The sequence below is a fragment of the Pteropus alecto genome, unplaced genomic scaffold, assembly GCF_000325575.1.
Source record: "Pteropus alecto unplaced genomic scaffold, ASM32557v1 scaffold10, whole genome shotgun sequence".
NCBI classification, from domain to species: Eukaryota; Metazoa; Chordata; class Mammalia; order Chiroptera; family Pteropodidae; genus Pteropus; species Pteropus alecto.
Window position 1 is genome coordinate 5,136,933 of NW_006431210.1, and position 72,089 is coordinate 5,209,021.

Consider the following 72,089-nt stretch of genomic DNA (forward strand, 5'->3'; position numbering starts at 1 on the left):
TTCCCGAAGCCCCTTTCAGATAGAGGTACAGAAGGTGGAGGAGGGGCAGTTGTATACCAACATTCAAAATTTGGACTCTTCTATGCCTTCTTAAATATATTTTAATTGCAGGCAAGAAAATAAAGCTCCATAAAATAAGTCTTCAAGAGATGTGATGATGAGAGGAAGAGGGGGTCTGTTTGGCATTAAAAAATAAATCCGGATATCTACCTTATGTGTGTGAACAGAAATTAGAGATAAATGTGCTTTGGGCTTGGCTGGCAGAGGGATGCGATGTTTCTCTTCATTTATAATGAGTGACATGTTTGTAATGAATTTTCTTAGCCCAAACGTTGGTCTTTGTTTCTCTTTTCCTAAAATAAATAACTCTTCCATTTGCTCAACTCCACTCTGAAGCCCTCTGGCCTTTAAAGTAGCTCCCACTGGTAGCTCAGGAGGTGTTTTAAAACCAAATTATACTCCTTACTTTCAGTAAATCCTTTCTCTTTTTCCCCTGCAATTTTTCCAACTTACTATCAATCTTCATGTTAAAGTTACCAGCAAAATGTGTGAATAAAAAATATCCCTTTTATAAGTGGCTTTTTTTTTTTATTAACCTGGATCATCCCACCTTGTCAAAACACAGCCGTGAGATAGTAATTCCCTCAAAGTCCTGGCTCGGATTTCAATTTACCTGTGACCTTGGGTGGATGAATCACTTTGCCATTGTGACAAAGAAGTCTCCTCAGGGAATACAGGATTATGCATTCTCTGCTCAGCTACAGAGTAAGAATTTGAGAATTTCTTAATATTTCAAAAGTTCCCTGTAATTGAAAAGAATGATACAAACATCTTATTTGGTAACTTTGATCAGTTAGAGATACAGGGGAAGCTGGTGTCCAGCACACACTCAAAGTTCAGGTTTCACCCTAAAAGACATGATGGTTTCTCAGCTGCACTTTGTTCCTCATCCCCCCACCCCTGCTGACTACTTCCCTCTCCCCACCTCCCCTCCCACCTACTCCACAATAAAAATATAAGAGTCTTCTCTTATTGAATGCTTACCACGTGCTGACTATTGTGCTACACATTGTGGTAGGTTGTATAAACAGTCAAATTGTTTACACCTCCAGCTCTTTGCCATGTGACTTTGCAGTTCTTCTCATAGAAGCAGAATATACTTCCTGCTCCACTGAAGTTGGGTTTGGTTATGTGATTTGCTTTGGCCAATAGAATACAGTGTAAGTAATGATGTGCCACTTCCAAGCCTCGGCTTCAAGAACCCTTGAATATATTTGCTTTATCTCTTGGAACTCTGTCTCTGCTATGAGAATAAGCCTGAGCTAGATACCTGGAAAATGAGAGATATAGAGCCCAGTTACCAGAATCTCCTTAATAACCAGCCAACATCTGGTCAATCTCTAGGCCTTCAAGGGAGACTCTCTTAGATCAGCCAGCTCCCAGCTGATCACAGATATATGAGTGAACCAAGTGGCATCAACCAAGTCTGGCCCAGGGAGCAGAAATTTCAAACGACCCACAAACTTAGGAGAAATAAAGCTATTTTTTACTTTAAGCCATGAGTATTGGAGTGTTTATCATACAACTATAACTAGTAGGTAAATATTTTATAAAGATTAGTTTATTTAGTCCTCATAACAATCTTACAGAGTAGATTCTATTACTATGCCTATTTTACAGAAGAGAAAACTGAGATTTAGAAAAATTTAAGGTCACACAGTTATGAAGTACCAAAACTAGGATTCCAAACCTAATGTCTAACAACTTAAAATCTGACATTGTTTTACCATGTATCACTGTAGGCACCCTTCTCCTTGCTCTTCTGTTCTTATTCATTTAGAAAGGGAAGGTTTCAATTATAAGGAATTGAAATTTGCTAAAACCCAGGCTGTTCTTTTTAAGATGACTCAAAATGAGACAGGTAACTGACTTTTCTAGGGATTTCTGCTGTCTTGTGAAGACTCTCTGAAGAAAGTGTGAATGAAAAAATAGACACAGGGCATTTCTGAACCTTTATGGAAACGTTTTTTATGGTCATAACTTGTTTGTGCAAATAACACTGTTGCCTGCTCTAAAATTTTCCAGTGTTCCTTCCTAATGAGTTCAATGTAATTGATGGATCCTGTCACTCAACAAGAAATAAGTTCATTCTTAAGATGAATAACTAATTGGACAGGTCAATATATACATGATCCTCAGAGATGGTTTTGTAAGAATGGAAGACTGAAGCGTAGCTGGGAAGTTGCTGTAATTTCTTAGGGATAATGGCATAAAGCTTGGTATCTCACTTGGTGCTAACCACATGTGTTCTCCATGAAGTTGTCCCCAATCATATACCTTTCCTGGAATAGAATAATGGAACGATTATTTTTTATTCTTATATGATACAGGTAAGAAATGCTTTCACTCTCAAGAAACATGAATTGGTTTTATTCTTTAGTAGATTCCAACGAATAAACTATACTCTCTTTAAGTAGTCATCTGTTGTTAACTTGTTTTTATTTCCGAAGTTCAATACTAAAGCTTTTTTTTATTTTAAGCAGCTTTTGTTTTAAACTTGCAATCATTGCTCTTCCATCTTGTTTGAACATTCCGTAAAAGTGCAGACAAGAAGTTCAACATTTCTAGTATGTCATGGAGCTGTTCTATGGTTAAAGAGAATAAGAAAAGCTGCTATTATTGTTTTGCTCACAGCCAGTAAATCTGTTACATTACACATTGCTATGATTACTTTCCAAACACGCAGCTGAAAATGTGAAAAAAATTCAATGCTTGTGATCCTGAAACATTCAGAGACTTCATGTTTGTTCCATTGTCAATGACAATTGCATTTTTTTTTTTTCTGATTTTCCATTCTATAAAAAGTTGGGAAAACTGACATTCTTCTTTTGAGTCATTCTCACAAAATGGGAAGAATTTCTCAATAGGACTGTTTTTAACAGACTCATGGCCTAAGTATAGATAAATAAGTGAAAATTAAATATGGTTCTTAAAAACTATCTCATTTAATATTGTGAAAATTAGTACACCAAATAATATTATAGGAATTAGAAGCATGATATAATTTAAACTTTATTTTTCTGCCTTGTATTATCGTTTAACTTTTATAAATACATTTTGATCCAAAAAAAAATAAGATTCTTCCAAAGTTATCTAGCCACCACTCTCTCTTGTAGTTTTAGCATTTTCTGTCAATTACTACCCCATTTATTTAACTATTTAAAAGTTCTTAACAACTAGACAATATCTGGTATACAATATTAACAATTTCCAAAATCAATGTTAATAATTGTAGTATTTTATGCTTGGAACAATAAATGTACATTTATACTCAAATGACTGGTAGTGTTTTATAATATATAAAGCACCTAAGAAAATTTTCCACTTCAAGATACACCTAGGATGTATACTTACATATGAATGTAATCAGATCAGAATGAAATACCTCACTCATCTTATTGACTCGGTTATGCCATTTAGATGTCATGGTAACCTATGTAATCACGTGATTCTGACTACCTCATGTTTAAAGATATCAGAAAATGTACGAAATTGCACATGAATCTTCAGCCCGAAACTTTCAAGGCTAGTGCTGAGGCTGAAGCTACAGAGGACTTTTTGGCCAAATATCTAGGCTAGAGCTAAATACTGATATAGCCCTAAATAGATTCTGTTGGGAGATAGATAAGTTTTAAGACATGAAAAGATATGTTTTCTCAGAACATTTGGATTTCAATATTGCATTTGTATATAGTTCAAATAGAGACATCAGAATCACTTCCCACTTTCTCCAACCAATTTAAAAGCAGTAGTTAGCATACACCTATCACGGTTTAGCCTAGTAAGTCAAGCACTTTTGCCTCTGGGCAAAATAACTGAGATTCAGAGAAAGAATGAAAACGATAATGTAAAAAGAGCATGAAAAACCACCAGAAATGAGATAATTAAGGACAGGATAAAATAGTTAAACAGAGGCCAAGACAGTTCCTGTCTTTTGGGATCTAGGATCTAGAGGAGTTTAGACAATCAGGTATTTACAAATGTAGATACTGTCAGGGCCAACACTGGCTCATAAAATGACTTTAACCCCAACTCTGCCTCCTTGGACTTGAGTTCTTATACAGTGGTAGGTCTAGATAAGGGGCAATTTATGGTACCAAATAGTTTAGAAATACAAATCAGCATGTAATACTGATGTGAGGAGTTAGAGGGATTCTTTATGGTACCAAATAGTTTAGAAATACAAAGAAGCAGCATGTAATACTGATGTGAGGAGTTAGAGGGATTCTAAGGAAAGCATCTTTATTGTAGTCTGATTTTATTGTCTGTAGTCAGGACTAATAGTTAAGCTGATGTAGACATGGATAAAAAGAAAACCACATAGTAGTCAATATTCTCCTTTAAACTATAAAATTAACATTCGTGCATATCTAGGATTCCCAGTGACAAATTCATACAGTGATGCCACTCAAAGCTCATGTTGGTGTTACTGAAATTGTCACTGAAATAATATACATCCTATATTATAAAGCTAGATGATCGAAATAGACAGCTTTGGGAAAATTCAAATAGAATTTCACATGTATGACTTATTAGTTTGGGGATGTTGCCCAAATTATCTAGATTGTTTTAGTCTCAGTACTGTTTGCTTTAAAATGAGAATAATAATAGAATTTATGGAATGATTAAATGAGATAATACATAAAGAGTAGGGTCAAAATTTAAAGCAATACAACTTGGTTTATACATGGTTTAGCTTCTCTATTTCTATAACATATACAAACTTTTTTGCCACTTCTATTTCCTCTGAAGGCGGAAATAATTTCAAGCTTTCCAAGTACAAGTGAAAAAGTCTCTCCTGTTGTAAACAGTCTCATTTGAGGGTAAAATGAAGTTCGTATTTCTTTCTGAAAGACCTTTCCCACCCCAACTTTCTCCCCAAGATGGCATCTGGACACAAGGGGGAGGTCATATGACCTCAGAGAGTTCTCTGTCTCCATGCTAACTTTCTTCATGGCTTCTGTTGACCCATAGGTGAAATGTAGCTCATTTTGCCTGTTCTCCAATCATCAGGCTCTGCCCTCCTTACATCTACTTCTAAAGTGTTCACAGATCCTGTAACTCATGGGCTGGCCTCTTGGCACAGTAAAGCCTTGGTTTGCCCACATTACTGCCTTGGCACCAGTTCAATTCTTCCTTATAATATAAACTGTCAGGGACTTAGCAGTCACCTCATTCCTCACCACAGACACTCTCAGCCACTGCCCATCTTGTCCTTGGCTGCCCTCTCATTACATCTGGAGCCCACTCGAGGGAATACTGGCTTACTGAGAGTCTCCAGCTACCTCTTTACTTCAGTATTGATACTTCCGAATCTTTTGTCTCCTCCCATATGAAAGTTTTCTACTTGCCTTTCCTTTCCAGTGGGAACTCTCCCTACATCACACCTTCCTTGAAGTTCTTTATCCTAGGGTTAACCCTCTTTCCTTTTTTATCTTTTTTCTTTTCCCCCTGCTAGATTATACTCATGACTTAGGTAAGAATTTGGAAAGAGCTGCAGGAGAAAGAAATAAAAGGATTACCAAAATCCATTAGGAGTCATTGCATAAATATTACCTCATGATATGTAAAAGGTATTTAGCACATTAAAATATAACAAAAAATAAATAAAAGCAGTTATTGATTCAAGATTAAAATAGCAGAATGAAACTAAACTTCAAAATCCTCCTTTTCTTATAACCTAATAGGAAAAATCAAACAAACGCAGAAAAATCAGCTAACATATACTAGCAGCAAACCTAAGACTATAGAAAAGGTTGGTTGCAAGTAAGAAAGATTGAAAATATTAAAAATTAATAAGGCTAAGTGTGGTAGGAAGATTTCTAAAAGACTCCTCTTCCCAAATCTCATTCCCTTGTATACATACATGCTTTCTTTAATCCCCCCACCCAAACCTGTAAATGTGATGGAATATCACTTCTGTGATTAGATTACTAACCGTTGACTTGGAGTTCATCACAAGAGATATCCTGAATGGACCTGACTTAATCAAGTGGAGGAAAGCAAAGCTCAGAGAAGATTTCCTGCCACTCTGGAGAAACTCTGGAGAAAGCAAACAGCCATGCTGTAAACCACCACGATGTGGGGCTCAGTGGGCAAGGGTTTGCAGGGGGTCTCTAGTTGCTAAGAATGGTCCTTGCCTGGGAACTGATAATAAATGGGGAGCTCAGCCGCACAACCACAAACGAACTAAATCTGGCAACTTATTAATAAAGTGAACAACTTTTTACAAGCTCACCAGCGGTGAACAGAGGATCCAGCAAAGCTATGTCCTGACCCATGGCCCCTGTAAGTTAGTAAATCCATGTGTTGTTTGAGCACTAAGTTTGTAGTAATTTGTTACTTGATAATAGAATACTAATATACTGGACTTGGCGAACATCCAAACAGTTCCAAACCCTGCCTTCTGCAGAGGCAATGTTAAGAGGCCAGGTGAGAAAAAAGAAAGTAACCACCGCCTGCCCTTCCACCCCCACCCCCCACACACATCCATAGTCACACAAACAAACAGAACTCTTACGACACGAGACACGTGTCCGGGGTAGAAGGAAGGGTACTGCAGTCAGTTCCAGAAAGAACAGTAACAGTTTCCACAGCAAACTCCACCTTGACCACCTCTGAGTCCAAACAGAGACAAGCAAAAGCTTTTGAATTCTTAAATTTAGAGGAAAGGGAGGAAAAGAGAGAGGAAAGGCAAAAGGGTTATTAACTTCCCAATCTAATCGTCTCTAGCAATAAGTAGGGACTTAGACAAAGAGATGACCAAAAATAAATAAATAAAGAGAGAGAGAGAGAGAGAGAGAGAGAGAGAGAAAAAGAAAGAAAGAAAGAAAGAAAGAAAGAAAGAAAGAAAGAAAGAAAGAAAGAAAGAAAGAAAGAAAGAAAGAAAGAAAGAAAGAAAGAAAAAGAAAAAGATTTTTAGAAAAGCAGGCAGCAAATAAAGGAAAAGACACTCTGGAAGTTCTTCTAATATCCTGGGGAGAGTGGTCAAAGGGAGAAAGTGGTAAATGATTACTGAGGACAAAGGATTGAAAAGGACATAAAAGAATAACCTGGCTAAATGGGAAGCTCCAGTTCCTCAAGGTAAATTGGAAAAGTCACTTCAGTCTTTCACGGGAGTAGGATACATGGCTAATATCCAGTGGTTCAGTTTTGATTAGTGGGTGTGGGTCTTTTAGGTTGTTAAATATTTTGAATAGCACCCTAGGGTATAAAAAAAGTGTATATATATAGTGTGTGTGTGTGTGTGTATAATATGTAAATATATATATAATTTTAGGTATAAATTTTAAATTTTGGGCATAACGCATAAATTATATATATATATAATTTTGATGTGAAGGATGTAAAGCATACACGTAAAAATAATAAACTTACAAATATTATTTACAAGTACTAAACTATGCAATGCATTTCATAGAGTTGATTAACTTTCCTAGTATATTGTTGTTGATTTTTCCTGAACTCTCATACTCATGGCCAAACTATGACTGTAATTGATAAACGAGTGTAGTTCCAACATAAACGTTCATGATATTCTTCTTTATTTTATTAATAAGAACAAAGTGGAACCATGAAGATGTTTGTTCTTTGTAAATAAATTGAACAACTTCCTTCTGAATTGGGTAGTAGTTTCCAATTACTAAAAACCGATTTTTTCAATTAGCTGTGTTAATCACAATGTAATAGCAAAAGGCACAACATGTTTAAGTTTAATCTGCATTATTAGCATTCTCTCCATCGCTTCATTAAGTCTAGATTATCAAGATAACAACAAATCAAGGCATGATTTACAGCACTTGCCAATTTTCATGATGTCAAAACTCTTACCATGGCCAATTTGAAGCCATGAATGTGATGTCACTACATGCACAAAAACTGGCCTAAATGACTTCAAGAGCATGGATAATAGCAAAATACAATAAAGTCATCAGGAAAGATAAGTTTTTAATATAATATATTTATTCATAAATTAATATAATTTAATTTTTAGTAATGGCTATATATTTTTTAACTGACTCACAAAAATACTGAAAATTTAATAACCTGCTATCATGAGCTGCTATGAGCAGGCTCCAGCACCCTGCTGCTTCTCACTCTATTCCACCCCTCGGGCTACATAAATGATACCTTTAAGTTTTAAATTATAAAAGAAGACACAGTTCTCAACTAGATTAAAGAGGGAGTCATGAGAATTCATCCACTCTGCATTAAACCCAGACACCACTGCCCTGTTAAGTGCACCCAGTATAAAAGAGGGAGCGAAAAAGAGAGGGAGAGGTATAATTCATCTCTCCAAGCATGTGCAGTAAAATAATGAGGTAAAGTCCTAGAGTATGGCAAAAATAGATGACAAATATTCTGGAAGAAAATATAAGACTTCACAAAAAAGAAAAAGTTCCTAGCAGTGTGTTGGGGTATCAATAAACTAAACTTAAATCCATTAATTTAAGAAATAAGGACTCAAAGATAAGATAAAAAATATAGAGTAAGAAGAATCAATGAAATGAGATGAAAATGGAGATTTTAGTGTTACAGAAATAAATTGAGGATAAATATCTACAATTACAACTAAATTTTAAGAATATTTTTAGACAAACACATGTATAAATAAAGAAGCATGAATGACAACCATATTTCTGAGGAGAAAAAGCTAAAAATAGAATGTAGGATGCATTTTAGAATGCAGAGAGAAAAAAAAGATAAATATATTAACATAATTATAGAAAAGAAATAGATTTCATGATAGACAAAGATGTTCACCAAAAAGATAATGGGTTCCCTTAAAGAAGAAAAACCAACAAATGCAAGGAACAACATTATCAATGTCATGACAGAATATATTCCTGAAATGAATTGAAAACTAAATAAGCAAATCAAAAGGGAAATTGATATAAACAATTAACATGAAGACATGTTCCAGACACACACTGACAGCACCAAATGCTGGTGAGTTTGTGGAGCAACTAGAAATCTCATTCATTGCTGGTGAAAATGCAAAATGGCACAGTCACTTTAGAAGACAGTTTGCCAGTTTGTAAAAAATTAAAGAAACTCATATGGCAATCCAACAGTTTTGCTTCCTGGTATTTACCCAAATGAACTGAGAACTTATGTCTACACAAAAACCTACACCTGGACACTTATGAAAGCTTTATTCATAATTGCCAAAATTTGGAAGCAACCAAGGTATCACTTAGTAGGTTGGTTGATAAATAAACTGTAGTATATCCAGACAATAAAATACTATTCAGCACTAAAAAGAAATGAGCTATTAAGCCATGAAAAGACATGGAGGAAACCTAAAGGCATATTACTAAGTGAAAGGAGCCAATCTAAAAAGGCTACTTACCATATGATTCCAACTATACGATGTTCCATAAAAGAAAAACAATGGTGACAGTAAGAAAGATCAGTGGTTGCCAAGGGTTAGCTTGTGGGGAAGGATGAATAGGTAGAGCACAAAGGATTTTTAGAGCAATGAAATTATTCTGTATGACACCACAATAGTGGATATATGTCATTATACGTTTGTCAAAACCCATGGAATATATAGCACTAAGAGTGAACTCTAATGTAAACTTTGAGTGATAATAACATGTAAATGTAGGTTCATAGATTATAACAAATGTACCACTGTGGAGCAGGATGTTGTAATGGATGGGGGCTGGGTGTCTGTGGGTACAAGAGTTATGTGGGAAATCTCCATACTTTAGGCTCAATGTTGCTGTGAACCTAAAACTGCTCTAAAAAGTAAAGCCTCTTCAAAAATAATATATTACTTGGTTCACCAAAAATCCAATTGAGTCTAATGAGTAATAATGGATGTAAGACCGATTTCTCCTTTAAATAAAGGCTTTCAAGAGGGCAAAGGGCACAGAGTTGGCCATGTTTTTGGAAATGGATGTTATCAGCATTGTCTTCATTGCTGGACCTTTAATTTCCCTCTATGGTTTAGCCATACAAGGGTTTCCTCTCCTAGAGACTTGAATATCTATTACTTAGTCCAGATAATGTTAAGAATTCTATGTCCTTACCTAAATAATAGATTCTTAATAAAACAACCCCTAAATTAAGAAAGAACTTTAAATCCCACGAGTCAGTGGGGAAAACATTGGGCAAAGATTTGAATACTGTGGCTCAGGTTCTAGTACCATCCCTAACAAATTTTTCTTAGATTTAGAGAAATCATGGCATTTCTATATAATTAATGTAACATAAAAATATTAATGTCACCTCTCCATTTATGTGAATAATTTGGTGGCAGTTAAGGTCTAATCTAAATAATAAAACCCCTTTTCATTGTTCTTTTCTAAGTGTGCGGTATCATGATAAAAACTTTATAAATATTTATACTATTTAATTATCATGAAAACCTATGCATCAGTAATTAATATTAATCCTATATTTAAAATGAGGATACCATAGATCAGAGATGTTATGTAACCTGTCTGAGGTTGCACAGCCAATGTGCAAAAGATCCATGATTTGAAACTATTTGTGTCTAATTTCAAAATATGTGTCCTTAACTTCATCACTCTACTACTCTCCTTGATATACTTTCCTTAGGATATCTTAAACTAAAGGTAGCGAGAGCTGAAACCAACTTTTCTAGAGTATTCATTCAACGCTTTAGATCATTTTCTTGTTTTAAAATTTAACTCCCAAAATAATCTTGTAAGAACATGGTATCATTTCTAACTTATAGGTAAAAAATGTGATTTATCCAAAAGAATTTTCTGTGTGATTTGAACTAGGTCCTATTTGAATCTAAATTTCTTTATTCTCATTATTAAATATTGTTTCACATCATCTTATAGTGGGGTCTCTTAAGTTTGAAGTGAGGATATACAATTTCCAAGGCCGACATGAAATTTATGAAATCGTTTTTCTTGTTATACTAGAAAAACCACACTTTTCCGCTCCTGCCTCTAAAATTTGGGAACAAGGTTAATGTTAAATGTCTCCATAAATCAGCACAAAAACTGCTATTGAGGAATTATCAGAGACTTCGAAGTTGGTGGCAGGCAGGAAAATGTAGTTCTTTTAAAATCTTATCTCACAGTCTAAGAAATTCTCCACAATTTCGAAAACTTCAGGAGAAGGTGCTTTGAAGAATAACAATTATCTTCAATTGTGGCAAGATTGTTACTTCCCTTTCACCAGACCCCCTTCCAAAATGAAGGGTTTGAGGGATATAATAAAGTTTCTCTCAGTCTTGCTATTTCAGACTCTAGCACAGTCTCGAAAATAATTAGCATTGATACTTTCCTTTCCACCAGCAAAGTTCTTCGAAGGCAATAATTTGCCTCTCCCCAGAAACATCAAACTCTTCAATTGAATAATGATGGCCTTGAAATATATGGGTCTGAAACAGATCAGAGAGAATCAGATTCTGGAAACCTGTAATCCTATTTTACCACCTAGAAAGCAAAAGGATGATAAAAGCAATGAAACCACTGTCTGCAGCCCTGAGACCCCTCTTCATAATAAAAAGCTCTGGAGCTGAAATTCAGGCTTCCACTCAACACAAGGATCCTTCTGTCCATGAACCTCTTTTTGTTCTTTTTACCCCGGTGGCAAGTATCTCCTACTGTCCTATGTGCCTCCTTGCTATTGGCCTCTACTTTAGAATTTCTGAAAATTACTTTCCTCATTAATAGGATACGCCCGGACTGTTGGATAAAGCCACCTTTTTATCTACTTTGCTTGACTTTGTAATTATAGAAACAATCTATGTTCACTGCAGAAAATTTGAAAATATGAACAAAAATATATATATAGGTAAAAAATCGGCCCTATGGTAAGAGTCAGGGGAGTAGCTATTTTGGCAGAGGTGTGGAGAGGTGCGGCGGGGAGGGGTGATATTGGTTGAGAAGAGACACATCAAAGCCTTCTGGGTTGCTCAACATGTTTTATCACGTTCCTTAATGACCTAAAACTTTTCCAAATGTTTCTGTAAATTCAAGTGTTCATCCTCTCCCAGTTCTATCCTTCGTCTCAAAATAAACAACTATACGGTATGAATACCTAAATAAATTCTCTGCTTTCTTGTTCTATGACCAAAGATCATTTTTTTGAAAATAGATACATTTCCTCCTAAAGGACCAGAAGCAATTCAGAGTGGGTGATTCCAAAGTCTTAAGATTTTGTTAAGGTAGAAGACACTACACAAAAACTTTAAAGCAATTCAATAGAGACAGATTTAACTAAGAAGCATCGTTGCCACAGGCAATATCTCATTATGATTCAAGGAAGAAGTCTTACCTAGCTTTAAATATATTAAGCTTTAGTACGCCATTTTGCTATTATGAATTTAAGTAGGTCAGAAGATATACACTTATATCTGTATGCCCTAGGCAAGAAATAATTTATGGAATGCCAGGAAAATGTTTATTGTAAATTTTTATTTACTTTATTGTCTACCTTCCATTTTGAGTTCTTGAGGGCTAGTATCATGTCTCTCATATCTAGTTTAAAGAACACAACATTTATTTAGTATCTACTAAGGCTCTATACATATATTAACTATTTCACTTGTACAACACAGAAAAGATAGGCAAAAAAGGCAATTAGGCTTATATGGAGGCTCCACTGTAGCTAGCTAGGCATCTGGAAGCATTCTATGTTTCTGTTTTACCACCTTAGTATGTAACTCCATTCTCAAGATCACCTCATGGTTCAGTATGGCTGCTAGAGTTCCAGATATCATGTTCACATCCCAGGTGGAAAGAGAAACGAAAAAGGGAAAGGGGATAACACTCTCAACTGCATCAGAAACTTTAAAGAACCCTTCTAGAAATTAAAAAGAAAACACACTGACCTCTCATCGGCAAGAACTTAGTCATAAGAAGACCGAGAAACACATTTATTTCTGGAGACAATGTTCTCACCTGAAGAATGACAGTCTGTCGCCAAGAAAGGGGAGAATGATATATAATAGGCAACTGATATCCATGTCATCTCCATGTTATAGATGCAGACATTAAGGTCATTGTAGTTTAATAATTGTGCACAATCACAAGATATTATAGCTAGTGATCTACCTCATCCCAAAGCCAGTGCTCTTTTCCACAATGTAACACTGCCATCCCTGTTATTGCGCAGAGAGTTACCTCATACTAGACATTCAATGCATGTTTGTGCAATGAGGGAACAAATGAGCACTCTAGATTAGCTGCAATAAAATGGTGAAGAGCACGGGCTCTTGAGCAGTGATTCTCCAACTTTACTGTGCACGTGATTCCTCTGCGTATGTAATTAAAATGAAGATTCTGATTTGATAGAAATGGAGAGGGTCTGAGAGCCTGCCTGAAGTTCAAAAGAGCCTGCAGGTAATAGCTGTGCTGCTGGTCCATGGACCACTCTTTGAGAAGCAAGGGTTTAGACTTGTATTACCCAATACAATAGTAACTTACCATATGTGGCTACTGAGCACTTGAAATGTGGTTAGCCTGAATTGAGATATACTATGCAGTAAGTATAAAGTACACAGTAGATTTCAAAGATTTTGTATGAAAAAGAATAAAAAATAACTCATTATTTTATATAGATTTCATATTGAGATTATAGTGTTTGGGTTACATTAAATTAAATAAGATATGCTATTAAAATTAAATTAATTTCACTTATTTTTTATTTTTAAACATGACTAACTTTACAAAAATGTAAAATTACATCTGTGGCTCACATTACACATTTATTGGACAGTTCTGGTCTAGATTGAGTGATACTACTTAGTTCAAATTCTGAATCCCCACTTACTAGCCAAAAGACTATGAGAAAATCAACTTTACTAAGTTCAGTTTTCCCTTGTAAACGGGGAGTAATAGTAATGTTTGCTTTCTAGTGTCGTTCATATCATTAAATAAGAGAACCAAATAAAGCATTTAACACATTACTGTAATTCTTTGAAGTTGAGCTATAACATTGAGATTTCAACAAGGACTACTAAACAAACAAAAACCATTTGATGCTTCATATTTTAAAAATATGCCAAACATAGTAATTAGGTACTTTAATGATTTTTGGTGCCAATTACTTTAAAAGTGATTTTGGTCATCCACATTACATAAACTTTGTCAGGCTCATTCTCCTTGTTTTCTAAATTCAGTAAAATTGATGAGGTACCCAGTGAACACAGATACGAAGTCATGTTCAATGATCGATTCTGGACATAACAATAGTACCTACATTTCCAGGCTAATAATCAGCTGAGTCAGGTCACTGTTGCTTTCACAGAACTACATTTTACTGTGGGTCCCCACGACAATTTATGTACAAAATACTAATCTTTTCCGAGCTCCAGGGTTTTACCAGTCTGCCTCTGCCCAGAACACAGAGGGTCTGGGTGAATTCACCAGAAGTCAATTTGCTGAGTGGGCAATTTGCCTAAAGCCAATTAGTGGAAAGGCCACTTTGCCAAATGACTGATTCATCAAATTTACTTATACCTTTCAACTATTTAGCTGTGGTTCATGAGTTTTGATTTTGTCCTCATTAGTGCATTTCAAGGAATGTTTAATATATTTCTTTTACAGTCCCCACTGTTCCAGATGGAACTAAGTGGCAAAGAGAGAAAGAGGCTGAAGAAAGAGAGACAGCAGAGAAATGAAAATTGAGAAGAGAAATTGTGAGGCGGAAGGGAGAGATACTGCGGAGGATAAGATGGATATAATTATGACTATATTCCCAAATAAGGAACGTTCTTATTAATATATTTTTTCAAGAATATATTATTAATCATGCAAGATAATTATAATAATTTCTGATATTCTGGAAAATATTCCAGAATGCATATTGATTGAATATGTGAAGAATTCTTGTCAATATAATCTTCTCATGCATAATACATATTCATAGACATTTTCATATTCGATAATTACCCATGTGATATATCTTCTTTATGTCTCAGTCTCTGCCTCTTGTTCTCTTATTTTCCAGCTGGAAGAAACAGAAGGAGGGGCAGAAATGTATTAAAGATTCTTTAGCATGCTGTTATGAAGGCAAAAATGAAAAGTTCATTAAAAATAATTTTGAAAACAGAAGTTTGGTGACTAGTCATTGAAGACATTTGCCTTTGGCAAAATGGGCATTCAGTGAATTGGCTTCTAAGAGTTGGCTTGCTTCTGGATGTGCAAAGAAAACTAATAATGGATGAGTTAAGATGGAAGCCCAAAAAACTAAAGATAATGTTGCATATTTTGCCTTCTACTTTAATAAGAAAAATGTTTAGGCAAAGAATTATCATATATGTACTATTTTTTTAAATGCCCAGGCTACAGTGTAGGATCTAAAGCGGCGTCAACAAATATTTGGTCCTCAGCCACAACCCTGAGTCCTGCCCACCTCCTCACCCAGCCATCACCTATCAACCATGAAGCAACTTCCTGTTTAGTGGATGTGATTTGAGAATCTTCTTACACACACCTCAGTCATTGCACTTTTTGGTATGTGAGTAATAGGAAATCTAATTGTCATCCTGAGTCTCCCAAATATATTAGGCCATAAATGTAAACAAGTGTTCTTCCCCAAAAATAGATTAGAAAATAAGTACACCACCGCCTCAATGAGAGAGCATAACTCAGAAACCAGCAAGACATGTCCAGACTGAAGGTCTTAATATAGCTAAAAAATGTGTCAGTGAGAGGAGTGTTGAGAGGTATGAAAAGAAACACTAGCAACATTGGCAATGTTTATCTCAGATCAAGGATGCTCCTTATCACTGTCTCTACCTGTGTGGTTCTGGCGGCAGGTATATTCAGCTGGCAAGATGGGAACATTAGGTTATCATAATATGACATTTAAAATTTACATGCTAGATTTGATTGCTTCTGCTCCTCTTCTATGTTTGCACAATGAAGTTTCTATGTACATTTGGCATATATGAGTTACAAGTATTTGAATATCTTAGCAAACATGTCTCTGTCTATAAATTCTGCTCAAGATAATCATAGCTACCATTCTTCCTCCATCTTACTCACCATACTTGTGTGTGTGTAGACATTAGACTATTTTGTCTTTACAACTAAGTTATGAAAGAGATATTTGGATCTTCATTTATAAAGGAAATAACCAAATCTTAAATATGCAGTTGGATGAAAACCTTAGATCAATTTGACCCCAAAGTCTGTGGGACTCAACCCGTGCATGCTACAGTCTTCTGAATCTAATAGTCACTAACTAGGCACTTTGGGGAGGTGACAAGACCAGGGATCTGAGCCAGGTAGATTCACTTTGTCAGGCAATCTCTCCTGGGCATAGTGGAGCAATGATATTATAATTGCATTAATTGCTTGTAACTTCCTGGTTTTCTTATCATTTTACAGGGCAAATTATTGTGTAATAACAAGAACCCTATATATGTATCTAATGTTTTTCATACATATAATTTTTGTAGGAGAACAAAAGGGCATTGTTTTTTGTTCCTAAAATATCTATTAACTTCTTACAAAGTAAGAGCACTCAGCTAAACATAGGAGATATGCTAATAAAGTGACCTAGCCTTTGGAGATAAAATTTTTCTGTCAGAATCAGCTTTTTTATTTTTTTGGAATTAAACCAGCATGGTTTTTATTTTCTTTCTCAAAATTAGTTTTTATTCCTAAGTACAATAGGAGTGGGTTTTTTTTTTAATTTAATTTTATTAGTTTCAAATATACAGTACATTGGTTAGACATTTATATAGTTTATAAAATGATCTCCCTAATTGCTCTTTCTCTTCTCTGGCTCTACACCTAGCCATTACATTAGTGCTAACTGCATTCTCTATGCCATGCTCCCCAACCCAATGACCATCCATCAGCTACTAATTTGTACTTCTTTAACCCTTCACCCCTTTTTCCCAGCTCCCCAACTCTGCTCCCTTCTGTCCATCACCAAATTGTCCTCTATATTTGTGAGTCTGTTTTTGATTAGTTTGTTCTTTTTGTTCTTTAGATTCCATATATAAGTAAAATCATATGATATTTATCTTTCTCCATCTGACTTACTTCATTCAGCATAAAAACCTCTAGGTCCATCCATGTCATTGCAAATGGTCAGGATCAGCTTTTGGCTGAATCAAGAAATTACGCCCTGCACCCCAACAAAAAATAATAGTAGTAAGGCCAACCAAAAACTGACCAGCACAGGAGTTCAGCCAGTGATGAAAACCAGAAATTCTAGAGCTGACAGGGTAAAACTAGGGTCAAAACAGAAATAGCTCTAGGAATAACACATTGGAACAATATTAAAAATCTTGTCATAAAAGTTTCCAACTTTTCCCTTATAATATAAATCTCTGTTTCTCACAATGTGTGAATCGTTGAGCCAATACTTAGATCCTTTGGGTGAGGATAGTTTTGAAGGCAGTGAAGACAAACTAAAGATTTATCTCTTTCTCTGTGGAGAGAGAATCGAAGGCTTCCAATGGGAACCTTGATAGGTACATATGATAATTCTCAGAATATTGAGTTTATCAGAACATCCTGTTCTTTGGTAAAATAAGGCTTTCCTGACACAAATATTCCTGACCTTGGCCAAGTACTTATGATTGTTATGTACAAAAGGATGTGTTTTTGTGTTTGCATCTGTGAAATGAGAGCAATGAGTGATGCTAGGAAATTGTGGGAACACAATTCTTTTGTGGGAGTGCTTCCAATATTTTAAAAGGCTCGAGCTGACATTCGAGGAAAACATGAGAATTTACCTTAACACTACTTAAGTCTTAACAAAAGAAGAATGACAATTAATATAGGGAAAAAGAGTTTCTTTGCAAACACAGGAAACTGAGTCAGAGGAAAATCCAGGCCTCTGATTCCAAGTTCCAATTTTGGTATGAATGAGATCATTGGGAAATGAGGGTATATGAATAGCAAACTTTCATTTAAAAGAAAGGTAGTGATTAGATGGGTGAATGCAGCCCCATATAATTCAACCAACAATTCCAGTTGTTCAAAATCAATCAATCAATCAATAAGTAAATAAACAAACAAAGTAAAAATAAGCAAGTAAAATATCCCAAAACAAAACCATGAAATGGCATAATTGTAACATATCGCAGATCGAAATAACTCTCAAGATACTATTCAGTCTGGAAATAGAGAAATAAGTGCATGGTAGCAGGTAAGAGGCATGACACCTACAGGATCAGATCTATAGGAGCATCAGCAAGGTGTGAGCCTCTCTGGGTACATACTGATTGTGACTCAACTGGATTCCTTAGAATTGGAAATGGAAAATTAAGTTTTAATGTGCATTTGTTAGTATTAACCATAAACACTTGCTAAAGAAAAACTCTCACATGGAGACATTGGAAAATGATTAGGTAAAAGGGAAAATGTCATTTGCTTTATAATCATTCCGTTTTATAATTACAATTCCTGAAATATACCTTTTTTTATTAAGCTAATTGTGTCATTCACCATTATCATACCTTTGTGAATAAATATTAGTTACTTCCAGTTGTTGATGGTACTGAAGGCTGTTGTCTTATTCCCTATTATAATGACCAGATTGAAATAAAAACAAGACTAAGATCAAATCCTTTCACACATACAAACATTTTTTTTTTTTAACTAGACAGGCATAACAACAGTTTATAACCCGGAGAGTAAACTCAAGTGCCAGCACTCTGTTCTTTAAGTGCTCTCACAGTACATTGCAGGAAAGGTCCATCAAGACAGTTACACAATATTTTACTGGCGAGAGTCGGGCAACAAAGAATCCTAGGAATCTGTGACTGCAGACAGGCCATTTTTTAATCTATCATCTATCTGTCCATCTTTTAGAATATAAAGTTCCATTTGAAAGCAGATAACTAGAGGCATTAAATTCTTGTGACCTATTTATATAAGACTGAGAATGCCAATAAAGTGCCATATATGCTAAGGTGTAGAATAAAGACCATTAATGCAAAAGTACCATCACTATTGAAGGACTTCAAATTAAAGTACAAACACTGGGAATGACCCAAATGTTCATCAATAAGAGAACAGATCAAATGTGGTATATTCATATAGTCTGAAGGACTTCAAATTAAAGTACAAACAACACTAGGAATGACCCAAATGTTCATCACTAAGAGAACAGATCAAATGTGGTATATTCATATAGTGGAATAACCTGAGAATGAAAAGAAACACACAACCACTACTTTCAATAACATGGATGAATCTCACAAACACTATATAGAACTAAAAAAGCCAGTTTTTTGTTTTTTTTTAAAGAGTGCTTACTATATGGTTTCATTTATATGGAAGTTCAAGACTAGGCAAAATAGTCCCTGGGGATAAAAATCAGAAGAGTCATCAACTCTGGAGGGGAGAGTCATAGACTAGAAAGAAATACAAGTGACTTTCTATAGTGATGGCAATGGTCTGTATTTGATTGGGGTGTTGGTTACATAAATACATATGTATGTATGTATGTAAGTATGTCCATATGTACGTATGTGTCTACCTATCTATCTACCTACCTACTTACCTATCTAACTTACCTATATATCTATCTACATACATATGGATATTCACTCAGGCTGCTATAACAAAATGCCACAGACTGGTTAGCTTATAAACAAAAGAAATGTTTGCCTCATTGTTCTGGAGGCTAGAAGTCTGAGATCAGAGTGAAGTTGGTTAGGTGAGGGCCTTCTTCTCAGTTTCAAACTTCTTGCTGTATTCTCAATGATGGGTGGAGCTCTGTGAGGTCTCTTTAGCCCTCATCTCATTCATGAGAGCTCTACCTATATGACCTAATCACCTCCCAAAGGCCTCACTTACTAATATCGTCTCTGTGGGGTAGGATTTCAACACATGAATTTGGGGGATATACAAACATTCAGACCATAGCAATGTGTATATGCACACATATGCACACACATGTATGTATACGTATACATATAATATATATACTAATCATACTGAACATAAGTGTATTTAACAAAATGTAATTATATCTCAATAAAAACAATTGCAAACTATATAACACACATCTATTCCCTCAAGTAAAGCTACTTGATAACTAAGAGGTTACATTTTATGACAGAAAAAGGTACTCATTTGGTCTCCTGAAAATAATAACAATAATTCCTGTCTCTTAATAAGCAGTTCCAATGTGCCAGGCACTGTACTACCTAATCACCTCATATGTAAAGATCACTGAGTTTTCTCAACAGCTTTATGAAGTTGGATTTATCATTATTCCTATTTTATCAGTGATGAAATTGATGCCCGAAGGGTTTTGTGTTTTGCCCATTGTCACAGCCTAGCAGATGGCAGGGTGGGTCTTTGTTTAACTCCAGAGTTTTCCAGCTTAAACCGCAGGTTTCCTGATACCATCATCAGAGCTCTGCATGACTCCTGTGCTGCCAAAAGCAAGAAGAAGAAACTATCAGATAGTGGAAGGTTATTAAAAAGTAGACCAAGAGATGAAGTGAAGGGCAAAAGTAGGAGAGAATGATATTGATTTCCTGTGACTGATCCTTATCAAATGCATTCGTTTCCATGGGTGCCCAGAATTTAATCACTGTCAAACCCAAAACTAAAATTGTGAAATTGTTTCTCTTTTTTTCTACATTCTAATGAATAACCTCTCTTGCCGATTTGGAATTTCTAGAGAATTTGATGATGATGATGATGATGATGATGATGGAATTCACCTCTGATAGGAGACAGGTTTCCATTCTTAGAATTATAGATCGCATCTAATGTGTTCAGCTAATTGAGCCACCATTATTTTACCCTGATCCTTTGTAATTCCAGTTTTGTTCTTTCCCAAGATATTTTTCCAAAAAATACTCTTAAAACCTTCAGTTTGTATTGCAATTCAGTTAATAAAAATAAAATCAAGGGAGACTCACTTTTTTTTGGGGGGGTGAGGTAAAATATTTTTAAAAGAAGAAACGATCTCACCATTTTCTTTATCCTCACTTCATATTTACAAAAATAGTTTTATTTTGAATGGCTTCCTAAGAAACTAAACAGGCAAGCACACTGCTTAGACCACTCCTGTCATGTTCAATCCTGTGTGAGCCAATGGCCATCTTTCGGTGTATAACTTGGTTCCAGACTTCTCTAAGGAAGAAATTATAACTAGGACAACTAGGATATTACAGTGAGAGCATATATGTGTCACAGTTTAAAGACACATTTTCAAAGGGTTTGTATTTTATGGCTAGGTTAAAATGAGGGTGGTCGCCTTTCTCTGCCTTTCTTTGCCTTGTCTTACACGTTCTCCCTCTTGAACACACAAATCAAGTGCTCACACACACCCACACATATTCAAGTTCTGCATCAACCTGTTCATCTATAGGGACAATTGAACAGTATTAGAAGTTTTGCTGTCCCCCTCCATGTACAGTGTTGAACTGACAATTTATGCCTGCAGGTGGCTGCTTGCAAATCCAATTAGGCCTTGCTCCCACTGGGGGGGCTCAAGTGCACCTCGTTATCTGGTCCAGAACTAAATACTAGTAATTTTCCACCTGCAAGAAAAATTGATAGCTTATGCCAAAGGAAGTGAAATATATGGCCAGGTGCCTAGGCTGTGTAGCCAACGCTATTTTGTAAAGAGAAATATTCAAGCCTTGGTCCATTATGTTTAGATGGAGTTGAATCATCCTGGGCTCATTAACAAAGATTTTTCTCAACAGAAAGAGAAACCCTATCCTGCTTGGAACTTTTGAAGAATACAGTGAATAGTCTTTCCAAAGTAAATTTTCTTCATTTTGTTGAAAGAAGCATAGGCTTTGAAATAAGACTGACCTACATTCTGATGACATCTTGACAATGTTAGCCCACAGATGCATAGCAGAGTCAAGATTTGACATGAATTGTCCAATGCTAGTCTCATGCTTTTTCTTAATATATTCAAGATCCAGGACACGAAATAAAAGAAATGAATATCATGCCCTAGGAAATTAATAATCGAGGCTTTGGAGAGTTGGTTACAACTTTTAGAAAACAAGTTTATAGAGGCAGTTTATGTTATTTTGAAATAATATCTTAGAAGATCTTTCTGAAAGACATGACTGTCGAGCACAACATAAACCATGTTTATTATGATTTGTGAATTTTTTAAGGTGTATGTTTCTGTTAGTTGAAAAATAAAACTTGAAATAAAAATCACTGTAATACTAACCTCAGGTGATTCCTAATATAAATCAGAAGGAAAAAAAGCTGGAAGTTTTGATGGGAAGAGCTGGTCACGAATTAAGTTCTTATGGCACAATAGCAAGAGCGGGTAATGAAGAGGATGGAGGGGAGGAGAGAGGAAAAAGTGACTCATCTAGCCCACAGTCACACCTAGGAAATGAGTGTTCTAGAAGACAAGTGAGCAGGCAAAGATTGGGCCAAAGCAAATCTCAGATCTACCTACGTGAGAATAATTGACCATCAGGTGCTCTGTTGAGGTAGTATAGTGACATATTTAAGAATTTAGTCTCCAAATTTAGACTGCCAGGATTTAAATCTTTGTTACATCACCTACTGACCATGTCTTTTTCAAGTTACTTGATTTCCTGAAGCCTTCCATGGACGAATCCCAGTATCTCCCTTGAGGTTTGATTGCAAAGGTTAATTGGGAAAATCCATCCAAAGTGCTTGGCACAGAGTAAGTTCTCAATATTTTTTTGCTCTAAGTAGTAGATCTTGGACATCACTATTATCCTTGTTCCGGTTTATAGTTTGACTTTCAAAAATACCCTTACACAGTGTTCCAACATGTTCCAAAAGAAGAAAAAAATGATGAAGAAATATCTATGAAATAAGAGTTCTTGGTCCAGCCAATGCTAATATGTGTTCCTTTCAACCAATTTATTCATCTCTTATCTGTTTATCCTTCAAGGCTCAACTCAACTCAACCTGACCTTGCTAAGCTTCCTCCAATCAGAAAATTAATTTCTCCTTTCCCTAAATTCCCAAAACACGTTGTGTTCACCACTCTTGCAGCAGACAGTTAGTTCTTTCTGCCTGGTACTTTGGTTGATTGCATGATTCCCTCACCAGCTAATTTAGTAAATTCTTGAGGACTTATCTCTAATTCCAAATAGAGCTTAATGCTGTCAACATAGCAAAGGATTCTGCAAATTCCTATTTAATTAATATTGAGATATAAGACACTAAACATATACACACACACACACAAATACTTTACGATTCAGTTTTTGGAGGAAAACCATACATTTTTCTAAACAGTGAAAGACCCAGAGCCTGCTTCACCGTCTCAGTTTGGTAGCCTTAATTAAACTCACAGAAAAAATCAAGGAAGGAAAAGAGAGCAATCATCCTCCTGCACATATAATTGTATTACTGAGAGGATATTCCTGCGTTGCCCTCTCTTACGAATGAAAGGGAAGATGGGAATCCACCTGAAAAAGGCAGTTGGAACACAGAATTAATGATAAATTTCCTCGCAATTGCAATTATATATTTTTAAAACCTTTTTTCTCACAAATGTCATTGTCACAAACCAGAGCCAGAGCCTGAGAGCCCTTCATACAAATAATCCCTGTGCAGAGATAATTTTTAATTAAATTGCACTTAAGTAGCCCTTGAAGTTTATCATCAAAAGCCTGAGAACCTTAACCGATACTTACAAATTCCTAGGCCATTTAAAACAAGAAATTTATGTCAAGTGCTTGAAAATATTTCAAATTCTCATTCTCTCTCTCTCTCCCTCCCTCCCCATCTCCCTCTTACACACACACGCACACACACACACTATATTTTGAGTGCACAGAGTGATTCAAAATGTACCACCTATCACCACTAAAATAGTCCTTTCGCCTACTATTGTAAAAGGAATTTAGATTTTTTTTTTAAATCAGTGTTTGGACCCAGAGAGATTTTTCTTTTTATTCTCAAGAAGCACAATATCAATTCCTTTAAGAGAGAAAAATGTGTTTTTCCCGAATATGTTGCACAGAAAAGATAAGGCACCTTTTCCCTAGGGAGATGGGAAGAACAAACCGTGTTGTCAACACAGGAAGACTGCTGCAGAGGTGGACACATCCCCCTGCCACCCTAATAAGAGAAAGCCAGGAAGTAAGGGCTGTTTACTTGGGAACGACCATGAGAACCACGCTATGGCCCCAATCTGAAGTGTTGGGTGGAGGGAGGAAACAGCCAAATCTGGGAAAGGCTGTAGTTCTAACATGACATTCTTGCCCCATCTCCCACAGCTTGATCTGTTTCTGAACCTTAGACAGCTATGCCGAAGAATAAAGCATCATGTCCCAGGACAGAACTGGGAAGTGGGCCGGAGGAAACTGACAAGGATTTAAGACAGGAAGAAACACTAAAAAACTCTTAATCAGATGGTCTCTAGGAAAAATGAGTTTGAGTAGATAATCCGTGTGGCAGATTGTTGTTGTGTCAATTTAGCTAAGCAGGAACTATATTTACCAGGATCTTCCACTGCATAATTCCGGGTTAGCATGAGCCACAGAAACATATATGGTGGGATTTGGAAATTAGGCATAAACCACATTTTTAAAATTATTATTGAAGTAACATTGGTTAATAACATTATATAAATTTTAAGTGTACAACATTATAATTCGATATCTTTATACACTATTGTGTGCTTACCACTGAAAGTCTATTTTCCATCCATCCCCATATATTTGATCCTCTTTTCCCATTTCACGCTCCCCCAACCCCGTTCCCCTCTGGCAACTGCCTGTCTGCTGTCTGTATCTATGTTTGTTTTGTTTTGCCTGTTCTTTTAAAGAACACATTACTTGAAACTCTGAAGATCAGTGTCTGCACATGTACAGAGCACAAGCACTGCTGCAGTTCACCTTGCAGACGTGGGCAGAAGCCAGGCATGCACCTCCCTCAGCTTTCCTCAGATTACTTCCTGCTGGTGCTCAGCTCCCAAGCCAGATTCAGGCTTAGCAATGTCATAAGGGACACCAATTCCTCCTGCAGGTCACTCTCACCTTCAAAGTTGGAGGTTAAGACAGAAACCTTCCAGCTTGTCCTTATGAGTTCCAGCCCATCCTCCTGGATTTGTTTCTCTTTTTTAACTCCCAATTCATGTCTGTCTCCTTGACTGTCTGCCCTGCTGACTTCAGACTCCAGAGCTAGAGTTAGAAAAAACAGCCATACATAAACTGCTTAACCAGCTCCCATAAAAAAAAAAAAAAAAAAAAAAAGCTTCTTCTATAAAACAATTTTTTAAAAATAGTTTTTTCTATATCACTCCTAGTGGTTGTTTCCCTGGTCAAATCCTGCCTGATACCATCTAAATTCTAGAAGAGAAACTGTCAATGTTCCTGGTGCTGGTTTTGACCAGATGCTCTGATATAGGCAAGATGGAGCACTTGAGATTTCTGATAAAATTAAGGCATGAAAATATAACTGCAGACTTGAAGAATGGGACTGGAGCAGATGGCAATAAACGTCCATTCTAAAGCAATGAAATGAGAATTGGAAACCTTGAGAATTTTGGATTACATAATATTTCAAGGAAAGCATGCTCATTTTATATATATAAACCTATATGTGTTTATATATACATATATGAGTATATATATATTATATATATAGTTCAGCAAACAACATGTCACCTAGCAGATGTCTCCATGGGACTCATTTCTGTAAACAAATACAAACTGATAGGCTGCCAAAGGAATACTGAAATGTGAATCTTTAACCTATTCTGGTTTGGGGAAAATAACATTGCTCTCTGTAACTTCAAGAAATAAAAGTGATTGGTTATAGTGTTTCACATATTACTTCTTTATACCTCATCTAATTTCCAAAAGTATTTGAGGCAGCTTGTAAAATATATAGACTAAAATAATATAAAATAAGTAGATGATGTAAGTGGAGTAAAGTAAAAATATGGCTAGAAATATAAAACAGAGCAGGTATGAAGTGAATTCAGAAAAATATACAAATTCAAAAGAATGCAGTGGAGGATAATAGGTATCAGCAGTGTACTTGCAGATCTGAAAAACTAATGCAGTATTATACTAAATCAATGTTTAGTATTCTGTATATGGAAATCGATCATTTAATTTTACTCTATACTAATCAGGTCTTTCCCACAACGTTTATTCAATTTATGGTTCCAGGTTTTAAAAGATTTAGACAATTAGAAACATGTTTAGTCAAGATTAACCAAATAGTGGGAAGAAAACATCTTGAAATAATGCCTTAGGACGAATGGTTGAAGGAGCTGACGTTTTAACCTAAAAGAAGGAATGTTTTATGAGGGAAAAATAACTTTTCAATATTAAGAACTCCTAAGTAGAATAGAGCAAATCTGAAATGTATTACCTGGAGATCAATATAAAGTCAGAGATTTAAAGGTAGAGGAAATAAATGTATGCTGAACGTAATATACATATCCATATAAATATAAACATGCAATAAAATGCTTTGAGTGGTTTTGAGCAGAAGTTTCAAGGCTCTTCCCTGTTGGGTACGTCTCAGGGAAGAGGCAAATACTGGTTTCGAGACTGGAAAAAGATGATGTCAATGGCGTTTCCTGTCTTGATCCATATCATAAACACCATCCAAGGGCTGGTGATACATGCTTTTTCCAAAAATAAAAGGCCAAATCTTTGTAGTTTTGGATACAGGACAGAGCCCTAAAATGTGAACAGTTGAGCACTTTGCTCATTTTCTTGGGAAACTGACAAGAGAAAAATAGCCATACCTGAGATACACCTATTACTCGGTGACATCCTCCCAAGATCTCCTTGATTTCTTCTATATTTTATAATCTTTCTTATATCTGCCCCTTCCCCTAGATTATGAGCCAGAGGTTACATAAATCAGTTCTAGCCCACAGGTAGAAATGTCTAACCTATATAGAGTTTAAAGTTTTAAAATTAGTTTCTAGCATGTAAAAATAAGAAAAATTCACACAAAATTCCAGATTGACAACTATTCTTGAAAAATAGAAAGATTAGGGACTACTGAGCCCTCTCTCCTGCATGGCATTAACATTGACGAAGGTGAATTTTGTCTCCTCTCTTTATATGAAACCTGGGACTCCAGTTTGCCATCACTCCTCATGCATTTACATTAGCCATCTGGCCCTGGCTGAATCTGGAATCGCTGCCATGTATTTTGAGTATTCTAACTAGTAGACATGGTTTTTTTTTGGACTTGGAAAATTTTAGTGAATGTCTGTATGTGTCCTTAAGACTGTCTTAGCTGGATTCCCTAAAGAATAGAGCCTGAAGCAAGAATTAAATGTCGATGCTTTATTTGGGAGATGCAGATCTAGGGCAACCAGAGTAAGAGAGAGGAAAGTAAGACAGGAAATTATGGCAAGCAATTGCCAGCAGATATATAATGTTGCTGGGCAGAGCACTCTACTTAGCAGGTGCAAATACTCAACTAAGTGGGAAATCTCAGAAAAGTTTGTACAAGAAACGTTTTTACCATGGACTGGAGAAAGAGAGGGGGATTAGCTCCCTCCCATCTACCATTTCCCACTGGTCCAGGTTTACATCGCTGGAGGTTAATCTCTCTGTGCTTCTGGGTTGTATAATTTGGTCCCTTTGATGGTGTCTATGATGCCAGATTCATGCCCTACAATGCAGGGTTTGTTTGGTTTTTTTCTATATTCTAAAAATAGGAGGAGACAAATTCTGAGTGTATGACTGCTGGGGCTACCTGTGCAACCAAGGGCAGTGCAAGTTGTTGCAGGCTCCAGATGATGAAACTTGCCATGGACACTTCTAATTGGACTCAGTCAGCTACTGAGGAAAATCGAGTGGGTGAAAGTCCTCGGTGGTGATGTGGAGGGCATCAAAGGCAGGGGTCAGCCAACTGCTACCTGCAAGCCCAATCTGGCTTGCCACCTGTTTTTGTATAGTTTGTGAACTAAAAATGGTTTTACACTTTTAAATGGTAAAAAAAAAAAGAAGAATATTTCATGACACATACAAATTATATGAAATCCTAATATCAATGTCTATAAATAAAGTTTTATTGGAACACAGCCATGCTCATTCATTATGTACTGTTGGTCTCATGCAACAGAGTCGAGTAGTTGTGGTAGAAACTGCATAGACTGCAAAGCTTAAAATACTTACCACCAGGACCTTTACAGAAAAGGTTCTTGCTGTACATAAAGCACATAAGGGAGCCCATTTAGTGTATCTGAATCAAGAAGCAAAATAAAACATTCCCAGCAAAATGCAATGGGCTATAACCACTCAAAAATTATGTTACAAACTACTACAATTTACACACTTATGTCCTCAAAATTGTGAATATAATTGCACTCTCATGTACAATCTGAAGAACCTTCCATGGTTAATGTCCCGTGATCTATTAAAGCAGTCACCTACAGAAAGAGAAAATAACTTTTATGGCTTTAACCCCGACAGAAATATAGTAACTCTATTCCCAGGTGAATAGAATCTCAGAACACTATCCTTATATACAACAGAGTGAATAAGAGAGCTAACATTATTTGTTTATTAAATTTCTAATTCAAGTCACATGTTTTTAATTTAAAAATCCTGCTTAGGAAAAAAACTGTGCACATACAGAGAAACCACAGCCCTGAGCATGTCCTCCATGTGCACTAGCAGGCACACTAGTTCCTGTGGTTATTGTTCCAGATGAGTTAAAGGCCCAGAGTGTGCCAGCTCTGTGCCAGGTGAAACAATACACAGCCACTCCAATAATAGGCTGCATTTTGCTGACAGCTAGAACAGAGAAGCAGTCTCAGTGACTGACTATATTAAGAAATGAGCAAAGAAAGATTTTGAGCAGTTAAAGGGTATCTTTTATTTGGGGATGAACTAAGTTCTGTTTATTCATTCACTCATAAAGCATCTACTGAGACCCTATTATGCCCCAGGTGCTGGGTGAGATGCTAAGGAGACTTACATAAGTAGGACACAGTTCCTGCCTTGGCACTTGGGATATTATCAACCAGCACTCCAGCCCCCATTGCCTGGATGCTGTAAACTACACATTACCTCCCAGAATAGCCCTCTCTGGGGACCTGGGCTCCCGGCGGAACAGTATCTAACTATTCTTGGCTCTACTTCCCAAGGCGAGCCTGACCTTTCATGGCAGCTGGATAACATGAGCTGCTGGAGTCATGCAAGCCTCTCCCAGGATGTGTGCCCCCGAGCCAAGCATGTGCAAGGTCCGCTTTTTTCAAGAGAGGACTCAGCCCTGGCTCCCAGAGCTCTAGGATGCCCTCTCTGCACTGCTATGGAGGCACTAGTCTGCCTCTCAGCAGCTGACCTACTTTGTGAGATCAAGCCTTCTGATCTGTCCAAAAGTGGATTTTCCTTGGGAGTCTTAGAGGATCTTGGGATAAAAAGCTGGAGCTTGATTTATTTATGTGCTTTATCCACAGCAAGGGTCTACCTTTCTGATAGGACTGACTAGGCATGTGGAGGGTTCTCTTTAAAACAGCCACTTGATGATACTCTGCCATCAATAGTGTTCACAAGACTGACTCCTAAGGAACAGTGTTTTTCAAAGTAGTTCTATATGAGCATTAATGGTGGGAGCATTTATGTGTGTTCTACTACACCATACTTCAGTATGGTGTAGTAGAACACACATAAATGCTCCCACCATTTTTGACTATTAAACATGAATCCTTATTTATGTGCTTCTGCTCTAAAGGTGCAGGAACACTGTATTTCTGGATGAACTGGAGTAAGAATTCTGTCACTTGAATATGCTTCAAAACACTGAAAGCATTATATCTTAACAAAAAAGACATACAGCCACCTTGGGCTTTGGTGATATATATATATAATTTTTTTTGCACCAATTCACCCAGACAGAACATAGCAGAGTTTTGCCATCTTCCATTGATTCCAAGATGCACATAAATCAGGACTTACCTCCCAATCAATGGCATTATACCATTATTGTCAGTCAGGAGATGACCACACTGCTTATGCCAGCCATCAGGGACCACCCAGCCTCAGACCATTTGACATTAGATTCTCTTCTTGAGGTTCTTTTGGGTCACGCTGATTGTGCAAATTGAGAAAGCAAACCTGCATGAGGACCAACTACCTGGGGCTCCTATTCTCAGGGGAGGATTTTTCATCCCTTCACCTAGCATCAAAATACAACACACACGTTTCCTTGTTTTCCCTTTTTGCTTATTTCTTATTTGAGGGTGTCCCTTTTTGTGTGGGGGTCTCCTATTGGTGTCTATATTTCTAAAATGACAAGATTGGACAAGGCTATTTGTCTATGAATTTCTGAAAGCTAGAAGAGTGCCTAATATACAACTGGCACTCGTTATTAAATTTAAATTATTGTTTTAATCTGAACTTAATCCAGCTCTAATTTTCTGATTGGTCATTTATTTATGTCCAGAACAATTTAGGTAAAGCTAGCTTGATGTTTTAGTTGACTACTGTGCATGGCCTATAGTACTTTATTCTCGTCTGCTTCTCCGACCTGCCTTTCTGTGATTTACTATAGTCTCAGCTCAACAGGCCTCTGACCCATTCCAGGCATGGAATTTCAGATGAGGCCATAGTCTTAAGCCCAAAGAAAGTACCTTGAAGAAAACATCTCCTTACGTTTTACAGGGAATCCAGACATATGCCACATGCTGCCGAGTGGAGCTACTATCACACAAACTACTAGCAACAAAGAGGATCCTGAGAGATGAATGAGGGGCATATGCCATTTTCTTTAAAGGAAACTTTAGGAAGAATGGGTAAGTAAAAACCTAAAAACATTTAAACATAGATTTATATTTTATGCTAAGTGGTAATAGCCTCTAAACCATAAGACAAAAAATCACGTGGAGTCAAAATAACATTAGAAAATACCCCAAACTTCTCATAGCTCTGGTATGGTGTAAGTCCTAGAGAAACCCAACTCTTTCTTTCCCAGCACTGGAAGAAATCATGCCTTCTTTAGTTGAGTGCCAGAGGATATAATCAGCTTGCACGTAAGGGTCATGTTAGATATAAATATGTATATTATTTTTGAAACGAGAATCATAATTGGCACAATAAGATATTCACACTCTAGGAAGCATGTTCATCCTAGGTCTTACACTTAGTCCGTGAAATAGCAAATGAAAAATAAGCTATTCTCCTCATTTTCTTTTTTTTTTTTCTTTGCTGACCTCCAATAGTTGGACTTTGTGTTAAATATTCACATTGTGGCACTCCTCTGTACAGGAAACCCAGATGCCAGCTTAACCACGATCAGTACACAGCATCAACTGGAAGGAAATACATCCAGGAGGAGCCTGAGAGTGAGCAGAGACCTCACAGTGCGATTGGTTCCAAAAGGGAAAAGAGGAGTCTTCAGGCAGGAGATAATCAGGGATGGGTGCTGGGCTCATACCTCAAGAGAGTACAAATTACTACCACAGAGAATCCTGGCACTGGGTACTAGAAGCTGTGACACTGACACTGTGACACAGTCCTCTGGGGTTAGAGTCTCTCCTGCTGGTATGAGAGATGGGCAAGCCCCTATGGGTCCATAGAGGATCTTTAAATGAATTAGAACAAAGCGCTCCTTTGGCAGAAAGCCCTGCACCAAGGGGCATGGCTTGGCACCAGCCTGTAGACTGGATTCCTGCCCCACTTGCTCTCTCAGCCCAGCACCTCTGCATAGTGTTCAAACTATGCAAAGCTACACAGTGGCCCTGATGATGAGATCTGCACAGACCCGGGAGTGATGGTCAAGGTCTGTGTTAATCCTCCCACTTTGTGAAGCTGAGCTGTTCTCAGAGTTAGGGTTGTCTCCGCAGTGGGGGGCTGCAGAACTCTAAGGCAGGCAGCCAGGTCTCATTATGTGTGCTGGGCTCAAGAACAATCCTTTAATCCCACCAACAATCCCTGCAACAAGAAACACTGATTTTCCTTTTATTTAATTAGAGAGCTGTTTTCTCATGAGCATTTTGCTTGACTTATGAATATCTATTGTTCAAAATATAATTGCATACTCAGCACTGCTCAATGGAAGTGGGACCATTTGGGTTTATACTGCTTGCTTTATATTTTTAAATTTTTTGCTTAAGTGTATATGATTTATTTCATCACAATGCATAAAATCAAGGCATTCCAGGAGGACTCTATGGTTGTATGTTGTTTTAGTTGCTTAGACTCATGGAGAAGACTGTGCCAAACCCACAAGACTATGGCCAGGCTGACTCAAAAGCTTTGAAATTTAGAGTGGTGACCAGGCTGAGTCTCCAAGGTGCCCACAATCTTCAGACATTCAACCAATAAAAAGTAAATCCATTTCGACTGCATGAAAGACTGAATCATACTTTCAAGCATTGGGTAGCATATAACAGCAATCAGATACTTTTTATTTTTCAGCTATTTTGATGTTCTCTAGATACTGAAATACATTTCAGAGAAAACCTTTCCAGTTTGAGAAAAATTGTGCAGACACTTTCGTTGAGCCAGGTCATTTCATTGGCCTCTACTGGCCTTCACCGTGGTATTGGGAAGTGGAACTTTGAAGGCAAGGATGGGTGAGTTCAAACAAAACCATAAAGTCATATTTTGATGTTCAATATCACCTATTTGTCTTCTCCAAATTCCATGATTTCCACCATCATCCATTATAATCTCCCTGCTGCCTCCATCCTTTAGCCAAAAAGGAACTCCTTGTCCACTCTTCCCCACATACATCTAGCTGTCCTATAGCCTTGCCTTTGCTTGTGTTGTTTTTTCTGCCTCATCTCAGTTTTCAAGGCATCTAGAGTGACAAATATCCAGTAAGACTTATTTACAATTGCAGTACTCCATTTAATAGACAGTAAGTTAAAGTGTTGGCCACACCCTACTAAGATCATCATCTTCTCTTCAAATATGCATTTACTTCAGTTGAATACACTTTTACTTTTTCTCTCAGCCAGTCATCCACAGATATTTACAAAACATCTGTCATGTGCTAGGCATTGTTCTAAGCTTGGAGAACAGACGAAAATAAAAACTAAAACATTTTCTCTCATAAAGGGTCTTAAATCTCTTACTGTTTTACTATGAGAAATGTATCTGGTTTCCCATTAAAGCACTTAAAAGTACATTAAATTACACAATTAATCTGAAATTACTCAATTAATGGCCAGAAATTATCTGTAGTTGACATTCTGTTTATAATTTATTTTAAGAAACAGTTCTAGTTAACAGTTCTGGTTAAATAGTTAACATTTGCTTCCCATTGTCTGTAGGATAATTGTATAAATTATTTCTAATTTTTAAAAAATGTTCTGATTTTTAAAAAATGAGTTTTAAATATTTTTGGCCAATACCTAACATAAAGTTTTTTTGTTAGTTTTTTAATGACACAGATACAGAAAAGTACACAAATCATAATGATGCAGTTCAGTAAATCACACAATGAATTTCTCAAAGCAAACACCCATGTTATCACCACCCAGATCTCAAGAGAAAATAGCACCCATATCCCCAGAAATATTCCTTTTATCTTTTATCAGTCAAAACACCCACATTTCTCCCCAAAGTTAACCACGATCCTAATTTCTAATACGCTTGCTAAGCTTTACTTAGTTCGAGACTTCATATAAATGGAATTTGAAAATTGGTGTTCTTTCACGTCTGGCTTCTTTCTTTCACTCAACATGGTGCTTGTGAGATCTGTCCATACTGTAGTGGGTGACTGTATGGTATGACATCATATGAATATACCACCATTGGTTTATCTATTATGGATAAGAAGGGAGTTTCTGTAATTAAACTGACAAGTCCAGTGGCTGCAAGTAACTCACAGGGTAACCTGAACATAAATTCCTAACTGAGCAGGTCATGGTGGGTAGTCATGCCCCATACCTATAACTCTTCTAGGAAAAGATTTAAGCAAGCCCTGTCGATTGTTTTTGTGCATCTCAGTTAATTCACCTGTGAAATGCTAGAAGTAATCCTCTTTTCCAGATCTGTGGAAGATGTAACCACACTTAAGGGAGCACATCATCTTGCTAACCAGCTTGTTACATAATCTTCCTCACATTCCACTTTCAATTCCAAAGGAATAAAATAAACTTCAAATTTGTCATTCTCCAGAGCATTTGAGATCTTGTTTCCCAGCATTATCCTGTTTTGCTCATACTCTTATAAAAGTTCTCTACAGGTTTGAATGTTCTTATGTTGACACTATTCTACTCTCAATGAAATGTTCCGCTTCACCCTAATACTGATCATATAGAATTCCTCCTTTGAACTCAATATCTACATGAAGGAAGACCAGTTTTCATTATTTTAATATATTCTGGTTTTCTGATTATGTCAATCAAAGAGATGAGCCCCTTGACTCTGATGTGTCAATTATGCCTCTGTGCTTAGGCTGAATTAATGAAAGTATTGTGCGTGTATCTTTATTTTAACTACTGTCTCGTCATCACCTCATACTGCCCTTCTCAAAAGTATCTTCCCATGTCACAGTAAACAGTTCAGATTGATATATGTTTCCACATGCAAAAGGGTCCAATTTGTGGTTTCCAAACATCATGTATTCTCATATTCCCTTTTAGAGACCTCCTGCCCTCATTGAGTGGCTGATCATTAATCTTACATATGTGCTGTCTTTTCATAATGTTATCGTCCACAGATCAGTTTTTGTTAGATGGCTATTTGCCTGGTCAGCACTCAGCAGAAGACGAAACAGTGTCAACCTCAATCGGCTAATGATCAAACACAGGATGGGCATTAAAAGCCATGCCTACCAAAGTCACAGGAGTGGATCTGTGATATCCGTTGACAAATAAGTTAGTTATGATTTCATAGTGTCTTCTTTATAAGGCATCCTGAGGAAAAATCCCTGTCAGAACCTTATTCCAAAATCAGCTGTACTTCTCTTGAGCAATTTTTCTGTTTGTATCCTAAGGAGATAAAAAAATATGTTCAAATATGGTTTTCAGAATATTCAAAGCCAGATTTGTGACCCACGCAGATGACTTTTAAGGATGTATTTTTCATCTTACCCTGCCTATACCCTAATCCCAATTTTATTTTTTGTCTCTTCTTTTGCCCTATTTTTAGTCTCCAATATTGTGTGACATTGTTACCTGAAACAATGTCTGGAACAAGGAATAAGACAGAGTATACAGACACTAAGAAATGAATTGCTTCTATTATTGATTTGGTTACTGAATGCTCTTATGATTAAGAAGCACCACCATTTTTATCAGGATCCAAAAGTGAGAAATGGAGAAGCCATGGTCTTTTTGTCAAATATACCATGGTCTTTTGAGTTTAAAGGTGCCATAATTATTTTCTAAATTTATTACAATATTCAAGTTTTAAAATTCCATTTTTTTTTACAAATGACTTGAATAACTTAGGAGAAAAACTGCTATAAAGCATTTTTCCTAGAAATGTTTTTTCTGCCTGTCTTTCCATATTATTGTTTAATACAGAAAGATCTCAGAGATATTCTTTTTTAAGAAGTAGGAAAAATAAGACTTTATATTTTTATTGCCTTAAATAAACATAAAGTACCTCTAGAGAGATATGTAAGTAATGGCGATTACCTATTTGAGGATTGTAACTGCCTGAATGGAGAACAGATAAGGGAGAAAGATTTTATTAAATTTCTTTTTAAAGTTATTGGGTTTGACACAGGTTAACATGTTACAAATTCAAAAACTTAAACAAACCAAAAAACTATCATACTTAAAATGTCCTCAAAATGAAAACACCTCTACTCCAATAAAACCAAACAATTATCATAAAACTATCTATTTTTATGTTGCATATTTTTATATAGTAACAATAATGAGTTGAGAAATAAACCAGGTACAATCTAAAAGTAGAGTAAATATATATAATTATATACTCATGTATATAATTATATGCTTATATATACTTTTATCATGATCTTCAAAATGAAGAGAACAAACTCTTGCTGCTCACCATGATGGAGTAAGTGGGACTGGACTGGTCTGCCCACTATAAAAACTAGAAAAGTAGAAAAAAATACATGAAACATTTTTCAAACACTGGACAACAGGAAAAAAGTAGAATATGATTTTCAAGATAAGAAAACTAATGGAGGAAACCCTAGAATCACCACAGCTTTCTGCCCAGAAGTACATTCCAGACCACAGTATAAGGAGAGAAACCCAAGTATATCATAGCTTCAGACTGAGTTAAGGAAACAGAGATCAGAGTTCAGGAAGGCTGAAGCAGGTGGAATTTGTGGAGCAGAATTCTGGAAAGGAGGAGGCTAGGCAGAGAAATAGCTCCAGAGATTTATATTAGGGTCTTGAGTCTGTTGCTGAATTCCAAGCCACAGATGTGTAGGGTGAAAATCCATGAGGCTGGGCAAAAAAAAAAAATGGAGATTTGTAAACTGACCAATTCCCAGAGATCTCAAAGAGCTAGAAGTTTGAGTTCTGGTGAGTCAATGGGAAGAGTGAGGCCTTAGTGAATGCCAGGGCATCCAGTAGAGACCCAAGAAGTATATAGTAGTAGGACTAAACTAGTTCTAGATTAACACTACTCTAGACCTGCCCTTTCCAATAAAACTTACTGCAGTTACAAATATGTTTTGCATTTGTATTGTGCCCTACAGTAGCCACAAACCACATGTGGCTTTGAGTGCTCAAAATGTGGCTGTTGTGACTGAGGAAATTAATTTTTAATTGTATTTAATACTAATTTAAATTTAAATAGCCACAGCTATAGACTCACCACAGCAAAATTTTAAAAAATCTTAAAACAAGCTTCGAAAGGACCAAGCTGATTCTAAAGTAACTTAACTGCCTCTGAGAGTAAAGTCTAATACTCTTTTTAAAAAAGACAATAGAATTCTTTTTCATATGAAATCATGTTTTACCTATGTGACAAATAGCAGACTGTGGAAGTGACAGTGTTTGACCTCTAAAGCTGGATCCTAAAGGCATTGGCACCTTAATCTTCCACCTTAGTCTCTTGAAACTTTCTCTCTAAGAGAAGCCAACTGCAATGTTGGGGAAACTCTCAAATACTCCTGTAAAAAAAAAAAAAAAAAAAAACAAAAAAACAAGAAAGTAGTTGAGTCCTCCCACCAAAAAGCCAGCACCAACTTGCTAGTCACATGAATGGATGAGCTATGTTAGAAACAGGCCCTCCAACCCTAGTTACACATCAGCAACACCAGCAGTCATCACAACCTCATGAAAAAGCCTAAACCAGAACCATGTAATCAAATCATTCCTGAATTCCTCGCCCACAGAAACCATTAGAGTATAAGTAATGTATTACTGGTGTTTAAAACCACTGTGTTTCAAGGTAATTAAAAAAGAAAAAGAAAACACAGTATTAGTTAACTAACACAATCTGGAATTATTTTATCCCAATAAGTTCAACAACCTAAATTTAAAAATGCAAATTCTTTAAAAGATACAAATAATTACCACTGATACAAGAAGAAATAAAATATCTGAATAGTCTGATATCTATTAAAGAAATTAAATTTATAATTAAAATGATCTTACAAAGAAATTCCAGGCTCTGATGACTTAGTTCACCAGTGAATTCTATCAAAGTTTTAAAGGAAAGAAAATATTATGCCAATTCTACACAAACTCTTTCAGAAAATAGACGGAAAAACACTTCCAAACTCATTTTACAAGGCCAGCATAACTCAGATACCACATTCAGGAAAGATAGTAAAAGAAAAGGAAGCTACGGATAGCCCTCATGAACATAAATTCAAATATTCTTAAGAATATTTTAACAAGTTGAGTCAATTAATAAATAGAATAATACAGCATGACCAAAAGAATTTTTCTCAGAAATGCAATTTTGAATTAACATTCAAAAATTAAGTAATGGAAAATGTTGTGGAATTAGGTTGTGGTGATGATTGCACCACCTAGTGAATATATTAAAAGCCACTGAATTGTAGTCTTCAAAATGACAAACTTTATGGTATGTGAATTATACCTCAATAAAACTACTATAAGTATAGATTAGTATAAATCGCCAAATTAACAGAAAAAGAAATAAAATACATGTGTCTATCTTAAAAGATGAATAGAAGCATTTAATAAAATTAATCTCCCATTCGTGGTAAAAACTCACAGAAAACTACAATTACAAGTCAACTTGCTAAAGAAAATCTAAGAAAGGAAACTACAGATAGCATCATACTTGAAGGTAAAATGCTGACTGCTTTGTCTTTAAGATCAACAAGACAAGGATATCCACTCTCACCATTTCTATTCATTATTGTACTAGAGATCGTAGATAAGGCAAGAAAAATAAATAAAAGGAAGAAGCAAAACTGTCTTTATTCAAAGATAACATAATGGTCTGCATTAAAAGCCCTAAAAAAATCTACTAAAAAAAAAAAAAAAAGTCTATCCAACTAATAAGTGAGTTTAGCAATTTTGCAAACTACAAGGTAAATTTACAATGAACACCTGGAAACTGAAATTGAAAAATAAAACAAGTCCATTTACAATAGCAGAGACATCCACTTTTAGCCCAGATGAAATAATAGGAACCAGACTTACCTTATTCCTGAAACACTAATAAAATGGACAAAATATATGAAATGAAAGTTTTGAAGATACGAGGCATCACGTAAAGAGGGACAGTGATTCCTGAGTGAAGGAAAACAAATGAGCTGAGCCCTACAATCACTTCCTCGTACTGCCATGAGAGAATTTCCAGGCTATGGCAAAAGGAGAGAGAAGCCAGGCAAAAGCTGGTGGACGCCCTGAGTGGAGGAAATGGTGTTAGGAACCTAGGAAAACCAAGGCAGACAGAATTTGCAAGACAACATACTGGGGATAAAATGGATGTACACAGAGAGAACATGGGGTTTCTGCAGAGGGTCATGCTTGAATATAAGGTCAAAAGCCCGTCAGTGCATGCATGTGAAAATATGACCGGAACTCAGGAAAGAACCACAGAAAAATTAGAGGTGATAGCCCCCAGCACTCATAAAAGTCTGGAAATTCCCATCTGCCAAAGTAGAAAACCCCACAATTCCCAGGGCAGTAGGTAGGTGCCCAATGTCTTGCGCTGGTAGTGCCTCAGTCATCTCGCCTAACAAAATTTGAAAGGAAAACTCTAAAAGATCAAACTGTTTGCAAGTAACTTAATGTACCCTAGTACAAAGCTTAAGAATATTTATAGGAACACATAAATATTCAGTTCTAACAAGGTAAATTTTATAGCATCTGAAAGTCAATAAGAAATTCTCAGGCCTAATGTAATGGAGTACTATGAAGCTGAAAAAAAAATTCAAAGATAAGGAAGATCTCTTGGAACTAATATGGAATGATTTCTAGGACATACTTGTAAGGGAAAAAATACAAAGCCCACAAAAATTATCTATAGCATACTTCACTTAACAGAAGAAAGGAATATTGGATAATATGCCAGTGTCTGCTTATTTGCCTAATGATGATTCTCTATTTCTTTCATTCCTGAAGAAGGAAGTCAGGAAAGGTGAATTAGAAACTGAAGAGATTGGTTGGCTACAGGGGTCTGTGGGAAAGGGGTGAGAATAGGAGATAAGGAGTTAGGGTAGCAGGGATGAAAAAGGAACACTTCCTTTTAATATAACTGACTTTTAGAACCACAGCAATATTTTACGTATCCTTCACATACTCCAAAATTAAACGAGTAATTTAAAGCAACCACTAAAGCAATCAGGACATGGAGGTGACTCCAAATGGAATATAAACACTAGAAATGAACCTAACTGCATTACAAATGAGTAACATAACCACACTGAAGTGTAAAGGGAAGACAAGAACTACCCAAAGTCACTTTGGAAAACAGTACCTCAACTGGATACTGCAAGGCTAAAAACAAAAATAACTACATAAAAACTGTAATCTAGTTACTAAGAGATTTGTTTTTGATTTTCATCAGGGGTAATGTCTAGCAATTCTTAAACTAGTTTATGTTTATATTAGACTTGAACAAAAAAGTGAATAGATTGTAGATAATGAGAGCTATGATTTCTTGGCGTTAGAGAAAGAATATACAAATAAGGAAAAAGGAAAGCCTAAAATCAATGCATGCTATTGGATTTGAATCAGAGATAGCAGTATTAACTCATGGTTTTTAATGTCTGTCCATATAAATACAAAAATATAGATATGTGTACATGCATGGATTAGTATACATACATAAAATAACTAGCTCTACCTGTTTCGAGGGTCAGAGCAATGACACCCTAATAATAATGAGACTACGTTACATCAGTTACTGGTCTCTAAACACTGTATGCAAAAAAAAGGAACCAGAGCTTCTCGGAGAAGGGATTCATTCCAGGGATGGAACACCGTAACATAAAGTGAGACAGGAACATCACGTGGTGCCAGAAAGTGAAATGCTCAAAAAGTTTGGGGGGTGGAAGTGGGGAGGTGGTCTTGATAAAAGAATACAAGAGCCCACCTGAAGGAGCTCTTCTTGGCCAAAACTGGAAAAACATGAACAACAAAATTTTAGCAACAAAATTGGATGTTAAGCCATAAATAAACATCCACTAGTCCATAATGATATAGATAAACAATGGAATAAATAAATAAACATGAGAGAAGAGATAGTTCTTCCTCCCAGTAGTATTCAAATTCATAAATGTGGAAGGAAAAAATCATCATTAGCGAAACACCATAAAATAAATGATGCAGACATGATCTTGGAAATATTAGCTGCTACTAGCCCTAGTATAATTTGCATACAATAAAATGCCCCATTTTATATATACAGTTCAATGACTTTTGGCAAATTTATATACATTTATGTAACCATCACAAAAATGCTTTGGAATATTTCTATCATGTGAAAAATTCCCTGCACACTCCTTTGCAATTAATCTCTCCCATCCCCGCCAAGACAACCACTGTCACTATAAATTAGTTTTGCTTTTCCTAGAATTTTATAACATATTACTCTAGAAGCTTTCTAACCTAAACTGTGAAGTCAGTCAACAAACACCAGAGAAATAATACCAAAGTTTTTCTGCTTTTTATAGTTCTATCAAAACGTAACATAATATCCAGATGTCAAGCTGGGCTTCATTTGGAACTAGAGTCTCCCTGAATTAGTCAGGGTCCAGGGAGAAAAACATTAGATGAAATTTAATATTGGGAATGTTAGCCGCTACGAGCCCTAAGCTGGAAGGACAATAGGAGGAGGCAGTTATAGCAGAGCTGGACTGAAACTCCATCCACGGTTGGAGTTGTCTGGAGATGCTACTGAAGCACAGAGCGGAAAGATTCCCTGGCTGCTTCTCCCTCTCCCGCCCTTCAATCTCTCCAGTTCCTCCTGTTGACCCAATATAGCAGGAAGCAAGTGGCAAAGGAGCCTGGGAACTGCAGTGTGGCAGGACCATCCCCTGCAGTGCCGGGTAAAGCCGAGGAAGGCCAGGAAATGGATCTGAGGCCAAACAGGCAATTGACCCGCTCCCAGCACGAGATGCTTCTTTACTTTCCATTGTGGAAAACTGAGAGGAAAAGTGCTGGTGTGGAAGGTTTAAAGTTCTAAATATTTTATCGTGACCTTCTTGAGGAAGATAAAGGAGGACAAATCATTTCGTTTCAAAACACCTCCCAGGGGTGTTTTGTAAAATAATGAAAATACGCCTAGAACTTATCACAGAACCAGTGCCAGATGAACACTGAATAATTTCTGTGCTTCAAATCTTACCTTGGAGGGTCATTCCATTTTGTGAAGAAAATGAAGAAAATTGCGAGTGAAAAGAGAACAAATATTTTAACACCTGAGCATTCTTCTTTATAAAATTAAATAAAGCAAAGAGACTGATAGAACCACAGCCAAGGTGTTTGTCATTTTGAAATGCTAAAGTATCACTGAGCAAATAATAAACCAGAAAAAGCAAACATTCATTTTCCTGCCATTTCAGGGTGTGATCCTAATTCCTTCAATTCAGCATATTTATGATCTGCCTTGCCCTCTTTCCTGCATTCTCCCAATTCTTCCGTCCTTGCAGGATGCTGTCCTTTCACACGTGTTCTTCTCCCTTAATAAAGTAATAGCTGACACAGTCTGCCCTCTCTGCAGAGTAATTACGTTAGCCTGTTATTGATTTTGTTGCTAAGGCTGAGAATCTGCTAAGGCTCCACTGTGGGAGTGATAGGAAGCAGGCGAGGGAAACGCATGTTCTTATAATTTTCCCATAAACCAGATGTTTTCTTTAACTCTTACATCTTTAAAATATTTTCTCTTGTGGGGGAAAAAAAAAAAGAAAAGGATTAGAACAAGTTTAGGATGCCAGTTCTTATTTTCTCAGCATACCACAAGTACACACCCAAATAACTGAGTGTGGAGAATTCGTGCTTGTGGGCACCTGTGTATCTGCTACGCATTTGATAAGCTATATATAATTCAAGTAAAACCTGATTCTTAAGTAGATTACATTCTTCCCATTGTCCAGTGATTCCATTTCGATGACCATGCTGTATTAAGGCACCACCCCAACCTAAGCAGGGTCAAACAACAACAGTTTTATTATCTCACAGATTTTTCAGGTCAAAGATTTAGGTAAGACTCAGCCAGGGCTGTCATCTGAGTTCAGCTGGGATTGTCACCCAGAATATCGCCTCTCCAAGTATGGCAGTTTCAGGGTAGTTGGACTTTCATAGCAATTGGTTTCTTCCAGAATGAATGTCCCAAGAGAACCGGGAGCATGCTGAGCTTTTATGACCTCGCTTCAGAAGTCCTGTGACCTCATTTCCACCATACTCTATTCAAACAGGGGCAATTTTGCCCCACATAGATTGTTTGGCACTTGGGGGGGATAGGAAGCAGGCGAGGGAAACGCACGTTCTTATAATTTTCCCATAAACCAGATGTTTTCTTTAACTCTTACATCTTTAAAATATTTTCTCTTGTGGGGGAAAAAAAAAAGAAAAGGATTAGAACAAGTTTAGGATGCCAGTTCTTATTTTCTCAGCATACCACAAGTACACACCCAAATAACTGAGTGTGGAGAATTCGTGCTTGTGGGCACCTGTGTATCTGCTACACATTTGATAAGCTATATATAATTCAAGTAAAACCTGATTCTTAAGTAGATTACATTCTTCCCATTTTCCAGTGATTCCATTTCGATGACCATGCTGTATTAAGGCACCACCCCAACCTAAGCAGGGTCAAACAACAACAGTTTTATTATCTCACAGATTTTTCAGGTCAAAGATTTAGGTAAGACTCAGCCAGGGCTGTCATCTGAGTTCAGCTGGGATTGTCACCCAGAATATCGCCTCTCCAAGTATGGCAGTTTCAGGGTAGTTGGACTTTCATAGCAATTGGTTTCTTCCAGAATGAATGTCCCAAGAGAATCGGGAGCATCCTGAGCTTTTATGACCTCGCTTCAGAAGTCCTGTGACCTCATTTCCACCATACTCTATTCAAACAGGGGCAATTTTGCCCCACATAGATTGTTTGGCAACGTCTGAATACACTTTTGGTTTGCACAACTGGGGACAGGGTTATACAGGCATCTAGTGGCTTGAGACCAGGGATGCTGCTAAATATTCAGTTCACAGAATAGCCCTCACCCCCCTCACAGCAAAGAATTTGTGACCCAAGCATCAGCATCACTGAAGTTAAAGATCCCTGCTCCATTGATTGTGGCACCCACAGCCTGAAGATTTAAGGAGAAGTAACATGGACCCTAATTCTTAATGAGAGGAGAGTAAAAAAAAATTCATGGAGAATTTTAAAAAGTACCATGAAGTCATGAATTTACTTTTTTTCTAATTCCAAGAATAAGTCTTCTAGTAATCCAATCCATAGGAGGTGAATTATAAAATTGAGAGAGAAGAAAGCTGTAAGGGTTTCAAAACCATGCAAATGTAAATGTAAATATAAATTCCCAGACCAAGTCACACAGCTGAACAGGAAAGCCTGGGCTCATATATTGGTGTTATAATTCGATGTCCCCAAGCCATTATTTGCTCTTGATACTCAATGTTTCTACTTCTTTTCACTCACTCCAATGTTAATTTTAGATGAATGTTATTTTTAGATGTTAGTGTGATTATATTTAAATATCATTTTCAAACTGACCTGCCCGAAGTCTCGGGTACATTTTTAAGCCCCAGAGCTCCAGGATAGAAAAATAAACAGCATTGCTGGATGACAAGGCGGATGCTCTGTGCCCACAGAAGCGGTCTCTCTGACTTCAGCAAGCCCAGGGAGCTGTAGAAAGTTTTCTCCCTCAGTCTCTTCACACTGAAGAATGGCTGCCTCGGCAAGGCTAGAGCCTGTCTCAAGACTGTTCCCTAAAACGGTAAGATGTGTAGTGATGGCAGTTGGGGACAATGATGTCATGGAACAAGCTGACTGGTTTTATATAATGGGAAAAAGAATTTTACAAAAGCTAATGGCACCAAAAACTTTTCTTCTTAATTGTTTTTCTTTTACTCTTTTCTAAAAATGGGTTCTTATATTCCTGTATTTGTTCTAACAGCCTTTCCTGCTGTCTTCGATAAAACACCTGATTTCTTATCTCATTTTCTTCAGTTAGTAAAAGAGGGAAATAATCTGGTTTCATTTCTGAAGGAGCTTTTATATTTTAGGTTCTGTACTGAATATAAACAGTATAATAGTGAACGGCAGACCCCAAACTAGTTGATAGAACTCCTGAGGTCACCTGCCCCCACGTGGGAGATAAGCCAAACTGATATTTACATTGCATATATATTATATATGTGTATGTGTATATAGATAATATATCAATATATAATAATAAGGATTGTAAGTGAAGGAAGAACCTCTAACTCTATTCTTAGAGTCCAGAAGTCTTGGAGTCAGTGGCATCTAAATTCAGAGTGAGATTTAGATAAAAAAAATAGTTGGGGCGAAGTGTGAATGGGAGTTTTCCAAGCCAAGAAAACAGAGTCGATGAAGTCCCCTTTGCAGGTTCAACACTGCTTTTGTTTGTTGTTGGTGGTGGTGGTGGTGCTGGTGGTGGTGGTGGTGGGTTTTTTTTTGTTATAGGATTCTCTATCTGCCTGTATGTGGATTTAAGATGATAGAGACTAATTCTTAAATCTTTCTACAAAAGCGGCAAGTAATTTGGGCATTAGCTCTATAAATCTCTATTTTTCTGCATGTGAATATGCGTTATTTCAATATTATGTCCTTTTTACTTGTTTTGTGCTATTTATACAACCTGGGAAATTTTTGTTTCATCTCTCTTCATTTCCAGTGATGCTTTTTATTTAAAATCAGCCTAACACTCACCAGCGATCTAAGATGTGCCTTTAACCAAGCCCCTTGAAGCAGATCTTGTGCCCTAAACAGTCCTAGTTATCCATCACTTCTAACAGCTTAATGTGCATTTGTAGCGGGGACAAAACCCACAAAGCTGTTTTAGTTTTCATCTCTGAAAAATCTACTGAATCACATATTTGTTAGTAATGTAAACAATGGCAAGTTCGCTGTCTTCACTTTTCAAACACTGCCTTATTGAACTGGGCTTTATTTTCCCGCACAGCTCAATCACTTCCATGCAGAAAAATGATACTCTAGCTTTTTGCCTTACTTAATAAAATGCTCCAAGGTGGCTCGTTTCTAATTTCAGTTATATAGAGACAGCCCTCCGAATTGCGGGCCAGCAATGCTCCATGGATCATTATAAAAGAAGGAACATTTAAAATGAAAGAAAAGATAGTTGGACTCTAAAAATAACAATCAGGGCTTTCAAAACTGACCACTCATTTTCTTTCATCAGCCCAGTAGAGCAAGAATCAGTAACCACCCAAACAGAAACATCCTCCTTCTGGGATAACAATGAAGCTCTAGATTTTTCACCGATTATTTGGGCCACATGGTCTAGCCCAGTGCTGTTCTTTGCACGCCAGTCCACAGATCTTCGCAGATCACAGCTTTTGATCTGAGTGTGAGCTCCAACCCATTCCTCACATCTTATTCTCACCCTAATTTTTATTTTTATCCTCCTGACTTCTGATCTCATTTTTTGTTCCTATTTTGTCCTTACCTCAAGCTTTCAACTTGATATACTACATTATCATAGCTACAGATCCGGCTTAATCACTATCAAATTTGTAGTTCTCAGCTCCAAATCACGTGGCCTTGGGCTACTTAGAGTACTCATTACCTGACCCCCAGAACTGCTGTTTCTAAGTCTGCCCCCACCAAGGGTAGAGCCTTAATATGTGTCATGCAGATCCTGAAAGTCTGCATTTCAGGGTCTGGAAACAGTATAATACACTGGTTAAGACTGAAATCTACAGTCAAACATACTGGGATTTTAAATATCAGCTCCATGAATTATTAGTTATATGAGATTTATAAATTTAGTTATAATTATTTATATTTAATTTCTTCATAAAATGTTGATGTGGATAGTATTTACCTCTTGGGTTTGTAAGAACTAAATAAGATAAAGTTAGAAGATGATTAGTCTATAAGCAAATAGATATCATTATTAATTTCATCATTAATGATATTGGTAGTACTATATAAACAATAATGAATTATGATAAAATGCTTTTAAGATTATCTTACATTTTTTATAATTATAACTTTTACAGCGTGCACATTCAGTAGACACAAGCAGATTGATTTGATATGTTCACAGAGAATTAGTGAGATTATTTCAAACTGAGAAAATAATCTTCAGTGCTGACACAAATTGTGGTCATTAAGATTTTATCTGAAATATAAAGAATACCATTATTTAACAGCTGTCTTTGTTGTAAGAGTTTCACAAATATTTAATTGAAGCTACAAATGAGGAAATTATCATTTAATAAAAAATTCAAACTCAATTGTCTTCCCTTCACAACCACACACCTTCCCCTAAACCATCGAGCCTCATATTTCAATTTGTATCAAAATAACCTAAAATTCCCAGAAACTACCCCTAGATATATAGGTGTATCACAAGCCAGGAATCTGAATTTTTAACAAACACCCTGTATCATTCTTATCATGGTTCTGCCCGGACATCAAACTTGAGGATAATTGTTCTGAATACAAAAGGCTAGAAAATAAATATAAAAATTATGTTTATTTGCTTTTAATTGAGCTAGAAATTGACATAAAACATTATATTAGTTTCAGGTGTACAACATAATGATTTGATATTTGTGTATATTGTGAAATGATCACCACAGTAAGTCTAGTTAATATCCATCACTGCACATAGTTACAATCTTTTTTCTTGCAGTGAGAACTTTTAGGATGTACGCTCTTAACAACTTTCAAATACATACTGCAGTTTTATTAACTAAAACCACCATGCTGTACATTACATCTCATGATTTATTTATTTTATAACTAGAAGTTTATACCTTTTGACTACTTTTGTGCATTCCACCCCCCGCCCCATGCCTTGCCTGTGACAACTACCAATCTGTTCTCTGTATGAATGAGTTAGGTTTTTTAAAAATATTATGTTCGATTTTCATATTTTGCAATTGAATTCTCTTATTAATTTTTGAAATCTTCTATTTACTTTTGTCTGTGTAGATAAGCTAAAGGGGTATTTTATTGCTTCCCTGACTTCTTTAGTTTAAAAAAAAACCCTTTAACTCAAATAAGGTATTGCTATGACCTCCTTGAACTTGTTTCATACCTAAGTCATGGGTCAGGATGTCAGTCCCTGTCATAAACAAGGCTCACATCATTCCCAATAAATGCCATTTCTTGCTGTTCTCTTATGTCCCAAGTGCTTATTTCAAATCCCATCCTCAAAATCAGGTTATTATTCATAACCTGGCACAATATCCATGCAGTTGGCTTTCTATGTAAGGATCTGGAAAAAAAAATGTGTCTCCACAAATTCAGAGAAAAGTATTCTACTGGGGCAACATATAGGTCCCAAGGAGTAAAAATGAGCAAGAGGTTACTGTGTCCACAGCCCATATTTCAATAACTTAAAATTAATTTGTTAGACACTTTATCTGTGATACTAAATTCCCTGGAAGTCAGATATACAGCTAATAAATGGATCAGATTAGTGATGTAAGAGACCTTTTGGAGCTTTATTACACAGTAGAAATGAAGCAGAGATGAATTTAGGAAGGAATTAATTATATTTTTCTTTTTTGTTGTGTCAGTCAAAAGATGCTTTAAAATAAAAAAGAAGTAGATATCACAAATGGGAAAATGTATTAAGATTATCTTATCCTGGGTCTCCTAGGGCAATCAAGTTTCCTAAAACAACAATGTTCCTAAGAATTATGACTATATATAGTAAACGAGTTGGAGCAAAAAGACACAGGCTCATTTAGCCCTGGGGATTTGTTCAGAGCTAACTAAATAAAGGCTATTAGGTCCATTACGAGGTAATCCTTATGTAGATAATGAATTCTACATGCTGAATTTATTACAGATGTAATTAGGTGCTTGTTGGTACCTGTCTTTACCATATGAGCACTAGTTGGTATTATTCAAGTGGTAGGCACAGCCGAGCCTAGAACATAACCCCCAATCTCCTAATGTTTACCTGCCAGAAGTACAGGGTCCCTATAAGAGGGAGTCATGAGGATCAGAGACAGGAGATGTAATGACAGAAGCAGAGGATGGAGTGATGAGCTTTGAAGATGAATGAAGGGGCCACAAGCCAAGGAATTCAGGATGCCTCTGCAAGCTGGAAAAGGCAAGGAAACAGATTCATCCAGAGAGATTCCAGAAGGAATGTGCTTCTGCTGACATCTTGATTTTAGGCCCATGAGACCTATTTTGAACTTCTTACCTCCAGAACTGTAAGATAATGCATTTATGTAGTTTTAAGCCACTATGTTTGTGGCAATTTATTACAACAGCAACAAGAAACAGATAGCCAACATGCCTTAAATTGAACAGTGCATAGTATGGTATATTATTGTTCATAAGACAGATATTATTCTTGTTAACAAGCTTTAGAAGCAATAATTGTCTGAAGAGCAGGAGCATAATTACGAGCAGAGCTCAAGAACACTTGAAGCCCAAGGTAACCTCTGCCTCAAACAGGATGATGAGGACAGTCCGTATGGTTGGATTCCATAACTCTAAGCAGAGTAGATCTTAGGAATACAGAGATCTCAACAGATATGCATCCATGCATGCACCAAAAAACAAAGTGCAAGAATATTTATAGAAACTCTATTTTTAATAGCCCTATACTGGAAACTACCTAAATGTCCATTAACAGTAAGATGCATAAATAAATCATGGCATTTTTACACAATGAAATACTATTTAGCAATGTGAATAGAAGACTTAAAACTGCCCTTGAAAATATGGTTGAATCTTATATATTGATATGTGAGAGAAACATAAAAAGCACTCATTTTATGATTCCATGTATATGAAGTTCAAAATCAAGCAAAAGCAATCAGAAGTATTTAAAGTCATAATAGTTGTTACCCTTGAAGAGAATGGTGGGTAATGTCTTAAGGGGGTCACCGAGGTGGCAGTGCTTCTGGAGTACAAGTAACTCAGTTTTTGATCTGGGTGTCAGTGACAAAGGTGTATTCAATTTGCAGAAATACAATAAATTGTATACTTATTTGTGCAATTTTCTGTATAATTTTATACTTTAATATATTTTTTAATAGAAACAGATCTCTGGAGTGACAGGAGATATTGAAAAAATACATTTGAATCTGAACTGAGAATTAAACAAACTGTGCTTAGCATCTAAAGCTGAAGCACACTTTGATAGCTGGTTGAGAAGAAACAGGATGCTATATGCTTTTGTCAGCTGAGCTTTATTTAACACTATTTGGTGCCTAACTATATTAGGGATAAATCCTCATTGCTTATTATTAATTACTAGTTACAGATCAATTTCTTTATCATTGCTTCTCAAGTAAATGACTTACTTTTTTCTGATGAATGGTTCATTTTTATCTGTGGATGGCTCCAAACCACACATGTCTTAAACATTAATCTATGGCAATTATAAAAGTAGTGATGGCGGATTTACATTTTTTGTGAAATAAACCAATATCTGTGTTTAACTGTCCAATTCCTCACATAAACATTCTATCACCTAGGTACACGTCTATTTCTCTCCTCTTTTTGAACATTCACTAGTTCCCTTTAATGTGCACTGAATTTTGATTTGTGATCAAGATCACTTTGAGAAAATCCTATTCAACAGTATCACCAGGGTAATCAATTAAACTTTTTTTTTTTTTTTTTGGTCTAATGGGGAAACATCTACTGGGCAGGATGAGTGAAGACAAAAGTCAGTGGTAGAAATGTGTTTATGCCAATAGTTTCAGCCAGTTGTAAGTTTTTCAGTGTTTACATTTAAAAACAAAAGGTCAGAAATCTGAATTGCTAATTTTTAAATGTTGTCAACAAATTTTAATAATGAAAATCTTTGTATAAGCCAAGCAAACCATACCTATGGGCAGAATTCAGCTCACACATTGCTAGTTTAAATCACAAGTGTGATTTTAATCACTACTCACAAATGCCCTGTGAGGTGAGCATTGTACAGAGAAGGAAACTGAGGCTCACAGAGGTGAAGTGTGTTGGTCAAGTTCATACAGCTAATAAGGGGCTAAGCCAGAGTAAAATTCAAGTCCAATTATCTAGATTACTAGTCTTTTCCCCAATGAGTAAAGCCTCATTTCCTAGCACTGATACTCAGAGTTCCAGTCAAATTATGTTTTTACTTACAGATGAGGGAGTAGAGTTAGAAGAAATATCTGCATTATCTGCTAAGAAACTTATTTTTGGAAATTACTTGGAAATCCTGTACTACAAATAGAACTATTATCCAGTATTGGATTCCTCATGATTATTTTGGCAAAAATATTCATTATAAAGACACAGCAAATAAGCCAATCACCTTATCTTAGATAATTCAATGACCATAAAGGGACTTAGTTTAAAATTATGTGTGGCTAACAAGTGACAAATGTCATGTAGTGGAAAGAATATGTGGAGAGTTTGGGTCAGGCTGTTTTGGTTTGGATTGTACCAAGCTTTCCAAATGCTTATCAGCACTGTAGTTTTTCAGATAGAAGTCTTAAAATGATTTCAACCATACCATCCAGGTTTACACCCATTTTATCTGAAAACATTCCTTCTCTGACAAAGTAAAAAAATATGAAAAAAATTATTTGGAAAACAAAAAGGATAGAATTGCTAGGATATGCTTCTTACTTTATGTCCCAAACAGACATTAAATGCATCTCGTCTTTGAAGAAAAGTGAAACTATTTGTAAATATAATAAAATGAAGTTGATAAATTACATGTGAGGAGAAAAGATGGTCTACTTATTTAAGATTGTTTTTCAAGTTTTTATTTCCTTTCATGTGGAAGGGAGTAAGCCACACCTGGAGTTTTCCGGCCCTTTTGCATTGCAATGACAAAATGAGATGTTTGTTTGCTTCACACATTAGTGTGGCTTTAGCTATTTAGTTGTAACTTTGCATTTGTTAGGTTATTCAGTTAATATGTATGGAAAAGTGGAATACATGTTAATACTGTTCTCCATATGTTCAGTATTCAGCAAGTCACATGTGACTGCTGAATTGCAAGTTCATTTTTTAAACCATGCTAACCACCAAAATATTGCTTTTCCCCTCCTTTTGGTTTTACTTCTAAGTGTTTTTAACTTTTCATAGTATTTTCATAAAGACCTTGCCACTTATACTTTCTTTCTTCCCTGGACAAAGAGTCAGGCCTCGACACTAGACCAAGAATGTTAATTATGTCCCTCACGCATTGTTAATTACATAAATTTGCTTAGACTTATAAAATATGAACTATGAGCATGGCTTCACCCTTTATGCTAGACATTCTACAGTTTGATGGGCAGAAAGTATTAGGCACTTAATCCTAATAAATAAAAATAGAAGACTTAGACCCTGAAAGGAGTTGGTTAGTGCTACTTGGTTAGTGTTTCCCTAGAGAAATCAGTCAATATATTCACCAATTCCAAGTTCATTGCTATATTGGAAGCTAAAGGAAAAAAGAAAAAAATATATGTTTATATATTTTAAAATATATAACAATATATTATTAAATATAATAATTACAATTTAATAATTTATCATATGTAATATGTTTATATATGTACATATTTATGTGATAGTGTATCTTCAGGTGGCTTATAATCTATAAATAAACTTGATAAAATAAAAAGAGTATAAAACTATTTTAAATGTATGTGTATCTTTCCTAGATTTTTATTTAAACTAGTCCATGATAATATTAACATGCTCTTACACAGCTCTGGAAACTAAATAAATATAAGGCACATATGTAAGTAAAATATAAATGGACGCCTTGTGGTGGGAGGGAGCACTGGATGCTGTGCTGTTCAGTCTTAATGCATTTCAAATCAGACCCTCCTGTCGTGGTAGGAGTTGCTTTCCTGTCTCAGTAGCACATGCCATGAGGAAACAGCTGCAAACATTAATCATTAAAACATCTACACACCAACCACATGTCAGAGTCTCAAGATAAATTAAATTAATGCCTCTGGATTCTACTATCCTTGGCTTTTCTTCCAAATGCAATGCTCTCTTCCAATATTCTATCTTTATTGACCCTTTGGGCAATTGCTGATTCTAATCTTTTGCTCACATCTCTATTAGCATTTCTTCCTTCTGTTGATTAAAATTTCCTTGATATATTCTGGGTACTGACTGTCATTTTTTGCAAATATCATCTCCCAGTATGTCATCTGTCCATCAGCTTTGTTTCTTGCGTCCCTCATTGAACATAACTTTTAATTCTGACATACTCTAGTTGACTAATTTTTCCTTTATGATTTGTGAAAGAGGGAGCAGTGTTTATTTATAAAATTCTTCCCTCCATACCATCGCAAAAGCCTTGGTGCCCCTGTCCTTCGTACATATTTATCAAACTAGCTAGAGCAATTCTTCTATATGAATTTTAAAATAAGCTTATCATTTCCTTCAAAAAATCTTGCTGGAATTTTATTGAATTTCTAGACCAATTGTGGGAAAATTGACGTCTTTATAGTGTTAGGTCATTGCAGATATAAACAATGAGTAGCTCTCCATTTATTCAAATTCTTCATTAATGTTTTACGATTGACCTAACACATTTCTTCCCATGGTTCTTTTGTTATCTTTGTTAAGTTAGTTCATAAATATTGTAGCTCTTTTGTTAGTATTGAGAATAGGATCTTATCTTTTGTTTATAATTTCTTATTGATGATTACTATGAAAGAAACACTATTAGTTTTTGACTTTTTCTATGTCTTCTGCAACCTTGCTAGCTCTATTATTAATTATAATAATTTCTTGATTGTGTAGTGTCCTATGTAGATGATGAAGTCATATGCAAATAATATATTTTTGTCTTTTCCTTCTTATACTTTTGTAACATTTAGTACTTCAATCAGAGTCTGCACAATCATGTTGTATAGTAATGACGATAAAAGTGTCTTTTTCTGGATTCTGAAAGAAAATACTTCTAAAGTTTCTCAATTATGTTTGATGTTTAAGTTTTAGGTGGCTAGCTTTTAGAAATGAATGATACTTCTTTCTTTGATCATCATTTTCTGAAAGTTTCATGTAAATAGATATTGAAGTATGATGTTGTTTATATAGCAGATGAGACAGTCATGTGATTGTTTTTCTTCAATTCCTAATGTGCTCATCAGAGCCAGGACTAAGGCAAGGCAAGTGAGGTGCTTAGGGCACAAAATGTAAGGAGGCACTCAGCCCTGAGAGGGAACATCTCCTGAAATACTCTACCCTAGGCGCCTCCCTCTCCTCATCCTACTCCCCAACCCTGGAGGTGATTAACATAGATCTTCTGATGTTAAACTTTCTTTCGATGCCTTAAATAAGCTATAAATGATCATAATGTATTTTTAATACTCCACTTGATTTAGTTATTTAATATTTTCTTTAAAATGTTTGCATCTACTATCATAAGTTAAGTCAGCAGATAATTTTTTTCTTTTACAGTACTCATCCAGTTTTGGAATTCTACATTCTTAACGTAAAAGGATAATTTCCCTGTCATTTTTATCTTTTGGAAAAATCTGTATGTGACAGCTATCTGCTCCTCTAAACTTTCCTAGCTGTGAACATATTATGGGGGTGAGTTGGAAAAAATCATTTTATTTTATAGCTTCGAATTTCCTCATCTGCAAAATGAAGATAATAGAATCTCTCTGGTAGATTCATGGAGAGAACAAGAAATGGATTTTAAAAAGCTCACGGCACTGAGCCTGACCTAAAGTAGGTGCTTAAGTGACAGTAGATGGGCACCTACTTGAGCTTCATTGCATTTGTGGACCTTGTTTCCCCACTCCTACTTCTCTAGGTTTACTTTGTGTTATATGACTTCATACCCCAAACAGACCTGCCTCTCTTCTGGGATTCGTTTGGGGTACAAAGATATAACAAGAACCTTAGATAAGTTTGGAGATTTCAGTACAGAGGAACCTACATTCCCTTTCTCAGGTAAACCCCAGGAGAATGGCAAGATGTCCAAATAGAAATGACTGTGAGGTATGTTTAGGGGGACAGTATTTAAACAGCCTCACTGGTACATTGCTCCACTGCCCCAGTGTCACATTGTCCCGTAAGAGCAGCAGAAGTGTGCCTGCATCCAAACAAGCATGAGAATGATAAATAGAGGGCCACAGGTGGTCAAACCAAGTTTCCCACTTATAGTGTGGCTCAGATTTGGAGAACAATTCTAAATCTCAAGAGAGGCTGGAGAGTTAAGTGGGAGAGAGCTGGACCCAAAGGACCCTGGCGGTTGAATTGGAGTCTGGTTATTGGGCCAACTCAGAGAGGACCCACCTGGAACAGCACTTAAAGACAGGAAGGGATGAGGACATATCAATGTGTGCCTGCAAAGATAGCTGATGGTCCAGGATGCATGCATCCCTTGGGGCTTTGATGTTATTATAGAAGACCAGCAGCGCTTAGACATTGCTCCAAGAAAAGGACAAGAGAGAGGAAGTGACCAAAATAAATTTCTACCATTCTGAGGAAAGGGCATGAGAAAGAAATCCATAAATGACTGAACTAAAATTTTCACCAACTGGCCAGATGGAGAGTTTATAGTGAATATTCTGTATGGAAAACTGAAATTAGGTTTCCTGCACACCTGAGTTTGTGAAATGAAGTTTCTACCCACTACACACATATATCTCCCAATTAAAAAAAACAAAACAAAACAAAACAAAACAAAAAAAACTTGTCAACGATGTGGCAGTTTGGTCCATTGGAACATACTTACTAGCTGTTACGACCTCTGGCAAATTATTTAAACTCTCTTTGCCTCAGTCTCCATACCTGTAGATGGAAGTGTGAGCTTTATTTTAGCTTATTTAATAACGATATGAAGTAATGTATGTTTCACAGTATCTAGCATCTAATTAGTACTCAGTGGTTATCACTTAGTTTCCTTAAAAGAAAACATGGGGGAAAATAGCTACAGAAATTGAAAAGAAAACAAAGAACTGGAGGAAGGTGTTTGTCAGAAGGTTATTAACACTGTTAGGCTGATTGTGAGACTGGGCGTACAGTTCTCAGATGGGGAAAATTTACAGTTTGACGCTTACTACAATCAGCAAGTCTAGGTCCATTGATTAGCCATGTCTCCAGGTTCTTGCAAATGTCTTCATCTGCAGTATATTAGGCATCAGCTGTGTTAGACCTTGCTATCTCCTCCAAAGGGTAACCACAATAGGTATTGTTCACCTAAATGGACAAGGAAACCTTTCAGATCTATCCCGGTGACAATAACTATTTCCTTTAACGTGCCATTACAAATTAAGTCACATGAAAATGAGAATTGGTTCTGTGTGCTCTCACTCTTTTAGTACTTCTGAGATTCTGAACAGAAAAATTATGGAAAGTTGGCCTGACTTCATTTTTTCCTACATGTCATATGGCATTCTTGATTCAGTAATGTGCTTGTAATTAAATACCATTTAAATTTTCCCTCAACTGTATTCAGCATTTTGCCATTAGAGTTTTAAGTCATATATGGTATTCCAATGTCAAGAATTCCCTCTGGAAATGTGGTGGAAAAACTATTTGCTTTTACCTGCCTAACACCTTATGGGAATTTGTGAGTGGTAGCATAAAAGATTGGGCTAGAATTGCTTAGCAGTGGAGCCTTGGGCAGTGGTTTTGCCTTTCTTATCTATTAAAAAAAAAAGTGTAAAGCAAAGTCACCTCCAGTTACATGGAACATATATGATACACATTCTGGAATAGACTCAGTTTTAACATTCTATTCCTTTGTTCTCATAAGCAGATTCATTGTAGACCAAGAGTTCAAAAAAGAATCTCAATTTACTTTAAAGGTTATGGCTGACCAAAATTTTTACGATTCCATTAGAGACCAGCAAATGAAGTACCTTGGGAATAAGAAACAGAGAAGTATTTGGGTATAAGGGAGGTTAGAAGACAAAACATTTCAGAAGGAAAGAAATGACCTCTGAAAAAGAAATTGGAAATGTCCCAAAGGCAACTTCGATTTCCTCACTATTTACTTAGACTTCCTTTGGCTGCTTTGCAGTAGACATGAAGAGATAAATGCATATTGACTTCAAGATCAGGGCAATGGGATCCTTTATGTTTAGTTATTTCCTTATAAGTTAAAAACTAAATGCTTTGGTAAATGCTTTAAAAACAAATGGGGGTATTTCATACTCTCAGAATCAATGGTATATTTGAGCTGTGTGTGGCAAAGAATGGCCACTACTCATTCATTCATTTGAAGAGTGTCTATAAGCAACTACTGTGCATCAGGTGCTGTGCTCATCAGTGGCCAACAGAGATAAGTAAAGTTCAGTCTCTGTTCTTAAGGACCTTAGAATCTAGAGGAAGAAATCAAAGTGTAAGTAAGTGCCATAGAAATATAAACAAGAATCAAAGGTAGCTCATAAGAAATGAGTAACACTTGGAGGGAAATAGTAAAGAAGCAATTCCTGGATAAAGGAATATGGAGCTAAAATCAAAAGATGAATAACAGTTCCTCTGGAGATATTCAACAGTATTTTGACAGAAATTGCAGTTGTGAATACATTTCTAATATGGTGTAGAAGCTATGTTTAGAATACTGTAAGAGGCTTGATATTTTTAGAGCATGATGTGTAAGGTGGGAATGGTATAGTGGGAAGCCAGAAGAAACCTAAGCTAGAGTATATCATAAGTGGGTAGAAATTGACTGGTAGGAATCTCTTACAGTATTTGAACTAGACCTAAATGCCCATGAGGGGTCATGAAACATTTGAGGTAGAAAAACATGACTGGGTTTTAGCCAGCAGAGTTGTGAGTAGATTAGAAGGCAGCGATGAGTGAATGAAAGATACAAGGAGATGTTTTTGAGTATATAGAAATGGCAAAGGTGAGAAATAGAGTCTTATCTAAGAGAGTAGTAATGAAAAAGAAAACAGCAGCCTAATTTAAGACATAGTCAAGAAACAGTAGAATCTGGTGATGCCTGGTGTGAGGGGTAAGCATGACTTCCATTCTCTGACCCATTAAGTTAGTGGATTTGGTGTCATCACTTGAGAAAAAAAATAATAAGCAGAGAATGTTGAATTCGAGAGGCCAGTAGACATCCAGATATCTGGAGATAATTGAGAGAATAGCTCTAAAGAGCTTAAGAGAGGCAATTGATGTCAAGCTGTGGACAGCACCAAATTTTATATTTACTTGATACCTGCCATATAATAGTTAGCAAACTAGACTCAATGGACAAGATGAGAAATGCCCCTAGCCCCACAGATATTTGAGTCTAGGGAATTTTCAAAGAAGGCAAATGAAGAAGAGGATACTCAGTGCCCTTTGAAGAAATGCAAGGTGTGATAAGAACATAGAGAGGGTTTGTAACAAAGACTTGGTCTTGAGGAGGCATGAGGGAAGGAGAGGGGGACAGACAGCCTACAAAAATAATGAAATGAAGATGAGACTTGAAGTGTTATTAAAAATTAAAGAGTTAGTAGAAAAGATGAAGAGGACAATTTTTCAATCAGTGGAAGCAGCATGTGCAGTGACCAGGAAGCAAGACAACATGGCACTCCTGAGGAATTATGAGACATTCCATTGGATGGAATGTCAAGTCTGAGAGGACAATGGCAAGAGGTGAAGCTGGGAAAGTTAGCTCAGGCATGATCGTGGAAAGTCTGTTTTATAGAGTTTACACTTTCTCCAGTACGCAAGAGAAAGCCACTTAATGATTTTTGATTTTTAGTAGGGTAGTGATACAATCAGATTTGTATTTTAAAATCTCACTCCAGCTACTGTGTGGAGAATAAGATGTTAATTACAACAGTGAATCTGGATGTGGTTACTCAGGGCAAAGACCACAGTTCGATTCAACCCGCTAATGTGCTCTGGCCTGCAGAATGCTTTTTTAAATTATTATTTAATTCCGAATTCTTTGTAAGCATTTACAAATTGGAAACTCTCCCATAATATCAGAGTTGTAGGCTTCTTTTGAAAATAAGAAGACTTGGCAATGCCGGGACCACATTCCTGAGCTGTTGACAATTGGTGAGAGCTTGGGCTGTCAAAAAAGTGATTTCATTTTTTATTTTTTGGACAAAGTGAGAGCTTTCCTGAAAGCCAGAGTCTAAAGGAGGCATTTAGTTTGATTTTATTACTAGGAGAGAACATATAGACTAAGAATGATGAGACATTGTGTGTGCCTATCTAAACCAGACTCATGTGCCAAATCCCGTGCCCATTCCCTACTCATGGACCTTGTTCCAAGCAACTCTCCCTTTCTCATCAGACTTTCCCCCTCTATTGGACCATTGCCACTGGCATAGAAATCTGTTGTTATTTCTTTCACCCTAAAAATAACTTGATTTGATCCACTTTCTTAGAGTGAGAGACATTGCTCCAAACTCAGCTTCCCTTAACATTATTGGGAGTTAGCAACTGGCCTTCCTAGCAAGTTTTGTAAACACCTACAACCCAGGCTCAGACTATTGGTGCCCAAGGGATCTGTTTATCCTCACTGACAAGGGATAGCAACAGAAACTGCTCCCCAGCCCAAGCACATCCCTTCACAGACAACTCAGGAATAGGGACCCTGTACACTTAATGGCCTTCAGTCACTAATGTCACTCCTCTACTTTTGAGTCTTTCACAGGTTTTAAGGTGTCAGCTGGGGCTGCATATCATGGTTCAGCTGTGGAAAGATCTACTTCCAAGCTCATTCGTGAGGTTGCCAGGAGGAGTTAGTTCCTGTAGGTTACAGGACTCTACCTCAGCTCCTCGCTGGCTATTGAGCAGAGGCCTCTCTCAGTTCCTTGTCACATGAACCTCCATATAGGGAAGCTCACAATATGCCAGCTGCTTTATCAGATCAAGGAAGTGAGAAGAACCAGAGAGAATGTGTGAGCATGTGAGCAAAGCAGAGCCATCATCCTTTATAATCTAACCTGGCCTCCTCTCTAATTAATCTGTAGCCACATTTTCAACACAGCAGCCAGAGTGATTCTTTGCAAGTCAGAGCAGGTCGCTTCTTTCTTTAAAACCCTGCGATGGCTCCCATGTTACTCTGAGTAACAGCAAAAGTCTTTACAATGACTTTCCATGTTCTATAAAATCTAGCCCCTGTTACGTCTCTCATTTTGTCTCCTGCCACTTTCTCCATTGCTCAACCTGTCCCACCCACGCTAGCCTCCTGGCTATTCTTCAGACATGTTGTTGTTGACATGCTGCTGCCTCAGGGCCTTTGAATTGGCTATCTCCTCGGTCAGGAAGTTGTTCCTCCAAACTTCTGTAGTTCTGATGCACTAGCCTCCTCTAAGACTTTGTTCAAATATCACCTCATTAATGCAGAAAAACCTGGAAAACCTGATTCTAGGTATTTTCACTGTAAGCATCTTTTGCCTTATCATCTTTATCACCAGCATTTTTGCCAAGAGCATGTTTGCAACACAACTAATTTCTCATAAGGCATTTCACCATAAAAAATAAAATCATTGGTTGAGTGTTTGGTTTACTTTTAGCAGCCTTAATTTATTTAAGCTAGTTTTTAATTTGGTTTCATTTCTCCATTAATGAAGTTTTCACAGTGCTCCCATTTTTCTATCATACGAATCTCAGCCTTCATAATGGTCTATACAGTGACAAGTAGACGTAGTCATCTTAAAAATAGTGAATAAGAATAACTACCTATAAAGCTGGATTGTAAAACTACATATAAAGCCAAATTGCATAATATCCAAGAAAATAATAACATATAAGTTTGCAAATCATCAGTGAGTACTGTCATCCTTCCCACCCATCAAAACCAAAAAAAACTTATGAAGCTATAGCAAATATAAAAGAGGCAGCTATTAATTCACAACAGTTTTCAAAAGCATTAATCATTGATTCTTTAGTTGGAATCTGAGAAATCTCTTAATGAAGGAACTGTAGTGGAAAATTAAAAAGTGTAATACTGAAAGAGTAGACAAATTAATAAGGAAAGAAAATAGTACAAATAAAAGACTATGAAGACAGTGTGTTTTCATTTCTGCAAGTCTTTTTAGTTTTGTTATTAATTTTTCATATTTAATTGTGCCCTTTTTAATGTACTTCTTTTATTTTTTGTTATTTTATCTTTTATGGCGAAATTGCCTTAGGGTCAATTAGTTGTACAGTCAAAATATTTGCAGTGAAAATGCTTGTGGCCAAAATTTTTACAGCAAACATGCTTACGACAAAAATACCAAAAAACCTACACCTGTCCCCAGAGCTCCTGATTTATCTTCCTTTAATTTTTTTCTATAAAATTTCTAACATACTAGTCAATTACTTTATTATGTAACCCTATAATGTTGCTCTCATAAGGACAGAGATTTTATCTGTTGTTTATTGATGAATTCCATGAGCCTGGAAAATAATAGGTTCTCAAATAATATTTCTTAAATAAATGAGTGAATACGTAGAATTTGGCTGAGAACTAGCTTTGTACAATACCCATATTTAAGTGACTGGAAGAGAAAAAGGAACCTCGAAAAATTTAAATGGAGTGTTGAATAGCTCTTGGGCTCTACTTTACATCCTACTGGTCCACTTTCTTAATCTTGTCATTTTTGGAGTAATCGGCTGAACTCAAATGTAATTTGGAAGCATCTTGTCACAGCTGTACCACATAACTGGGGATTTTTACTGTGGGGATTTGCTGCCATCAGCAAGAAGGGCACCTGCAGGAATCCAGTCAGCTATTCTCCCACTCACGGAAATGCAGAAGTGCAAGATTTTTAACAACCCAGGAGCAATCCTTGATCTGTGGGGGATGGGATACAGTGGCTAAAAGCTCCCCTCCCACGAAACTCAAGAGGAATATTCTCAAGTGCATTTTCCTAGATTCTTAGTTCTTAGCATGCTGGTGTCCCACGGCCTACAATTGTGATTGTCTTCGTTAAGGCTGCACCCATGGATCAGCTTTTTCTTCTTCTCCGTTCTACTCTTCTTACTCACCCACTCACGTTCCCTGGAATCACTTCCTGAAATGAACTCTTGGCACAAAAGCCCTTTTTTTATAATTTTTTAAATAGGAGGAGGCTATGTTAAGACATGTCAAAATGAGACAATCAATAAAAAATAAACCCACAAATAATCAAGAAAAGGTTGATGAACAACACTCTCAAATATGACGTAGAAGTCAGGAGAGATTAGGAAGTTTAGAGACTACTGCTACTCAGTCCCCTGGAGAGGTGGGTGGGAAAGCAATAGGAAAATAGATTATGAAGTAAAAGAAGGTAACAAAATGTAGGCGTTAAGTGGTGACCACTCTCTTTTGAAGGAAATGGACAGAGTGAGATGACAGCTGGAGGGACATGCAGGGTACAGTGAGAAAAGACAGATGTTCCAAGAAATAAATACAGTCCCCTGGGAACAACTTTTGCAAAGGCAGTAAGTTATAAAAGTGAGAAGTTTCAAGTACAGCAAACAGGCTGGCTGAGCATATACTGTTATGATGGTTACACATGGCACTGGAGACGTGGTAGAGCCAGGCTGTGATGGCTTGCCAATGGTGGCCCAATCCTCTGACACCATTCAATTAGCTTTTTTTTATCAGGAGCATTTAAGTTAAGGAAGGAAGAATTAGTGACATTATCATCCTGGCAAAATCAACAATAATTCCTCGGTGTCATCTAATTCGTAGTCCATAATTAATTTGACCCAACTGTCTCAAAAACATTTTTTACAGTCTGTTTGTTTGAATCAGAATCTAAACAAAATCAATACTTTATAATTGGTTATTAAGTCACTTGTCTTTTTTGTTTAGAGAAGTAGCCCCCCTTGCATTTTAATGTTTTTCATGACATTAACTTGTTGTAAAAATTGAATACAAACATTTTAAAGCCTGACTAATGAATAGTCAGACAAGATTGATTTTGTAATTTTTTCTTTTCAGAAGTTATTGAGGTTTTCTTTACTAACCAAACATGGTCATTTTTTTGTAGATGATTAATGGACCTGGGGAAAGGTTTTTCGTTTTGTTTTGTTTTTTAATATTTGGACAACCACATTAATGCTTTTACACTTCTATCAGCCCAACATCTGCAGGATGTGTGAGCAAAGGAAAAGGTGAACTTCAGCATCAATAAAGGAGCCCGTACCTGCCCTAAATCAGCACCATCTGTGTGCTGCACAAGCATTCCTCTGTTTGTCAAGACCCTGAAGCTAATTGTCACCAAGTTCTCCATGTCATAGGATTCCACATTTTTCTTCAGATTTTGTCGAATGTACTCAAGATGCCTCCGTTGATACAGGAGAAGACCAGGAGGATGAAGTGGATCGTGACAAAAGTGAGCTAAATAGCTCTTATCTCACACTTTGCCACAAATAATTTTAGAGAGGATTGCTATGCAAGTAATGAGGAAAATGAATCCTTAGTCCGGAAGGATCTCTCATACTGATTGGCAGACAATATAAACTTTCTCTCTCAGTTTGGCAAATAGCCCCACTGTGTGACATTCTCAGGTAAACCCAAAAACAACTAATGGCAGATGTTTCAGGCCATTGTCAGCTAAACTGGCAGCTCATTGTTCCTGCTCCTTCACCAGCACATCCACAAACCATGGTGTGGCATCCACTGGCAAGGTGTCACATGCTCCTCCTCTCGTCCAGCGCCATCCCAGGCGAAAGCACATTGATCAAACCCAGACTATTCTGACTCACCAGAGTCATCGGTTAACGTCTCCTAGAGCGAACATTCTTCTGAATCTTCTGATTATATCATATCAGCTCAAATTTGCATTCAGTTCCTAGTAATAGAGAGCAGAAATTCCACTGGCTTTACAAAAATAAAAGTGTGCTTTTCTTTTCCAAGTAAAATAACTCTGAATTAGGAAGGACAGCTATGGCAACTTCAGAGTACCACTAGAAGAACAGGGTTCTTCTATCTTTGTCATTATAAACCAAGGTTTTTCAGCACTGCAAGTCCTAGAATTTCCGGAGTTTCTCTTTTCCCTTTAACTCTGACTTGCAAACCAGACAATGATTTTTCTGAGCTCACCTCATTATTATGAAATTTAGCCAGTAGGCACCATATCAAGGTACAAATATTCTGTTTGCCAGCTTCTTCACCTAAGGCCACATGCTCGTTTAGCTTATTATCTGCCTTCCAAATTATTGCTGACAGTTTTATCAAATGTCTCATTGATGCATAAATTGGATGCTATCTTTGTGGCCTCAATAACAGTTTCCTTGCCATTCTCTACCCAGTCACAAAGTCAATATCACATATATTGTTTCTTTTTTCCTCTCAACAACTTGCTTTCAGATACAAATGGGCTAGCTATGCCGCTGTTATAAATGACCTCAAAGATGCTGAGTCTTATAATCACAAATTTTACTTTTTTCTCAGCCTAACCATGCTGAGGCTCAGCTACACTTGTTCTTCATCTCAGGCCCCAGACTAAAAGAGCAGTTCCTATCTAGGATATTACTGGGTACAAGGCAGAAGAAAAAATAACAAATGTGATGGCTCTTAAAGCTTTTGCTAAATAGTTGAACACATCATTTCTGCTCACGTTTCATTGGCCAAATCCTCATGTCAATGGAGTAGAGAAATACAATCTTCCCATAAGGAAGAAGACCATGCATTACATATCCAAGCTTAAAGTCAACGGGGCAGAATGCATAATCCTTTCACATGGAAGGTAAAGCAGATACAGTAAGCTTGCTGTGACTATTCTCTTGGCCTTTGCTATTTCAGCATACATCAGCCTCACATCCAGCTGCCAGCATGCAGCCTTCCCTGTCCATGTTTAGAACAGGCCCCTAATGCCAGGGGATTAATGCCTTCTCCCACTGTTCTCAACCTGTCAACACTCCAGCTCCCTCATCCCTCAGATAGGGTAACTCTGAAGATGAAGGTCTATGCCAGGGTAGGACTGGACTTGCTTTTCATTCCCATCTTAGTATTTTCTGTGATCACTTCCCAAGCAAACTACCTGCACTTGCATCCTTGCTTCAGGGTCTCCTTCTGGGAACCTGAACTAAAATGAAAAGACAGAAAATATTTAGAGCAATGATACAATCTGCCACAAAGAGAAGAATGGCTTTGGGCAGTAATTAGCAGTCTCTGCCAGAAATTCCATCATAAGAATGGATCCACCCACCTTTTCCATGCTTCTGTCCTCAAATCTGTTCATCTCTGGGTCAGACCAGAAACATTGTTTCCCAGAAGGGATAAGGACTCTGCAATAGATTATTTTCTTCCACTTCTGGACCACAGGAAGCAAGAGCGGTCATTTACTCTAAACAGACTTTACCACCCTGCCCTTCATAGGACCTCAGGATGTTTACACAAGAATTCCCTTTATAGGCACATATGCTCCCTGCCCACAGTACTGAGCTGTCTGTACCACGTGGGGAGGGTGAGAGCAGGTGCACCCAAATCCTTTTCTGCGACTCTCCCTCGCCTCTCGTAACACAAAGCATATCTTGTCTACAAAATCTTGTCAGTGCTATCCTGCATGAAACAAGCCTCACATATATATAAAGCACTTTCTCTATACACATATGCACACATACATACTAAAGCAGAGACATAATAATTCAGTTTTCTTTTTTTTGACAAACAAAATAAAAAGCCTAAAAAAATTACCTCTCTAAATTCTATCTCCCTCTCCTTCTTTCTCTCTCTACCCTCCTCTCTTTCTCTTACACACACACACACACACAACTACCCTTCAACGAGCCAGTTTGATACCAGTCATTTTACCACTTGAAATACTTTGAAGTTAGTAAGTGTGATAGCCTATGATTTAGTATCATATATTTTATAGGACAGTGTAAAATACAGCTAAATTTGCCTCTTACAGTCTAAAATGTTTTCTTCCCTTCAGAGAAAAGTAAATATAAAAAATTTTTTAAAAGAAAACAAGAGCAACCAAGGAGCCAGTTTGATACCAGTCATTTTACTACTTGAAATACTTTGAAGTTAGTAAGTGTGATAGCCTATGATTTAGTATCATATATTTTATAGGACAGTGTAAAATACAGCTAAATTTGCCTCTTACAGTCTAAAATGTTTTCTTCCCTTCAGAGAAAAGTAAATATAAAAAATTTTTTAAAAGAAAACAAGAGCAAGAGCAAAAAATTCCTATTAAATGCTGTCCAGAAACCAGGAGTTCATTATAAAATGTTTTGAAATCCATTAATTTAACTGATCACTGTATATAAGCCCAAAATGTAGCTAAAATAAAATTAGAGAGAGTTAATCTTATTTTCTAATAAAAAGGCACATACTTTTGCCTTCGAAGAAAAAATTTTCTCAGATTTTTCATGCAATATTTCAACCGTCTTATATTTTCACCTCTCTGTATCCTATGTGTCTTTCCTTCTGTCTGTCCTGTTGTCCTTGACGTAGCTGCTGATGTAATGTTAATTTTCCAGGCCCTAGTCCCTGCACATGGAAGGGGAACAGTATAAGGATTCATGTTCCCCCACCCCAAGTTCAGACAAGCTCAGGGGTGGTGGGAGGAACCTGCACTTTCATTTGCATATGACCCTTGATGAGGTCAGGGATCAGTTATTATTTCTTTGAAGAGATGTCCTCAGAGGGGAAAAAATAATAGAGTGATATGCCAGAGACATTTGCAGATTGATGACACAGAGCTAGAGCTTACAGAATCTGGACATTAAAAACTACCATATCCCTTACACTAAGGCTACCAGAATTTAGGAATCTAAGAGAGGTAAAATTAACAATTAAAAAATGAGCGATATGGCATAAGACTTGCAACTTTTTAATTTTACCAAGTGAAGACATTAAGAAAAACCAACCAACAAACAAATGCCAATAATTAGTGCCACTATTTAAAAGAGCAGAACATTTGAATATCCCCTTCTAAATGACGATATATTAGTTTATAAGAACTGATCAATATGGTCCTTATTTTCCTTCAGGTTGACATCCCTGGACTGTTGAAAACTCCATGCTGGTCTCCCACTCTATTCTGAGGCCTGATGTTAGGGAAATATCACTTCAACGATCCCTCTTGAAAAGCTCTTATCTCCTTGGCAGTGTTTTTGATGAGCTTCAGATGGCAGATAGTTCAGCACTGAAGCTTCTAGTTCATATCTGAACTGCATGAATTTTTAAAGTAGCTAAGTAGTTTGGCTATGGCCTCCACTGATAGATTTATAAGAATTCATATTCTAATGCCAATGCATGTAATTCTTAAATTATCTGTTGATAGGTGTCTGCACATGTGTGCATAGAATGAATTTTTAAAATTTCACTGAGATAAGTGTTTTACTATAAAAAATTACAGAAATTTATATGAATCTGTGAGCTATATTTCTGAAATTTATATGAATCTGTGAGCCATATTTCTGCATCTCTATCTCTCTATTAAGCAAAATGTATTTAAAATACAGTTGGTTTTTCTCTGCCAAAAGAATCTGAACCAAAGACAAGGTGAAGGGAATTGCTATTTGGTCAAGCATCTTCCTTGAGGACAAGGCAATATATACCACTCATTTTGATGAGTCTGGAAAGGACTCTGTAAAAGACCGAAGGAAGATTTTTATCAGGAAACTAAGGGGCTTTGCTGATTCTTTCTATCGGGTAATTTTTTATTTTTCTCATTTAAGAAAATATCCATATTTTCAAATAATATATGTTAAAGTATGTAGAAAGTGAAAGAAAGTCTAAAATCTGCATTAAAATACTTCAGCTATGTAAAAACAAACAAACAAATAGAAGTATAAATGAGGCAAAAGTGGCAAAATATCAGTAACCGTTGAGATGAAGTGACAAGCAAATGGGAGCTCATTATGTTACCTTCTCTAATTTTGAGACTGATCCTAATGAAATTTTAAACTAATAATTAAAAGGAAAGAGTATAAAGAAAAAGGAATTTATGTTATGTTGGGTTGGGGCAAAGGGATTGGAAAAGTCAGATTATAAGACTCTTTCAGAAGCAAAGACATTGAAGCCTAAACAAATGGCCCATATGCTATTTGTAATGTACAGGTTTAAAAATCAACTAACCTGCTATGATTGTAGTAAAGATTGGCTCTCAGGAGAGAATCATCAATGAATGCTAAATCTAGAAGGAGATTTCTGATGGAAAGCAAGATATTTGCCTGGTCTTAATGTGTCTCCCCATAGATGACTTATTAGTTGCAAGAGGAAAAAAAGAAATCCTAAATATACAGTGGATAAATTGGATAATACCTTGACCAGGTGATCACAGCTAATGTCAAATGGACATCATGTGCCTCCAGGTGTGATACCCTGAGACAGGCACATGACGTATGAGGACTTATATGGACAAAGGTAACATCCAAGGGATATCGGTACAAAACTGTAGAAGAATCTTAGGACCTTAAACAACCATATGAGGAACCACCTTACTGGCTATAGACCATCTCCATATGAGGAACCACCTTACTGGCTATAGACCATCTTAGAACTTTCATTATATGTAATTTTTTTTTTAAGTTTAGAAACAACTAAAACTTAACTTGGATACTTTAAAGCTTTCTGAACCCTCGATTCAGAGAGACTATTAAGAGCAATTGCAGGGTGTTTAGAAAGATAAGAAACTAGAAACTCATATAAGAACATGTGGCATGTTCTCAGAGTTATTTCATTGCTATAAATGCTTTTATTATTAAACAAGAAAAATAACACAAATAAGAAAATAAATCGATTTAAGAAGTTACGTGAAGAATAATAAAACAAATCTAATGAAGTACAGGGAATTAATAAAGTTAAAAGCAGAAGATAAATAATTAAAAGAAATAGACTGCATAAATCAAAGAGCAAGTTCTTGAAGGAAAATAATAAATTTTTCTGACAAATATAATCTCAAAAAGAAATTGGAAAACAAAATTTCACAAAATTAAATTTGAAAATATAATTTAACCAGAGAAATGGGTATCATTTTCAAAGTACACGAAAATAACACGTTGCTAATTCTTACACATAATTGTACACAGATAAAATATGAAACAAATAACTATTGAAGAAATGTAAAAAATTACCAAAGAATAAGTTTCATAAAAAAAGATGTAGGCTCAGGTATGGTTTTACAGATTAGTTATTTCAAAGTATTAAGAAACAGAAAATTCTAATATTATATAAATTTTTTCCATCATTGAAAACGATGAAAAGCTTCAAGCTCATTTTATGTAATTAGCCAAATCCTAAGACCACAACAGAGAAGATCAAAATATAAAATTCTAAAATAAAGTATAAAATAAAAACAAATTTCATGTGATTGTTTCATAATATATTTATAATGTGAACTTTTTCAGTATAAATGCAATACCTCGATAAAAATATAACATATAAAATATAAATCTCACTTATTGATATAAAATCTAAGCTTTTAAATAATAGTTGAATGCAGTAGTTTATTAAAAAGTGATACACCATGAGCAAGTAGGACATTATTTAAAATAATATCCTTGCATTATGATTTCTTAGTAAAAAATATAATTTATCACATCAAATGAAAAACCATGTAATAAGTTAAAAAGTCAGTTGGTGAATATCAATACATTACACACAAAATCTTGAACTAGCAATAGAAGGAACATTTATCTAAGCCTAACTTAGCATAAGAATAAAATACCAGAAACATTATCATTAAAATAAGGAAAGAGACAAAAATTTGAACTATTGCTACTACCTTTTCTTAAAACCTGTTTTGAAAGATTCAATCAATAGCATAAAACAAAAAGTGTAAGTATAATGTTTAACAATTGCAAAGAAGGAGATACAATTATTATTCATAGTTGCTATCATTTGACTAAAAAAATGAAAAGAATCAGCTAAAAAACCTTATACAACTAATAAAAATGCCCAGAGACAAAGTAAATATGTAAAAACCAATAGCTGCAGTGGAAAATGATTACTTTCACAATGAAAACAAAGTATTTAATACCTAGAAATATGCTCAGCAGAAAAACATGGGCAAAAATATTTTATAAGAGACATAAAATTTGTCAATATGTACAACATTCTGGAATGAAAATAAATTCTCGCCAAGCAAATTTAAAAATGAATACAATGTCCATAAAAAGAAAAAAAAAATCTCAAGTTGTTTGCTTTGGGCAAATTGATGATAAAATTTCATTTTAAAAAATGTAAAGATGACACTTGCCAAGAATATTTTGAATAAATAAGGAATATTAAAAAGCAATTTCTTAACCAAATATGAAAATACACATAAAGAGAGTATAATTAAAGCTGTGGTATTAAAGTGGAAATAAGCATATCAAAAGAAAATAATTTAAATGCCAGAAAATAAAACTTTTTATATAACAGAAGACTTTCAAAGGCAACATTTTACACCAATAAATAGTAATTGGACCACTCGTTAACTATTTTGGGAGAAAAATAAAAATCTGATGCCTTCCTCATACAAAATACCAAAATATATCTGGATTCCAGATGTATTAAACAGATAAAATATTTTAAAACAAAGCCTAAACATGAGATGGTGTTCAAAGAGTAGATATTTAAACATTTCTCTTATAAATTCTAACAGAAATGGTCAAAAATATATAAAAATAAAATAGTTAAAAATAAAAGCAACATATCACTGCTAGAAACAAGAAAAATGTACAACCATATGTCAAAAACTTTTAAGCTACATGATAATAGATTATCGGAAGGGCAACAAAATTCTTATTTCCTTGTAAGTGAAGTCACCTAAGGAGTAATTGGAGGATATAGCTAAGAAATCCAAGTACTTCTCTAAGCTTGGAGTAAGAACTATGGGGCAGCCTTGAAAAACTTGCAAAAATGTCCATGGCATGTACCTGCCAGCCCTGTTCCCTTGGTAGCTGCATGGAGTTCTCAATGCAATATGAAGTTCCACAGTGAAATCAAGTGCCACTACAGTCATGGCTTCTGAATTCAGCTCCTGCCATCACATTGCCACATCGCCATCTTCTAGATTGGACAAAAGTGTTCCAGAGAAATAGACATGGGGGTCTGTGTGATGCGGGGTGGGAAGATTCCACTGACTTCTAGTCATCTCTAGTCCTGTGTCTTGTGTCCGGCGAAATCTTTCTTTACATTTAGTGAACTTGTACCTTTGCTTGTTGGAACCTCATGTCACTAGAAGCCTGGCAAAGAGACTGAGAAGAATTAGGGGCCTCGTGAGGGTCTGAGAGCAGCTCCACATCCCTGGCCTCACAAAGGCACGGGAGAACCATGGACCCTTTTCTATAGCACACAGAAGGCCCAGCTGAGTGGACCATGTCTGACTGCTGAGAGGAGCAACCTGCATGGACCAAGTGACTGGAGTCTGGCATCTAGCATAAGACACCTGGACAATTCACAGGCATCTACAAGGATGGGGTACGTGCTTGAGAACTGTACAAGTTACATCAGTAGTGAAAGGCCAGCAAAGAAGCAATAATCCAGCAATACCAGGGCTACCGCATACAACATGGTACACACACGACACATGTACACACATACATCTGAACATGATATTCGTAAGCCCATTCTTTCTGGATATAGAAGAGATAAGGATAGAATATGACTGAATTATACTTCTGGATTTACTGAAAAACCACTGGTTTGAACAGAGAGAAACTTGCACGTGGATAGATTTGATTGTCTGCTGCTAGGCAAGCTTGAGGTTAAAAGTCAGAAATTAAAACCTGGGTTAAGGAATAAATTCTACTTTTACATTCCTGAGTCTGTGACTGAGAAACCCATGCCTATTATACTTTAAACGAATCAGTTGTGTTCTTGCTTGGCAACCATTGATAGCTTCCCTGTTGTATTTCAAATGAAATCCAAACTCATGGCCCGTAAGACCCCATATAGTTTTCTTCCAGTTTACATCCCTTAACTCATCTCTTCTCTCTCTCCCTTCTATCCATGATATTCCAGCAGCACAGACCTTCCTTCTCCTTGAACAGAGCAAGTTCTCTTGTCTGAAGTCTTCTTACTTGCAGGGCTCTTTGTCTGAATGGCAGCTCTTCTGCTTGGAATGCAACTTATTATTTTTTTAACTTCCTTTGTATTCATTAATTCTCAACTCCAATGTCACATTCTCAGAAAAATTCTATCTGACTTCCTAACTAAAATAATATTCTATTATGTCCCCATATGTATTTTCTTCATAATGTTTTATAGACCAAATTCTGTATTTATTTTACTTGTTCATTGTTTATTATCTGCCTCCTCCCATTGAATATAAACTTCCTGAGGGCTAGGGCATCATTAACTTTTTTTTTTTTTTTCCCATTGGGAATCCTTACTTTTAGCATGGTGCCTAGGGTATAGAATATATTCAATAAAGCTTTTTTGATTAAATTAATAAATTATTTAAAAATAATACTGCAGAAGAATGTGTGCAGACAAAGAGAAATATTCATGATATATGAAGTGAAAAAAGCAGATTATAAATGAATGGCCTCAATTTTGTAAGTATCTGTGTATGTAAATACATAGCTGAATTACCCTCCCTCCTTCCAATTTATAAAACCTTGGAAATGTACCAAAAATTAATGGCGATTATTTTGAGGTACTATAGTTACAGATCATTTTTATTTCTTCTTTTATACCTCACTGAATTTTCCAATTTCTTAATCCTATACATACACACACATTTTTTAAAGTATTAAATAATATCTCAAATTTAGTAATTATCTGATAGAATTTAATTTTTTGAGTCTTTTTTCTCCTTTATCTTTTTAGCCA

General features: G+C 36.2%; 1 long non-coding RNA gene across 3 annotated transcripts; it reads right to left on the minus strand.

The window, feature by feature from the left end:
• Positions 1–32,306: 32,306 nt before the first annotated feature.
• On the minus strand, positions 32,307–42,142 carry LOC112470127. Of its 3 annotated transcripts, XR_003042844.1 has the most exons (4): positions 41,645–42,142; positions 36,828–36,980; positions 35,903–35,947; positions 32,307–34,869 (listed from the first exon to the last, which is right to left on the minus strand). It is a non-coding gene; the product is annotated as an uncharacterized LOC112470127 (long non-coding RNA). The 3 variants fall into 3 exon arrangements; XR_003042843.1 differs by lacking the exon at positions 35,903–35,947 and having other exon boundaries at positions 41,645–42,138; XR_003042842.1 differs by lacking the exons at positions 35,903–35,947; positions 36,828–36,980 and having other exon boundaries at positions 41,645–42,134.
• Between the last annotated feature and the right edge of the window lie 29,947 nt (positions 42,143–72,089).